Here is a 68460-nt window from a genome sequence, read left to right as displayed (position 1 = left end):
CACTGTCAAATGACACATTAACATCTAGCTTCACATGAAACTTAGAAGAATGTGCAAATGGGACCAAAAGAGAATGAACTAACCAGTCCATCTGGTTACCTTTGTACACTCTTCAGTTACATGAGTACTGAGTATTTTAACGGTGTGGATAAGCTACATGAAGCTGCATGAAGGTTAAAAAAAACAAAAACATTAACAATTCAGAAAAAGCAGTTCTGTTCTGAAAGCTCATTCATTATTGTAGTAATTTCATTGTTTTTGACGATAAACAAACAAAATCACAGTTTGATGTTGTCAGAGTAACTTGCCGCTGGTCCTTTAACTGACACTTTCTGTTAACCTTTGTCTAATATACTTCTGCTTAGTGATTTAATACCAAGGTCAGATTTTAATCATGACCGATGAATATTAGTCACAATTTCACACCTCAACTATGAACCCACTTTGCCTTATTTAACAAACAAATTGCCAGAATAATTGATCTACAAACCTCATCATATGACTCTTGACTTTTTGTCTTGGAGTTTTTATTTATTTAGGCCTATGTTTAATTATTGTTAAACTACGGTATTTTGAATTATTTGAGAGGAAAGAAAAAAAAAAGGATCTTTGAAACTTTCCAACTGAATAACATGCCCAAAATAGGGCCGCCGGGTGCTTATTGGTCCATTGAGCAGTGGTTCTCAAAGTAGGGTCCAGGGACCCGCTGGGTTCCAAGGGGTCTGTCTCTGTTACAAGTAAATGTCCGGTATTCAAAATTTACTTGAGCAAAAATACAAAAGTATTGGTATCAAAATGTACTTAAAGTACCAAAACTTTTTCAAATGTATAAAATGTAAAACAGATCTTTTGAAAATAGCACATCTACAAGCTCAAAAGCATCGCATTGTGAGCTTGTAGATCGGCTATTTTCAAATGTAGGCCTACATATAGGGCAAGGTGATAGAGTATAATAATACAAATCTACAAAGTAACCAATAAAGTTTTCAAATACATTGTAGTGGAGTAAAAGTGCAATATTTGTCTCATGTAGTGGACTAAAAGTAAAAGTACTGAAAATTGGAGAAAGGTTACTCCAATAAAGAATACAAAACTGCTCAAAATGGTATACTTAAGTTCAGTACTTAAATGTACACCTCTGATTTTCATCATAAGAAAAAAAAGTATAACATGTTTGCTGGTACATGTTATTGCATGTTATCACATCATGCATTATGTGCTGCAGAGCATATTAGTCTGGATAAGTGGCTCAGAGTTTTGCTTTCTCACACAGGAGTAAGAAAATGTTACATTCTCTGACACCAGATCATTACAGCAGGGACGTGAAGACAATGTTAGAGAGGCAGGGGCTGAAATGTATAAAAGGGGCTTTTGGTGAAAATAGCCGTTGGCTATAATTCGGTGCTTGATACCACACTGACAACTAATCATAATCAAGTGCATACTGGAGATGTGGCATAACGGTATGGTTCAACATAAGATGCTGCATTCAAGTTCAGGAGAGTTTGGACAAGGCATGGAAAGAGAGCATTTGCATTTCTTTCATAGTAAAAACTGCATTCATGGTCTGGAGAGGGCGCTTTTTACAGATGGGTAAAAGGGCAGGTGCTCAAGACCCTTTGATACCTATGTGTGTACGTGCCTGCATTACAGTATGGGCTGAATGCCGCTCTGTGTGGCGCATGCAGCAGCCACGGACGCATGGCTGTGCGTTCGAATCCGACACGGTGCATCCGGCTTTGTCGGGCGATGCGACGTGTTATGAGCTTGTAGATCGACTATTTTCAAATAGCCACGGTATAAAATAGGGCTAAAGTGGTTTATGTATGTTTTATATTATCTACAAAGTAATTAGTAGGCCTAACTCAAGTTTTCAAATAAAGGTAGTGGAGTCAAAGTAAAATATTTGGATCCCAGATGTAGTGCAAGAAGTATTTCAAATACTAATTGGACATTAGAAACAATACCTCAAAATTGTACTTAAGTACAGTAAGTAAATGTACTTAGTTACTTTACACCACAGTCTATAACACAGTTGACTTCGGCTTGTCAATCGGCTTCCCTCCCCCGCACATGGGGAGGGTGACTGGCATGTGCACACATAGACATCAAAGTGGGCTCGAGCCCCTGCCCCTTTATCCATCTGTAAAAAGTGCCCTCTCCAGACCATGAATGCAGTTTTCACTATGGTGAAAGAAATGCAAATGCCCCTCTTTCCATGCCATACCTGAATGCAGCATCTTATGTTGAAATAATTGCCCTCACTGTGTAGAAATCCAAGCTGTACATCACATCTCCAGTATTGACTTGATTATGCTTAGTTTGTGTGGTATGCAACCAAGAGGCCCCTTTAGAAATGTCAGCCCCTGCCTCTCTAACATTCTCTGCACGTCCCTGGAAGGTGATATGTGTCACTACATTAGTCCTACTATATGGACTGGGAGGGCAGCACGGCACCTGTCAGCATGGGAGTGTTACTGTAGGGGTGGGAGGAGAGTAGGACAAAGGCTCTGCGTCCTCCCAGTGGGGGCTCCTCACTGCATGGCAGGTGAGCCAGTAGGATACAACAGCAGTGACAACACACTCACAGACATCACATGTGTGGGGAGCAATCAGTGGACTTAAGTACTGTACTTAAAAGGATCCCTGGCTAATACGACAAATATGCCTTAATACATTATAATTGTCATCTATAACTACAATGTAAAATTAAAAACACCCCCCCCCCCCAAAAAAAAAAAAAAACACAAACACATTTGAAATATCAAATATGCTCATATTAACCATAGGAAGTATTACGTTTGTTTTTATTTTCACATGCATGTCATAAATTCCATAGGGATAGATCACACATGACATTTATGACATCATCAACTTGCGACAGGCATTTCCCCTATTGAGTGAAAGATTAGCTATTTCTAGAAGAAATAAAATAATTTAAGTGTTTTTAATTTTACATTGTAGTTGTAGTTTTTGTAGTTATAGAGGACAATTATAATGTATTAAGGCATATTTGTTGTATTAGCCAGGGATCCCTTTAAATCAACCTGTCAGTCAGTCAGTCAGTCAGTCAGTCAGTCAGTCATATAGCCTACTAATGATGCTATACCTTGATGTCCAGGTGCTTCTTAAAGTGACAGCTATCTGACAGCCTGCAGTCGGGAACTGAACCGCTGGACGGAGCTAGAAGACAAACACCATCACCATCATTACATTGTGGTCGCACACGGATTACATGTGCAAGAAGTAACTGAGAGGTGAGTTATAATATAACTGACCATACATACTCTGAGAGTGTACAAATGGAACCATTTGCAACCCCTTTTACAAATAATAAAATAAAATAATAAATCGGGGATAGTGAGAAACCTCATCTCCACATCTCAACTGTCCTGGACTGGACTGCTACTTCATCCAAGACTATAGTCTCGCACAAAAGCAGTAAAAAATAGCCGTTCAGAAAGCTCCACGATGTTTGTAGTGATCTTGTAGAACAGTTTTCTTCCCTTTTCATAGCCTATAAAAAGTAACGGTTTTTGGACAACGGCGGTTTCCACTTTCCTACAGCATTGTTTCACAAATCAATGCACGACAGCGATTTGACCAAGAGAAAGTTGGAGTCGGAGGAGAAGGAGGTGTGTTCACTTTGGGTGTTACGCGCATCTCAGTGGGGAATCGATTATTCGCTGATTAGCCCCCTGCCTGCCCGGGTCATCTTGCCATCTCTGATCCACCGTGATCTTGAGTCAGAAATCGAGTCGTATTCTGCCGTCTATTCTTTCCTATTCTATGTGATCTGGGTCGAGTATTTCATAGTCAAGGAGAAACGGAACTCCAGTGTTTCGGGGGGTTTGTGGTGGCGGGCGATGGATAGCAGGCTGCCTGCTGCTGCTGCTGCTGCTGCCAAGTCGGACCTGCTGCGGGCATGTGAATGTGAACGCTCTCTCGCTGCGCTCAAGAGTCAGGGTCGCGTGGAGAAGAATTCGTGTGGACTCGTGGAAATGAGTTTACTATTATTATCGATCGCCGCCGGTCATCTTTGAGAGCCACATGTGGAGCGAAAACAGGTGCCCGCTACTTCTGAACAACCTGGTAAGAGAAACGGAACGCCTTTTTTAACCGTCAATGTCAAGACAATGTGTTTGGTTTGTTAGAGCAGCAGTGTCTTTATCTTTGAGCGTGTCAATGATGCCGTGGCGCGTGTGCGTGCGCGCGCGCGTGTGTGCGCGCTCGTGTGTGTATCCAAATGCAGTGCATGTGTTTCTCAAACTTTTACATTTCAGGAACCCACTAATCCCGGAATCCACTTTGAGAACCACTGTCCTATAATGTAAAACTAAAAGTTGGGACTGAATATCAACTATCCAAATGCACTGCAGGCTGCAGGCAGCATTGTTGATGTTGTAAACAGACAAGAATGGCTACACCGATTGCCCCTATATGCTAGCCTACTATGTATTTGAACATTATAGGACCAACTTTAAAAATAAATAGGCTATGGGACTCAATTGAAGGTCTATTTCTCCAGTCAGCTTCAGCTTCTGTAGTTTCATTCATGATTGTGATGCTATATTAATTAAGTCGTTTAGCTAGTGGGGACCACCCCAGAAACCCACTCAAGGACCCCCGGGGGTCCCCCAGGCCCCACGTTGAGAATCACTGGCGTATGAGTCTGATGTAGGGCACAGCATCTCTCATGTGGTAGCCATGTTATTATCATATTAGTCTTAACTGTCCTCACAGCCTGGCTGCTGTCCATTCACACCAGGTTGATGAGCACTTTGAGAAGACCCTCACCTCCTGTACTATACTGTACTATACTGTACTATACTGTACTATACTGTACTATACTGTACTATACTGTACTGTACTGTACTATACTGTACTGTACTATACTGTACTATACTGTACTATACTGTACTATACTTTACTATACTGTACTATACTGTACTGTACTATACTGTAGCTCAGTGCTTTTCAACGCCTTTCATACCAAGGGCTTTTATTTATTCAACACATGAGCCATGGATCACCATTTGATGAGATTCATTTTTTTAGCGTCTCAGACCCAAAACTTGGAATATTTTGTTGTTGTTGGATTTTCCACAATTCCATGCTGTGATGTGGTGACATGGGAGAGCTAACGGGCAAACGTTGATCAAAATAACAATTCTTTACTGTAGCCTGTAACAATAAAATAAGATCTAGTTGTCCCAGAGGTGAACTTGCCCTTTAAGTAATGCAGATCTTTAACTATTTCGCCTGGTGTACAAGATACACTACACCACTATGATACCCAAGTACCTGTCAAAATACTTTATAAACATTAAGGATGTCCATAATTACAACACCAGAGGCAGCGCCACAGATCACTTTCAACCCAGAGTCAAAACCAACAAAGGGTCAAACTCTTTTTTCTGCTATACCACCAAAATGTGGAAAGCCTTACCGAAGGTCATAAAGGAGTGTGGATCACTAGCATCCTTTAAAATTGCCCTGAAAAACCACTTACAGGCAGCAGCCGTTCGCAACTGGTAAAAAAACTAACCTAGCCCAACCCTACCCTCCCCTGCCCCTTCTTTGTACTTTCTGTTTGTTTAGACTTACTGTTTTCTTTTTTGTTTTTCTTTACATATATCTACTGCATAGTACTGTGTTCTATTTGTCTGTCATTCAACCGCGGTGAAGTTGGATTCAGGTTGGATATTCACGCAATCTGTAATTTGTGGACGGTCCCTAAAAATGTCGAATATCCATCTGGGTGAATATCCAACCTGAATCCAACTTCACCGCGGTTGTCAACCAATGTTATATGAGATACAATGGTTTCCAGTGGAAATAAGCTTAGTCTTTTCATGGATCTCCTTTTAGTAGACCTTGTACCAGTGAACTGTACCGTCATGAAACTGTACCTTTTCCTATGCAAACTTCTAATAAAGTCTTCAATCAATCAATCAAAGTTGAGAGTGTAAAATGAAGAATGATACATTTTGCGCTCATTTTACGCTCTCAAGAGTTAAAGATCTAATGAGGTTAAATATCTATAAGTTAAAGATCTAATAAACGTCCATTTGGTTAAAAACTCTCCATCATTTTGCTGCATGGGAACCACCTAGAACCCACTCAAGGGCCACTGGTGGTCCCTGGACCGCTGGTTGAGAACCACTGCTGTTGCTGGATGGTCCTATGTCAATATTAGTGGTGTAACTTCATACTGTGTTCTTATAACGGATGCAAGAAGAGTGTGCTCTAAGGAAGAGTGAGCACCTTGATGTAAAATGAGCTATGTCAGAATTAATATATATATTTTAATAATATTAGAAAAATGGCTTTATGTAAACTATACATTGTTTGAACATGCACATCATTATCAGACTTTTTTTTACCCTTCAGATTTGTAGCGATTTTAGAAATATTAGACCTTAAAGGAGTAGTTCACCCCCAAAATGACCTTTTTTCTATTGATTACTCACGCCATGGAGACTTGAGTTTTTAGTTTTTTGTTGCCTCTAAGACAACAATTTGATTACAATGCATTTGGGTCCCCATCCGGAATCAATGGGGGTACATGTGATTATAGTAATAATCACATTTTTGTCTTAGGAATGTGACAATGACAAAATAATATTGTTGAACTCAAGTCTCAATGGCATGAGTAATCAATAGAAAAAAGGTCATTTTGGGGGTGAACTACTCCTTTAATTGTGAAATGTTCAATTGTGTCATGTATACTCTTTACATTAATTGAGACCGTTTTCCAATTATTATAAAAAAAAAAAAAACATTTGGGCCAAATAGACAATTTTACATCGAGGTGCCCACACTTCCAGTTACCCTCATAACAAGACCCCAGTTTTATCCACTCTCGATATTAGTAAACATACACATACATATGCACACACACTTGGCCTTACATTATATCCTTCTGGGGGCTACAAAAGCACATTTTTGTACAATTTGTGTGTGCCATTTGAAACCCTGACCCCAAAACCCAATGTTGATTTTGATACCAAATATTTTTAGTTTTAGTCAGTCTTTAAAAAAAAAAAGGTTTTAGTGATATTTGAGTCACCTGAAATGTTTAACTTTTAGTCTAGTTTTAGTCGACTAAATCTACAGTTGATTTAGTTGATTTGTCGACTAAAATGTATTTTTGGCGGGCCGTGATGCCAGATGATTTTCACTTATACTGTATAGCAGCATGCCGTAAATAGTCGATCTACACGCACCCATGATGACTTCTCTTCTCCACTAGTCCATCCCAAACATTTCAGTCTAATTTTTATTTGTTGACGAAATTGCCAGCATGTCACCATAGCTTAGTTTGTATTTTGTTTTCATTTAGTTTTCGTAAGTGAAAAAAGGTAGTCGACAGACTTTTTTCGTCATAGTTTTAGTCAACGAAATCAACACTTTAACACCCTGACTGTAAACCGAACCCCAACCCCGAAACCCATTACCCATAATACACGCCTGGTCCTCTATCCCTGAACCCCAACCTGGATCTTATACTGATCTTAACCTTTGCTCCCAAAAGGTTTCCTAGCCCATGATAATGAGCCTTAACTTCATGGGGACCTGGGGGATGTCCCCAGACCAAAAGGTTACCTTCATCTGCTTCTACTGTCCTTGTGGGGAATTTTGGTCCCAGTGTGGATAGTAATCATACACACACGCACGCGTACACACGCAGGCACGCACGCACGCACACTTCTCAGGGAAATTGCTTTTAGATTTAACCAATTAAACCCTATATTAACTGCTGCTGGCTCCCTCTCGATCTGTATCGTACTTTTGAACGAATCGTTTTCTAGCGCTAAATAAAGGGGAGGTATCTACTCGCAACCTATAAAAATGGTCTGCGTGACCCTCCTTCCCCAAAAACATGGGATTCCCGACTGAGTGACCCATTCATTGTTGGTGGTGGGGTGGGGTGGGGTGGGGCCTGGGGGGGGGGCACACACAGGGGCGTCACAAGGGGGGGAAAAGTTGGACTGAGTTACCAGGGCCCAAGGTGGAGGGGCCTTAATTATTTTATACTTTAGCTATTGAAAAATAGCAGATATACAATCTCACAGTGCGGCACCGAGTGCCACGCTGCAAGCTTGTAGATCTGCTATTTTTGAAAAGTGTGTGTGCAAATCTTTGTTTTTTAAGCGAACATTTGTAACTCAAATTTTGCTTCTGGGGGACCCCTGGAACTAAATATGTTGAGATGGGGGGTCCGTGGTGAAATGCATATCATTTTGGGGGTCCTTCACATGAAAACGTTTGAGCACCACTGACATAGAAAAACATAAGTTTTTCAAAAAACCATAGAAGGATTTCGTCACTGTCGGGCAGAAACCTCGTATCTCCAAGTTTCAAATGTGTAATTCTTTTCGCAAAGTAAAGCCCTGCTTCATCATCCAAGGCTGTTGCACAAACGTAGTGAAAACAGCCGATCTACAAGCAACGCCTCGCGGCGTTGTGTGCTTGTAGATCTGCTATTTTCACTAGTTTAGTTCATTTTTAAAATGATAAATACAACACGAACGGTCTTGGACATACAAGGTTTCCACCCGACGACGACGATTTGAAATATTCAAAGACTTAGTTAAAGCACAACGTAAAGCAGTGAATCCTTTGTACCCAGGGCCCAGAAGTTTGGTGCGACACCCCTGGGCACACACACACACACACACACACACACACACACACACACACACACACACACACACACACACACACACACACACACACACACTCACACCACACTGATCTAATGCTGTCATCTTTGTCACCAGGGTGATAAACAGGCCTGACAGGATGCCGTTGTATCCTGCGGTGCAGAGGAACTCGGCACAGAGAGGGTCTTTGTGTGTGCGTTCGGGGCCGCGCGCTGCAGCCATGTAGCCGCTAATCATCAGAATGCCCCCATGCCACAGTCTGTATGTTACCCGGCTATTTATAGCCCGTCATGTGCGCCACATACAACGCCAGGGCCCAGGGAAGAACTGTACTGGGGGAGAGAGAGGAGGGAATTCGGAGTTAGGTTTGAAGGAGACACGGGGAGAGAAAGAAAAAAACGTAAAAGAAAGTACAGTAAAAGTACAAAGTAAAAGAAACGTTCAATTTCCGTAACAGTGTCGGCTCATTAACTCGGCGGACGCGCGCGCACACAGGGGTATAATTATGTTTTTTTGTGTTGTTGTCATCGTTATGTATGCGTGTTCGTTTTCGACTCCCCCGGATCGTTTTATAACTCGCCAAGGCGCTATTTTAAGCGTGTTGTTGGTACAATGCATGGGTCTCCAGCATGCACAGCTGTTGATTCGCCTCCTCTCTGTCAACTGTCTGGCTGAGGGGGAGTGGGGGTGGGGGGGGTAAACCCGTCGCCCCTCACCCCCTCCCCCCTCCCCTAAAACCCCCTAACCCCCCCCATCCCGTCCTCTCGCTCCATGTAGAGTGTCCTGCCAAGTAACACAAGGACACTGTCACATGCTGTACTGTTGTGTTGCTGCTCAGTGATTCTAAAACTTTTTTATTTATTTCAAGGACCAATCCATGTTAGGGATGTGGGACGATACGCGATATTATCGTTTATCGTGATAATAAACACTTGCGATATAATCGTATCATGGAGATTTAATTTATCGTGATATCGTCCTCCGTCACGCACTGGGATCGATTCACCTTTTATTTGCTGAGCTGCATATCCAGTACCGTTTAATCCTCTATAATTGTTAAAAGATACTTAATATACGTACTTGATACCGTCTTTTTTTCACTCTCTATCAAATGTCGTTACCAAAAAATAGCCGATCTACAAGCTCACAACGGGTCGCAACGCACAGCGCTATTTTTTGGCAAATGTTCTGCCCCAGGATAATGGATTTTGATTATCGCAATAATATCGTAAATCACGATTTCTTTTCATATCATCCCATCCCTAATCCATGTGCATTAGAGGCCATGGAATCACCATTTGATTCTATATGTCGTCACTCACTGTTGGGCAGAAACCTTGTATCTCAAAGTTTCAAATTTGTACATTTATTTTTTTCTTAAAGTAAAGCCCTGCTTCATCATCATACAAGACCGTCGCACAAAACTCGTGAAAATTGTGTGCTTGTAGATCTGCTATTTTCACGACTTTAAATCGTTTTTAAAATAATAAAAAAGGAAGGTTTTGGAGATACAAGTTTTCCACCCGACAACAACGATGTGTTTGTTGTTGTCTTCTTTTTTTATCCCTCGGACCCCAATTTACACTGTAAGATCCTGTGTGTACAAAATGGAACAAATTCACGGTCAGAGTTGCAGACCAGTATGAAGGGTCCATTTGGTCTCTTGTCCGGGTGATTCCCTGGAACACACTCAAGGACCCCCTGGGGGGTCCCTGGACTCCACTTTGAGAACCACTGGTGTTGGTAACCGGCAGGCACGTGCACACATAGACATCAAAGGGGGCTTGAGCCCCTGCCCTTTTACCCATCTGTAAAAAGTGCCCTCTCAAGACCATGAATGCAGTTGTTGCAATGGTAAAAGAAATGCAAATGCCCCTCTTTCCATGTCATACCTGAAGGTGGCATTCAAAAGAATTGCCTTTTCCAAACTCTCCTGCCTTTTCCAAAACTCTTTGAATGCAGCATCTTATGTTGAAAGAATTGCCCTCTCTGTGTAGAAAACCATGCTGTATGCCACATTGCCTTTTTTATGCTTAGTTTATTTTGGCATCAAGTACCGAAAATAGCTGACCTCCAAGCTCATAACGTGTCGCGCTGCGATGCGTTGTGAGCTTGGAGGTCGGCTATTTTCAATATTTTCACCAAAAGTCCCCTTGGAAAATGTCAGTCCCTGCCTCTCTAACATTCTCTGCACGTCCCTGGTAACCGGAGAACAACAACTGGGGACTTGGGAGTTGAGAGAAGGGGGCTGGGCGGTAGGGCTGTCATCATCACAAATTTAAGTTCACACAAATAATTGCGATTGACGATTTACAGTAGCATAATTGGGTTTTGGGGGGCAAGGAAAACAATACAAATGTAATTTCTGGTTGGTGTTTAGGCTTCATAATCACCAATTGCACAGGGCAGATAAATATACCAAAGAATTACTGACACATTTAATACATTTATACTTTCAAATGGCAAGCTTGTTGATCTGCTTTTTCTGCTACTTTGGGAAAATGTTTGGAAATGTATGAACATTTTTCAACATGGAAACGATCATGGTGACTATGGAAACATAATTGTGATTATCTCAAATAATCGCAACACAAGTTGGGTGCCCAATCAGGGCCCAGTATTGGTTTGGTACAAATTGTGTCCAGGGACATTTCTTTTAACCCGCTCCTTGGAAGAAAAAAAACTTCCATATAGAAGAAAGTAAGCCTTGCCGAGCCATGACGTCCATAGTGCAGGAGCCTATCTCCTGATTGTATAGGGGACTGCCCATAAGTCCTACATCCCATTAGTCCTACATCTCAGTCCTACATCCCATTAGTCCTACATCTCGTTAGTCCTAATTTGGTTAGGGTTAGGTTTTAGGGTTAGGTTTAGGCATAGTTTTACTGAGGTTGGGGTTAGGGTTTGGGTTAGGTTTAGGCATAGTTTTACTGAGGTTGGGGTTAGGATTTGGGTTAGGTTTAGGCATAGTTTTACTGAGGTTGGGGTTAGGGTTTGGGTTAGGTTTAGGCATAGTTTTACTGAGGTTGGGGTTAGGGTTTGGGTTAGGTTTAGGCATAGTTTTACTGAGGTTGGGGTTAGGGTTTGGGTTAGGTTTAGGCATAGTTTTACTGAGGTTAGGGTTAGGCTTAGGCATAGTATTTTCACCAGGTTAACATTCACCAGATTCGGACTAATGGGATGTAGGAACAATGAGATGTGGGACCAATGCCACACAACGCTAGTGTGTCACAGGGACTTAACTTAACCCAACCCTTGATGCTCAGTGCCAAGCAGGAAGGCACCGGGTCCCATTTTTCAGAGTCTTTGGTATGACCCGACCGGGGTTCTTCAAACCCCAACCTTCCAGTCTCAGGGCGGACACTCTAACCACTCTAAGGCCCCTGAGCTGGTTTGGCCTATTTATAGAAGTACCAGACTCATATCCACGCAGTGATATAGTCTGGCTACGCGAGGCTAGAGAACTGGGCCCATCCCGCATTTTACATTTTAGATTCCATGTCTTCTCCCTCATGAACAACGAGGAGCATTGTTAGAATTCAGTGAACAACATGTACACTGACGGCTGTACATACATATACTGTATCAGGGACGTGCAGAGAATGTTAGAGAGGCAGGGGCTGACATTTTTAAAAGGGCATTTTGGTGAAAATACTGAAAATAGCAGACCTCCAAGCTCAAGTTGTGAGCTTGGAAGTCGGCTATTTTTTGTGCTTGATACCACACTGAACTACGCATAATCAAGTCAATACTGGAGATGTGGCGTAACGGCATGGATTTCTACACAGAGAGGGCAATTCTTTCAACATAAGATGCTGCATTTCAGTTCAGGAGAGTTTGGACAAGGCAATTCTATTGAATGCTGCCTTCAGGTATATGGCATGGAAAGAGGGCATTTGCATTTCTTTCATCATAGTAAAAAAACTGCATTCATGGTCTGGAGATACAGCTGGATACAAGAGCAGGTGCTCAGGGGACTCAAGCCCCCTTTGATGTCTACGTACCGGTATGTGTGTTCATATATGCCCTCTCCTTGTTGGCTGCCACCAATGTTTATCTTGTGTGAAGAACAGCTGAGAGACCTTTAAGGCATAAGACAGTTTTTTGGGGCAACCAAAACGAAGAGTAAAAACACCAAAATACAGCAAGAAAGCAATGTGTTTCTGTAGGTGAACACTACCACACTACTCCAGTAACTGGTAGGTAAATGATGGGTAAAAAAGTGCATATTTTTAACTCGGCACAGGGCTAGACTAAACTACGCTGTTAATGTATTGGTATCTGGCCAGAATGGGACCATACCTACCGGTATGTTGGGAACCCAATGGGTGCAGACCTAGTGCCCAGTTCTCTTGTATATGTTGCGTAGACCAGTGTCTCTCAAAGTGGATTCCAGGGACTCTTTTTACGGGGGTCCAAATGGACCCATACGAGTCTGTAACTCTTGACAGTGAACAAATGGAACCATTTGGTTCCATTTGTTTGTGGGGAAATGAATGATCAAATATCTAAATACTGAATGAAGAAATTCAAAATCTGTCCAGGGTGTTCCCAAGAGCCTGATTAGATGATAAAATGACAAAAAGTTTTCTTTTTTTGAAAGTGAAATATCCCTTTAAGGGGAGACCTTGAAATGTAAAAGTTTGAGACTAGGGATGGGACGATATGATAATTTCATATCAAGATTATTGTGACAAAAGAAATCGCGATTTACGATATTATCGCGATAATCAAAATCCATTATCCTGGGGCCGAACATTTGCCAAAAAATAGCCGATCTACAAGCTCACGACATTTGATAGAGAGTGAAAAAAAGACTGTATCATAAGTCATATATTATAAGTACCTTTTACCAATTATAGAGGGTATAAATGGTACCGGATATGCAGCTCGGCAAATAAAAGGTGAATTGATCCCAGGGCATGACGGGGGATGATATCACGATAAATTAAATCTCCACAATACGATTATTGTGAGTGTTTTTTATCACGATAAACGATAATAATATCGCTTATCATCCCATCCCTAGCGTGGACAATAGACAGGCAGAAATACGTGCTAGCACACACGCTATAACGCATGCATCTACTGAACCACTTCAGCGTTAAGAGGACAACTGGACAGAATGAATGGCTATGAGGAACAGAGATGGACGGCGTCCAACTCTCCTCCCCGTTTTTTTCAAAACCGTGGCTCTCTCTCCCTCTGTTTCTGTGTCTGTGAACCAGATTGCAGTACAAGCCCTCTTGTTGTTTGGGGTAAAAAGTTCATTCATTAATTTTTGGAATGCCATTGGTTTACATGGGATTCTATTCATAGTAACGGGGAGGCTTGTGTACACGGGCAGCAGGGTAATTGGGGTGGAGAATTGAGAAGATCAGGGCTAGACACGGATCCCGGAAATAGCCTATCTACAAGCTCGCGACGCGTCGTGAGCTTGTAGATCGGCTATTTCCGGGCCACTTGACCCTGGCGTATGACAAAGTCTAGATCAAGCGATACTGTACCACACGCCACACCAAGACTCTTGTTGGGATCAAAACGCACACTTTCTCCCCACAAAGTATAGACGGCATGCAGCGGCCTTTAATTCTGTCTCCACAATGTGCTGAGTTTGCTATAGTGCGTGAGCCGCTTTATGTTGAGATATAGTGTTCCCGCCTTCAGAGACGGGAGACAAATGCTGTCTGGCTGGCTGGCATGTTGTTTCTCGCTATAATTAGATATTCACTTCATTATCTCATCCCCCCAACACGAGTCCAAAGAATATTTGGGGCTTGTCTTTTACCCCAAAGTAGCTGACGGGCTTGTTGTTGTGGCAGATCGTCCGCGTAAAAAATAAAGGAATCTGCCTCTAGATTCAATCATCCAACTAATGGAAAGATTTGTTAGGGAGGAGATGAAGGCAACGATTGGGTCGGATTTAGGAAAGGACTCGTGTTGCTATAAGGCAGTGGTTCTCAACCTTTTCAGGCCGCAACCCCCCAAAAAATCATATTTTAACTGGGGACCCCCCCACCCTGACGAGTGCTAAGTGTTGAGGAATTACATTTTGTTTAACACGGTTCTATTGTGAAAATAGCTGATCAACATGCTCACAACGCCTCGCAACACAAGGCGTTGTGAGCATGTAGATCTGCTATTTTCCCAATTTCTGCCTCTAATATTTGACAATTTGGCCAATGTTTAATTTGTCATTTTAGAGGTATTGAAAAGTCCTTAAATTGCCACTTTAGAAACGTGCAGATACCCTCTATACGCTTAAACTTCATGTTGGTTTGTTTACTGTTGAGTGAGAAAATAATATTTCACATTGAGCATGTAGCAGTACTGATGCAATTATTCATTGCTTAGTGGTAATAACAAGATGGAGATCTGTCAGTCAGTCAGTCAGTCAGTCAGTCAGTCAGTCAGTCAGTCAGTCAGTCAGTCAGTCTGTCTGTCTGTCTGTCTGTCTGTCTGTCTGTCTGTCTGTCTGTCTGTCTGTCTGTCTGTCTGTCTGTCTATAGTTAGTGTTTGACCCAGACTCCCAAAGCCGGTGTATGTCATGTTTTTATTTTTAGTTTTGATATCACACACACCCCAAGGTTTTTGTCAAATAGTTGAAAACACTCATCGCTACAGCGTATAGACGCATTTCTGGTCCATGTTACACTGATAAGAACTAGATGCGTGCGCAGGTCGGTACCAAAATTAGCCAATGAAACCAGCGCTCCCCAAAACAACAGGTTTGGGGATTGGTGGGAATTGATTACATGATACAGTCACCTGTGCATTTAGTCTCAATGTTTGTAAACAAGAAACGGGTCTATAGACCAGGTCTTTGTACACTGCTGCGTTTTTCGGGACGAATATCAGAGTAAATTTCGGAGCGCGTAAATACAAAAATCAACCTCAAGTTATGTGAATCACGTTTGCACACTGCCGCCCGTTTCGTATTTATTTTCGGACCAGGGTTGATTTTTTTCAGATTTTCGCAACTGTCACCACTGGGTCCTTGTTCTCTCTCTCTCCTTGGCCTGAAAAATGCTTTCGAGGATTTCAGATTTCCAAAACGCAACAGAAAAACACGGCGCAGTGTGCAACCAGCTTAACAGTTTTCATAGTGGACAAGAACCTTGTTATGCGTTATATGAAAACCTGACATATTGAAGTTTCACTTCAGTGGCAAGTCATAGAAGAGCAGTCTCTCTGGGCACTTATTTTGATTGTCTTAAGTACCAGCTCTTATGCCTTAACCTAAAGGCCTGTCCATACTGTCTCCAACCACCAAACCTATCGTCGGAAGGTCCGGTTCAACTACAAAATTACATCATCACTCGCATCTTCTGAAAAGCATTACCCCGAATTAGAGTTTGGAAAGCTGCACGTCGGAAAGTCGGAACTCTCTGACGACAAGTTTGGTGGTGGTCGGAGACAGTATGGACAGGCCTTTAAGTTAAGGCATAAGAGCTGGTACTTCAGACACAGTGTCTTGTAGCCCCTTTCGGAACCCTGAACAACCTTTTTTTGTAAGTGGGATGACGGTGTGCCGTCAAAAAAGGTAGACTGTTATTACTCGTAAAATGCACATTAAGCCTGTCGCACGCCGAAAGTAGGCAATCTGCAAACTTGTAGATCTGCTATTTCCTGTGTGCCACTCTGATTATGACAGTATATTAAGCATTACACCACTTGTTATTTTGTATTTTTATATGTAACTTTGTTTTTCAATATTACTTTCATGCATTTCCGAGTAGTGGACATCTGATATTGCCCTGCACATCCACAACAATGGAAAGCAGGGTATTGTTATCGTTGCTTTGTTTGTAAGTTTGTTTGTGCATTTTTATTTAGCCGGACAATTTGAAAACAGAGGGCCAGATGGGAATGATCAACAGGCTCCTCCGAGAGATTATTCACTTTTGGGTCGAAAGGGTCAAAGGCTAAATGTCACAACGGAGAGACAGAATGACAAGACGTGTTGGCGTGGGACAGGGTTTGCACCCCTAGGTGCTTTGCTATAATTTAAACATAGTTATAGCTTGTGTATTTGTGATGTGTTGCATTTTATAGTACATTGTATTTCTCCTCCAACCCTGTATGTGTGTGTCTGTGTGTGTGTGTGTGTGTGTGTGTGTGTGTGTTGTCAGAGGCCAGGGAGAGAAAGCAGAGACTGCTGTGAGCATCTGGACGCGAATCAAAGGAAACAAGTTTGTGAATCAGGCTGAGAGACAACCACCGAAGATGGGGAGGAAAAAGATACAGATAGCGAGGATCATGGACGAACGCAACCGACAGGTATAAACCCAACGCACGTGCACAAACACGCGCGCGCGCGCACACACTATGACGACTATGAATATGATGACATCACTACATGTCTCACCTTTGTAACAAAACCTTGGTTTATGATGGTTCAATTGTGAAGAGACCTCCTGCTTGTGTCAAGTTGCGTGATGGTGGACCGTAGCACGATTCAGGCCAGTCTCAGAAAGGACCAGCGGTGATTGGCCAGAGGCACTCTGAGTGACGCTTCACCCCCAAACATTATTTACCAGTAAGACTCCCTAATCGGGAGATAAGCGACCGTAGGTCACTTATCTCCACAAATAGGGCAAAAATGTGTTTTTCCAAAATCTTCCTGATCCATGTTGATGAGATGAGTGTCGACATACTGTGTAGTGATTTTCGTGATTTTAGGGCAAAATCTGTAGGAGCAGTGTCCAAAAATGCGTTTTTCAAAATCGGCCTGGAGGTGGCGCTATATGGGAGAGATTCATGTTGATGGGATGAGTGTAGACATACTGTGTACCGATTTGCGTGATTTTAGGGCAAAAATTTTAGGAGCAGTGTCCAAAAATGTGTTTTGCAAGAATCGGCCTCATGGTGGCGCTAGAAGAGGGCCATGTGAGAAATGAGGGGTGGGGTCTCCGCGCCGCCAAGGCGGACGAATAGGTACCGGCCCCGGCTGTCCCGGTCGCTCCTAGCCGGAGTTACGGCATTTTATGTGAGCTGCAGTGTAGGGGGTCCTCCACTGGGGGCGCCACCACTTTTGCATCCGTTCTGGAGCACCAGGAGTCGGTGGTCCCCGGGAATTCCCCGTGAGCAGCCCCGTTGGGGTGGTCATTTGGTCAGTTTAGCACATTTGGTAATTTTTTACATCTGGGGGTCCCCCCCGGGGGTCCTTGGAGGTTGTAGGTTGGCAGGTAAGGAGTGTGTGTGCAAAATTTGGCATGGATCGGGGCAACGGTTGCGGAGATATGAGCAGGGCAAGAGTGTGACGTGTGACGGACTGACTCACTCACGGACAGCCTGTGGAGGTTTTGGTAGTAAATGCGACCTACGGACGCAACTATTCTGTCCCTATCGGGACGTAACTCGAACAGCGCTGAGACGACTCAAGCAGACTTCGCAGCGTTCAACAGGGCGACTTGCTTGCTTTAGCTCGCTCGGCGGTGTCTCGAGTTCGCTTGAGATTGAGACTGAGCGCCTCTGTCGTGGTTTGGTCAATAACTATCCTTGTTTTTCTCAAAAAAGTAATGGCAGAGTCCATGTTTTCTCAGTCTCGCATTTAGCCAATGAGAACGCAGGGAGGGCGGCGCTTGCCAGAATGCCGCTACGATTGACTATTACGCCTCCTGCTTCATTAGACATACAGAAGCCTACATGGGCACATTAAGTTAATCATCTGGGGACCCCCCAAAATAATTTGGGGACCCCCCTGGGGGTTCCAACCCACAGGTTGAGAACCACCGACTTAGGATGCAACGCTTTGCCCATGTGACACATATACACAGTATATTATGCAATTTTGAGGTACTTTGCTTGAGTATTTCCAATTTTCTATATTTTCACTTACCTCCCCTACATCTCAGAGACAAATATTTATTTAAATTTTTCTACACTACATTATAGATTTTGATTATTATTACAAAACATACAGTAACAACTTCAGCTCTATTTAAACTTGTGAGCTTGTAGATCTGCTATTTTCAAAATGCGCAAAAGTAGTGAAAATAGCAGATCTACACGTTTTCCTTTCTTCTCACTATAATAACCAAAAAAGGAAGGTTTTGGACCACCCGACAATGACGAAAAGCTCCATTTCAAAGTAGTTCCTCTCACATGCTGGGTTTAGTGACATTACAGTATGACATCATGTGGTCATAAGATCCTCACCAACTCTGTTGATCTCCTAGATCTCATGTCTAACCACTTAAGCCCTTATGTATACATTGTACTTCGTCTTATGACGAATGGTGAAAGTAGCAGATCTACTAGTGAAAAAAATCGTTGCAGTTTTAAAATGTATTATAATATCTAGGTTGTGACACTGCGATATGATGAGTGAGTCCATTCTTTTTAACATTTTGAATATTTATGAAACAGGGTTAAAGTCCTCAGTCCTGGGGACTGATTTTCAGTCTTGAGGATTCCATGGGGGCTGTTTCTGAGATCAGTGCAGATCCGCAAAAGAATTATGAAATAAGGGTGAGGTGTAGTGGTAGCCGCGGCGTGAATGACAAAGTCGTCAAAACGCTAGTCAAGTGATCTGCAAACTAAAAAGCAGAGTTATCATTTCAAGTTGAGTATTTGAATTGACCAGACTAGCATTATTATTATTATTATTATTATTATTACTAGCATAGAATACAACAGAACACCAGACTAGCATAGAATACAACAGAACTTCAGAAGATACTTCTATGGGGCTGTTAAGTCTGACATCATTTTGTAGGCAGAGGAGAATTTCTGCCCCCAGTTTACGTGAATCTTTTTACTATTTTTACTAGTATTTACACACTTTTCTTCTCTTTGTTGTTGAAAGGAAAGTGTTAGAATTATACTTTAGTCGTTATTTTTGTCTCGGATCTGTTGAAATAGCGAGGAACAGATATTGACAATAAATCTGCTTGGAGGTCTGACTACAAAATGATGTCACAGCTTAAAAGCCCCATAAAATGAAGCATGGATTGGCACACACACATTCAGTGAAGGCAGTTCAGAACTTCAGGGAAACAGCCCAAATATCGGTGTGTTTCAAAAATCACATATTGGGACATGATCTGAAAATAAATTTCAGTCTTGGGATTATTCTTTACTTTAACCCTGTATGAAATTTGTGACCATGTGTGGACCTGTTGCCCTGTGACATGCCCACCATAAGGATACCAGGTTGAAAGTGGTTTTAATAAGAACGCACTGTCTTGTTAGATGTGATTGACATTTACTGCACACACTGTATGCCCAGAACAATGCTTGTTTATTATTATGCATGGCAAACAATGAATTAGCCTATGTATGCACACATTCTGCACACACACACACACACACACACACACACACACACACACACACACACACACACACACACACACACACTAGCGGGTCAGGGGAGTGGTTGAGCTCTTCCTGTTATGAGAGGAAATGCACGGACATATGTTTCCTGACCCGTACCGCACCGCAGGGCAGGACTGACCCTGGCCCAGTCAGTCTTAATGGCACAGCGAGCGCCTGTTTGTGTGTCTTTGGGATCTATGCGTTTGTGTGTGTGTGTGTGTGTGTGTGTGTGTGTGTGTGTGTGTGTGTGTGTGTGTGTGTGTGTGTGTGTGTGTGTGTGTGTGTGTGTGTTTATTTGTGTTTAGAAGATAGGCTTATCTATTAACCAGATGAGTTAGTTTATCCTATGTCTACGATTTAAAGCAACAATGTTCTGTTACGCTTATTAAATGTATGATGTATCATGCATGTATGACAAAGATCAGGCAAAATATGTTGTAAAATGATGACATAAAATGTGTCGTTCTGCGTCAAACATGAACGTTGCAACGCGAAGCATTGCTAGCTTGCACCCCACTTATTTTTTTACACTTTTCAATATTCAAGAAGTTTTATTTGACTTATACAGGTATACAAGCAGCAGAATGTTGGGACTTGTCCCGCAGATTATGCTACATATATGTAGTGAAGAAGACAATGAAATATTAAGCAAGAAAATAAAATAGAATGACAGTTATAAAAAGATGATATATACATCACATATACAGTTATAGGACCTAGACAGGCACAATACCTTATCATAATTAGCTGTGTTTCCTTACGCAGTCAATTTCTGATACATGACAGATCAAAGCAGCAATATTCACCCATTACATACATTACATAGCACCTTAACTATCTTTTTAAGAAGAGTGGCGAAGTTCATTCCCATAGAACCAACATTGCAGACCTATACTTGCCCAAGTTCAAAACTGATATGGGAAAATGATCATCTAGATATGGAGGAGTAAACTGGAACTTGCTGCCCCCAGCAATTACGAGCATCAGCGGTCATCTTCTTTTCAAACAAAGGGTCAAAGCATGGCTTTTCGAAAACCTTTTAGAATAGCATGGACATGTCTATTTATTATCAGATCTTTAATCGATGCCGTAATCAGTGTTTACTATAATATTTATTGTTGCATTGCCCGTTTTATGTTGTAATGTTTGGTTTGTCTCCGACCAAGGACCACAATGAAAACAAGTTGCGGACTTATTTGTGTTTTGTATCCTTGATGTTTCTGTGAAAAACATAATAAATCAAATGAAAACGTACAGATGAATTCAACTCAGGGGTCATCAATATTGTCCGTACAAGGACATACAGTATGTGTCCGCGGCAAAGACTTGGTCTTGTCTGTGGCAAATTTCAGATTTTCTTTTTTATACACCATAATGTTATTTTGATCATCATAAGACCCAATTACCAAACGTCAGTGGTTATCTAATGTTTAATTTGCAAGAACCCCCTTAACTCTGAGAGAGTACAAAGAATAGTTCCATTGTTACAGACCTGTTATGGTCATTCAGGGCTATCTCTTTATGTGTTTTTGGTAACATTTCTGTCCACTTATGTCTGTGGCAAAACTGCATTTTGACTAAATTGCATGGTAATGACCCCTGATTCAACCCTTTCCTCCGTCTCTCCGAAGGTGACGTTCACCAAGCGCAAGTTCGGCCTGATGAAGAAGGCGTACGAGCTGAGCGTGCTGTGCGACTGCGAGATCGCCCTGATCATCTTCAACAGCACCAACAAGCTGTTCCAGTACGCCTCCACGGACATGGACAAGGTGCTGCTCAAGTACACTGAGTACAACGAGCCGCACGAGAGCAGGACCAACTCTGACATCGTTGATGTGAGCAATGCAACGAACACACACACACACACACGCACGCACACACAAGCACGCACACACAACACCAGTGTTAATTACCGGTATGACAGCATTTAGTTGTCATTGTCGTTTGAATAAAATTCCATTTAATTTTCTGAAAAATTATTTTTGTTGACTAAATCTACAGTTGATTTAGTCAACTAAAGTAAAGACAAACTTGACACATGGCACATGCTCACTCTCGCGAGCACACGCATGCACACGTGCGAACACAAAACACACACACACACACACACACACACACACACACACACACACACACACACACACACACACACACACACACACACACACACACACACACACACACACACACACACACACACACACATTGTAAGGCTATGGTTTTATGATTTGCCCTTGTTGACTGACTTGAAGGTCATATTGATGGCAGTAGGGCCCTCATAGTTGATTTAATGATTATTCAGTAGCCTTGGTCTTGGTCGACAAAGGGGTCGATTGGCCATTTACAGTGAATCTGTAGATATAAACGTTCAATATCCAGTAGTCATTATGAAATGAACATTAGAAATGTTCAGTTCTCGGAAATTCCAATTCCGATTCTATTTTTGATAGTGACCAGTGAGGAAAGTTTGGTAATATGTATTGTTAATACAATATCACTACATCTGTATGTTAGAGTATGTTAATACAATATCACTACTACATCTGTATGGTAGAGTATGTTAATACAATATCACTAGTACATCTGTATGGTAGAGTATGTTAATACCATCTATTTAGATTTCTTCTTCTAAGATTTAGATCCTGGTGTCGGGTAAGACAGTGGTTCTCAACCTGTGGGTCGGGACCCCCAGGGGGGTCCCCAAATTATTTTGGGGGGTCCCCAGATTAATAACTTTATGTACAGCATTAGAGTTTCTCTCTCAACAGTAAACAAACCAACATAACGTTTAAGTGTATAGACTGGGTATCTCCACATTTCTAAAGTGACAATTGAAGGACTTTTTAATACCTCTAAAATGACAAATTAAACATTGGCCAAATTGTCAAATATAAGAGGCAGAAATTGTGAAAATAGCCGATCTACATGCTCACAACGCCTCACGTTGCGAAGGCGTTGTGATCATGCAGTTCTGCTATTTTCACAATAGAACCGTGTTATACAAAATGTAACTCTTAGTGCTCGTAGGGTGGGGGGGTCCCCAGTTAAAATATGATTATTTTGGGGGTCGCGGACTGAAATGGTTGAGAACCACCGGGGTAAGACACCTATGGTTGGCTATTAATACCTCGCCTGGCCAAGTGGGGATTCCCTCTTGCGTGAGCGGTACGGCAGATGCTTGGTTCTCCCGCGCAGGAGACCTGGGTTCGAATGCAATTACCTCTCCCCCCGTTGGGAGAAGACATACATTAAATCCCCGCTTGGCCCGGCCAGATATGATCTGACCTTCTCACCCCTTTATGAGCCGACCCGTAGCCTGACATCCTCGGGCAGGGAGCTGTATCCTGCATCCCAAAGTGTCACTTAAAAACAAAAGGAGACCGCAGGCCTTTTGCGATTCAATTTGGAATGCCCTACCCGAGGAGATCGGCTGAGTTCGATCCCCTGGCAGCCAGGGTCATACCAAAGACAACCAAAATGGCACCCAATGCCTCCCTTGCTTGGCACTCAGCATCAAGGGCTGGATTGGTGGTAAGCCCCTGTGACATACAGCACTAGCGTCATGTCCAGGGGGCATGCTTGTAGGTCTACATCGTGGCTGGGTGATACTGTGTACTTGTACCGGTACATCAAGCTGCTTCACGCTACAGACACAGGCTGGCTGAGTCTGTGCCTTTGATTGAAACCTCTTCTGGATATGTTTACAAAGGTGCTTTGAGCCCACAACCCTCAAACTTTTGTTCTCTTACTACGACTCTCTTAACTACTTTATAGAGTTACACTTTATAGAGTAAACCCAAAAACCCCATAAAAGCATAAATGAAACTTTTCCCAAATATGGCGATGACTGACATCGTAGATGTCTGATGTCATAGACCACATGAGACCGACACTGTACATCCATATATGGGCATTCCAAGATATGGGCTTAATATTGATGACATCAGGGATCTTCATGCATGGGCATGAAAGGGAGTGTGACCCGCGCCATGACAACCACACTTGCAATTTCCCCAGTATTGCATTTCTCTAGTTGTTATGTTTATTGGTTTATTTCCTTGTGTGCTTTTGTAAACGTTGCTCTTGAAAGGTGCTATAAAAACAAAGCGTATCATTCAAACGTATTGCTTTAAGGTAAGAAGTGAAGTATTGGGGGCTGAGGGGTGAAGTGGGGACGGTGTGTGAAGCATCTGCCAGACACACTCTGTGGAAGAGAGGACTCTTTGTTTGACTCCTATCATGCTGCTGGACACAAATCCTTTTTTCTCCTCTTACATTAATGCCATACTTCATCGTACCAGAGTGTTGGGAAACAAAAAAACGGTTGTGAGCTTGTGGATCGGCTATTTTGGCAATTTTTGAAGTGAAGGCGTCTAACAATTTGAACCCCAACATCCATATTCTGGAGGGAACAGTCTCCAAAATAGCAGATCTACAAGCCCAAGTACACCAGCAGAGGTGGTTCAGTGTGTTCTGAAAAGTATCAAGCGGACCTTGTGACTTACATAATAACTACATTGGGTCCATTTGGAACACTGGTTCAGTTTTTCCATTTCCTGAAAAGTAACGTTTTTTTTTTTTTTTTTAACATACAAGGTTTCCACCCGACAGCGACGATATTGTCCACGGTACAGGAGTGTGTGTGTGTGTGTGTGTGTGTGTGTGTGTGTGTGTGTGTGCGTGTGTGTGTGTGTGTGTGTGTGTGTGTGTGTGTGTGTGTGTGCGTGCGCGCGTGTGTGTGTGTGTGTGTGTGTGTGTGTGTGTGTGTGTGTGTGTGTGTGTGTGTGTGTGTGTGTGTGTGTGTGTGTGTGTGTGTGTGTGTGTGTGTGTGTGCGTGCGCGTGTGTGTGTGTGTGTGTGTGTGTGTGAACTTTATTGGCCGGTTAAGAGCAACAGCTTGTAGTATTTTGTTCACGTGGCCGAAGGGCCGGGCATCTTTGTAGCTATTTATAAAGTCGGAGAACTTTGACATTCCTTTCCCTCTTCCTCTCCTAACCTGATTCTGCTCCGTTCCACTATGCATCTGTGGTGTGTGTGTGTGCGTGCGGGTGCGCGCGCGTGTGTGTGTGTGTGTGTGCGCGCGTGGGCGGGTGTGTGCATGTGCGCTTGCACGTCTGCTCCCACAGCGATCCAGCAGCCTTCCTTTGTGTTATTCCTCCTCCCTGTTAAACATCCGGAAACCAGTAGTGGGCTAAAAATAGCACCGAGTACAACTAAAAATAGCTTTCTCAGGCAGTACGTGCGAGCATATGTGAGTGTGTGTGTGTGTGTGTGTGTGTGTGTGCGCGCCCGCCAGAGGAGGAAGATAAAGCATGTAAAAAAAAAAAAAGAAAAGAAAATAGAACAGAGTTTAAGTAAGCAGTGCTGACCTCCTACTCCCTTTACATTCTCTCCTGTTTTCTTGTTTTCTTCTTCCTCATCGTCCAATGAATCAGTCACCATTGTACTTTGTAGTTCCACGGTGGGACAGTTCACAGACTTCACACATTTAACTGACATACGTACAGTATATATATATTAGGCCCCCATGCGCTAGCTACTATTGAGTTTTTGTTATAATATTTTGGTGTTGTAGGATTACGGTTTTGATTCTATCTGTGTTAAATGAATAAAACACTTACTTCACTTTATGAAGCCTGATTCGGATTCTTTTTGTTGTTTTCGTCGCATTCCTGATCCAGTAATCCAATATAAAATAGGAGCCCAATCCTAACAAGAGCCAACTATGTTTAAAACGTTTTTTTTTTTTTTTTTTGTGAACCTGGATCATCAGTTGGCTCATCAGTGATTAACACTGTGGGAGTTGTTTTGGAGATTATATCAGTCTTTTATACAGTTTTGCATTGGTCTCCTTGCCGCAGCGGACACCGCAAATATTGAACTAGAACTGCACTCTGTCGAGGTGCCAACTTGCGCCTTATGCACAAGTAAGCCATGTATGGCCTACTTGTGCGCCAGCAGAGCACGCCATGAGGTGCGCTCACCACTGGCTTCACCACTGGCGATACCAGTGACATCAACATTGGCTGTTAATGATGACGTTGCCAGAAATGCTGGTCCCTTATTGGGCTTCGGGCTTATAGTAGAGGAAAAAAACATAAAAAAGAGCCTTAGTTTTTGAGGTACCCCTACCCGGGGTAGAACAAAACGCGACATAGTTTTTTCATATCTTTAGGATGTCCCCTTCATGAAATGGATTGTCCCAAGTTTTACTTTTACTGCAAAAGTCATGAAATTGATCCATGAAGGGACTAACCACATAGGCAAAAAAACGCCTATACTGAAAGATGGAGTTCCAAGTCAAACCTTTGTCATTTTCTACCTGCAGGTTGTTTTTACCTCATACTTGCACAGAAGGTCTACAGGTAGTGTCCTTACATCTCAGAACAATCAGAATGCAAAAAGATGGTTCTGTTTTGAATCTGCAGCCTTTTATATAAGGACTTTCTATAGGCGGAAATTACATTTCTAAGGAATGTTCCCCTGTAAGTCTGGGGATAATCTTCTATAAGGGGTAGAACAAAATGCGACATAGTTCTTTCAAATCCTTAGGATGTCCCCTTCATGAAATGCACTGTCCCGAGTTTTACTTTTACTGCAAAAGTCATGAAATTGATCCATGAAGGGACTAACCACATAGGCAAAAAACGCTTATCCTGAAAGACGGAGTTCCAATTCAATCCTTTGTCATTTTCTACCTGCTGTTTTTTTTTACCTCATACTTGCACAGATGGTGTACAGGTAGCATCCTTACATCCTAGAACAATCAGAATGCAAAAATTTGATTCTGTTTTGAATCTGCAGCCTTTTATATAAGGACTTTCTATAGGTGGAAATGACATTCCTAAGGAAAATCCTGGAGATAATCTTCTATAAGGGGTAGTACAAACCCTGACAGTGTTTTTACTTGTCCTCTTCATGAAATGGATGGTCAGTAGTTTTACTTTTACTGTAGAAGTCATGAAATTGATCCATAAAGGCACTCACCATAAAAAAAGACAACCCTGAAAGATGGAGTTCTAAGTCAATCCTTTGTCATTTTCTACCTGCTTTTTTTTTTCACCTCAAAAGCAGCAAAAATATTGTTCTATAAGCAGTCTATGGTAGTCAGTTATTCTGAACAGACTGCTCGTTGCATTGCATCCAGTCAATGCGTGCCATGCTGGAAGACTCTCACACAAAGCCACTCCCAATGTATTTGTAATATCAGACATTGGGATGTATCGTTCTCTATCCCATGACCAGCATGCATGACAATGGCAGCTATTCCAAGGAGTTGTTGACTGACAGTAGATGAGCAACACAAGTATATCCATAGTACTGTACATATAAATTAGGTCAGGGTCTGAGAACCTTTGGCTTGACAGATAGTCTACCAGAGGCTTCAGTATGTTCAACACAATATGCCCTCACTCTCTATGGCCTAAAAAAGAAAGCAAAGGACCAGATGTGTTCTAGTCTTGATGAGCTCCGTTGTATTCTTGCATCATGACAGACATGCCATATATGGTGCCACAATCATGTCCCCAAACCCCTTCAGTGGAATCCATTTGGGAAGGGTTGGATGCTAAAGGATACATCACTACAGCCTGTCCTGTTCAAAAAATAGCCTGCACCAAGCAGTAAGAGACCTCACCCAACTCTACTGCTATGATAAGGATTGTTGCAGTCAAAGTAGTATGTTCCTAAATGTCTCTCTGTGGGATTGTGTTGTACATAATATTGCTCCTGTCTTTACAGTACATTGCCTGTAAACTCAAATAAACAAGAAATTACACAATCCTTTTATACCAGCTTGTGCCTTGTGGACCAGCCTTGACTGTGGAGCATTGTAGTGGCCTTGTGGTTGTAATCCACTGGGAACTGAATTCCTTCTTACCGTTTATATCATACCATATTTATTACCATAACATAAATAGTAAGACGGAATTCAATTAATCCATTGACCAGCCATTGACCAATAGATACACAGCCGATTACGTCACAAAATCTCCTGACAAAATTATGTCAGAATTTGGGAAATCACAGCTTTGTATCCATTGACCAGCTTTGCAAATTGGTCAGTCCCCCTCACACTCAAAATAGTTGTTGATTAGAAAATATTGAAAAAGAAATAAACGAAATAAATTAAAATGAAAAAGCTGCTGTTTGATTATTTGGCATGCAGTAAGAATGGCACACATATATACCTATACCTGAGAACCATCCGTAGATTCTATGACTATGAAGTGTGTAGAGACATGGTATCAAATTGTAATCCCACTACATTTTGTTGTATTTGAGGCATATACAGTATTAATAGATAGAGGGGAAGAAAAAAAAAACTCCTGATTCACAATACAAGCATATTCTGACATATTCTTCTGGTTTCTTTTGGTTGTTGGTGTATTCCCTATTGACAATCTGAATGGAGCTTGTTAATTTGTATTGATAATGAGCACCTTATCGATCCTGCTTATTGACCCAGGCTTTTATCAAGCCCACTGTTGAGCGCTTTATAATATTTTGTGGGAAGATGTGAGATGACAAATTCTGAACAGAACTGGTATCTTTTTTAATTGGCCAGTTGTTGTGACTGTGAGTGGGGGGCTCTCTCTATTCCGATATGTCGCCTCTCCGACAGTGACTTCTTATTGTCGGAGTGGCAACACGTCCATAGAGGTTAGGGTTAGGGTAAGAGATAGGGTTAGTGTCTGTCGGAAAGGAGACATGTCGGAATGAAGATGAGAATTGACAAAAGTTAAAAATATTATCATTTAATATCTTTTAAAAATCATTCATTAGTGTGCAGTAAGTGTTAAATGGCTATATATTATGAATAGTACTGTAACAATGTATTGATCGCCTCTTGTCTTGATTATTTAAACATGATGTCATGGCCCGCTATGCTTAATAACAAGTTGATAAGCCCAACGCTTATTGATACCGGGATATCAAGTTTGTAGTAGGCCCTTGTTTCGAGCACCTTCCCAACCAGTAAGTGGAAATGGTGTATGATTAACATGTGGGGATATTTCTGCACTTTCTTGGTAAATCACTTTTTTGCATTCTGATTATTTTGGGATGTAAGGACGCTACCTGTAGACCATCTGTGCAAGTATGAGGTAAAAATAACCAGCAATAGAAAATTACAAAGGATTGACTTGGAACTCCATCTTTCAGGGTAGGCGTTTTTTGCCTGTGTGGTCCCTTCATGGATCATTTTCATGACTTTTGCAGTAAAAGCAAAACTGCTGACCATCCATTTCATGAAGAGGACAAGTAAAAGTTATGAAAAACCATTGTCATGGTTTGTACTACCCCTTATAGAAGGATTACAGGGTAATTCTCCTTAGGAATGTCATTTCCGCCTATAGAAAGTCCTTATATAAAAGGCTGCAGATTCAAAACAGAACCAGATTTTTGCAGTCTGATTGTTTTGGGATGTAGGGACACTGCCTGTAGACCATCTGTGCAAGTATGAGGTAAAAACAACCAGCAGGTAGAAAATGATAAAGGTTTGACTTGGAACTCCATCTTTCAGGATAGGCGTTTTTTTTACTTATGTGGTTAGTCCTTTCATGGATCAATTTCATGACTTTAGCATTAAAAGCAAAACTCGGGACAATCCATTTCATGAAAGGGACATCCTAAAGATATGAAAAAACTATGTCGCATTTTGTTCTACCCCGGGTAGGGGTATGGTCAACTTCTGGCCTATTTTTTCCTCCACTATTAACACACCTACATAAATACAGTACCTACAGTACATACATACCTACCTACATACGCAGGCCGAACGCAGTACTTGCCCGCTCTGCTGGCTCAAGTAACTAGAACTGCACTCTGTCGAGGTGCCAACTTGCGCCTTGTGCACAAGTAGGCCATGTACAGTATGGCCTACTTGTGCGCCAGCACAAGCTCACCACTGGCGATAGCATCACCAGGAATGCTGGTCCCTCATTGGGCTTAAACACACACAGCTACCTACCTAACTACCTACCTGTAGTAAGTAATGATTGGCTCAGGAATGTGACAAAAACAAAAAAAGAAATCTATGAATTCAAGGCTTCATGGGGTGAGTAATTGATAGGTTGAAGTATTCCTTTAATGATCTTGTCGTCACTGTATCAGATTAATTTGGTAAACCATTGCTTAGTGCAGTGGTTCTCAAACCTTTGGTAAACCATTGCTTAGTGCAGTGGTTCTCAAACCTTCTCTTAGTGCAGTGGTTCTCAAACCTCACCCTGGCCCTGATAAATAACGTTTTCATCCACGGCACCCCTGAGTTACATTGTTACTTTATAGCAACCCCAGTATTCCTATTCTGGGGGGGACATTCACCAAAAATATCTGATCTACAAGCTCACAATGCGCTGTGATCTGCTATTTTTGGTGAAGAGACTTTAGGCTGTAGGCTGAAAAAGAGCCCACCAAGTACACTTTAACTCAGGCCAGTTTGACTAAGTGTAGAAGAGGGTCTACTCCAGGGGTGTCCAAACTTTTTTCAAAGGGGGCCACATTAGAAAATATTAAAACACCCAAGGGCCGACTATATCTCCTGATAAAATGTACTTTCGGTTGGATCATAACAAAGTCACATACATATGCAACGCAATTACAATTTTATTTAACTATCAACATCAATATTTAAACTCACTTAGCGCCGAGCGAGCCAGATTTCAATATGAATCTGCGCTTATAACGCCAGGAAATAGCTATATTGAATCCCCAAAATCACATTACATAAACAGGTACACGTGCCTGCGGATGCCACAAGATGACCACTAGAGTGAGCCATAGCTCATAGACTTTCCATGGTCCCATGTTAAGTCAGAATAAAAAACAAGGTTCATGACATAACAGGATGGTACAATGACATGCTCTCCATTGACATTCAATGGACAGGCCGCGGGCCGCCATTTGAGCTCAATACTGCTCAATTCGTGCTTGATCGTCTCAAACCACCATTGGTATGGGCATCGGAACGTATATAGATGCCACACAGAAAGTTTCCGAATCAAAATCCGACCTAGTGAAGCTACGTGAGGGTCGGATGGTTTGCATTGAGCCTAAGTGAGTTAATATCAATGTTTTTTTTCAGGTGTGTGCTTTGAACAAAACACAAATAACTCACATTACCAAATGTAACCAGACGTGCAAGGTAAAAAATACAACAAAATAGCCATTATTTGACCCCTTCAGCATGAGACAACAGAGAACAAGGAATCCTATAATATTCTTGTTTGACGGTTGAAGCCGCGGGCCGTATAAAAAATGTCATCGGGCCGCATTTGGCTCCCGGGCCGCACTTTGGACACCTCTGGTCTACTCTAAGTGGTTAAACTAAAGTGACATTGATGAATTCCAAATATTGTCAAAGTATTCTGTGGCATCCTGGACTTACATCACGGCACCCACTTTGAAAAACCCTGGCTTTGTGGATACTAGCACCGGCATCCTATACTGACATCATCTTGGACTTGCAGTTCAGAATCCCTCCTGTAATGTCTCCTCCCTCGACATCTGTGATTATCTTGATATATCAATTTAATGATCACATGCTCAATCTCAGTCATGTGGTTTAAAGGTGGGGTAAGTGATATTTTTGGGTTTGGGGTTTTGTTAAAAGATAAAAGCACTATATTCACTATATTGTGATAGTAATCATTGCTATATAAGTGTTTGTTCAGTCACAGGGGTCTCCCTGTTTCTCAAGCTCTTTACAGTTACTATGAAAAGCTCCGGCTGTATGTCAGTCAGTCTCTCCATCACGTCACACTTTTCCCCTACTCATATCTCCGCCACCGTTGCCCCCATCCATGCCAAACCTTGCACACACACTCCTTGGTTGCCAAACCACAACCCCTCATTTCTCACATGGCCCTCTTCTAGCGCCACCATCTGGCCGATCTTTGAAAAACAAATTTTTGGACACTGCTCCTACAGATTTTGCCCTGAAATCACGCAATGCGGTACAAAGTATCTCTACAGTCATGTCATCAACATGGATCTGTCCCATTTCCCATATTCCCTCCTGATTGGCTACCATTGCCTTCCAAAGTTTGTGTAGGCGACCTGACGGTCGCTTATCTCCCGATTTAGGGAGTCTTACTGGTAAACAGAAAATACATTTTCAGGTACAGTAGGTGACAAACCTTCAGCCAATCAGGAGAGAGTACCAATTGATCAGCTTAATTTCTAGTGTTACAGTTCCAAATTTGCCTGCTCATTTCTTTGTGTCATCACTTCCAATTTCACTTATTTAATCTGTATCCTGACTGATTGGATAACTCCTGACCTGAAAATTCATTTTTCTCCTGATACTCCTGCTACTGAACAAATACTCTATAGTAATGTGTACTATCAGAATATAGAGCTATTTAACACTTATTTTAACCAAATGAAAATCACTTAGCCTACCTCTAAACCACCTTAAAACATGACAGGAATGTTGCGTCAGACTGCCGAGCCCTGAAATGGATACTGATGACCTGGTGGCCCTCTGACCCTCCACCCGGCAGCCCCTCAGGGCTGAGCTCCCCTCTCCTCTACTCCTTTGCACACTCACGAATGCGTGTCCCACACGGCTCCAACGCCATCATCAAGCATGCTGACGACACGGCGGTGATGGTGACGTGTTGGCTCACTGGGTTCTCAATTATTGAATGCTTTAACCAGTGAAAAATAGCAGATATACAAGCTCGCAGCGCGGCACCGAGTGCCGCGCTGCGAGCTTGTAGATCTGCTATTTTTGAAAAAGTCGTGAACATGTGTGCAAATCTTTGAATATATGTATTTTCAAAGCGAGCGTTTGTAACTCAAATTTTGCTTCTGGGCGGTCCCTGGAACTAGATATTTTGAGATGGGGGTCCGTGGCCAAATAAATATCATTTTGGGGGTCCTTCCCATGAAAAAGTTTGAGAACCTCTGATATAGTAGTCTCTCAAGAACAGACTAACTGAGCTCCATTTAAGTGAAAAGGACCTTTTCTTTGACGATGGCTGGCCAGATTGCTGACATAGAAACATAGGTTTTTCAAAAAATCGTATAAGGATTCAAAAGACACTTATAGAATCGGGTCAAAATTCTAATTTTCACGATTTTTCAATAGTTAAAGCATAACATAATGATACTCACACTCACGGATATGTGTCCCACACGGCTCCAACGCCATCATCAAGCATGCTGACGACACGGCGGTGATGGTGACGTGTTGGCTCACTGGGTAGAAGTCAGTTCACTGACACACAATGGTGTCATGAGAACAACCCTCTCCCTCAGTGTCAAGAAGACCGGGGGGGTGTCTGCGGACAAATACATATAAATGTTGGGTTCCTTGACATGAAAATGTTTGAGAGCCACTGGTTTAAACAACATTCTACAACAGGTAGTTCCGACGAAGCAATCTGATCAAACAAAGAAATCAGCTGTGCGGGTCGTAAAATAGCCTCCCGCTCGCCTTTATTGTTTCCGTAGGCCTTGTACTACGCTACGCTAGCAGTTTTCATATGAAGTTCAAGGACATAATGGCAAAATCTGGCATTAAAAAATCATACATTTCAATCGAATATCTTAATTACAATGGAATGAAGTTGACATGTTTCTTTTTTAAGTGCAACTGTTGTTTGTGTTGTATAATCACAATATTACACTCGAGGGCTGTGGCTTATCATGGTTATTGGCACTCCAGCCCTGCCTACGGAACTCGCCTGTGGGCTTGTTCCTGCAGCAAGGCTGGCGTGCCAATAACTACGATAATGCACACCCTCTCGTGTAATATTGCTCAATTAGGAAGCACGCCCAAATAAGCAACTGCACCTTGGAAACAATCCCCCCAAAAACCACGAACATCGATATTTACAATTATGCAACTTCACAGGAGAACAAGCCCAAATTCGCTTATATTACAGTTAGGTAGATTTGGCAACGCTGGATAGAAGGCCTGTGCAAAACAATTAAGACACAGCTGAGGGTCTAAGAATATCATTTTTCACAGTAACTGTATCACATCAATGATAGAGTCCCTCATATCACTATGTGTCCCGAGTATTACAGTTCCCTGGCATCGCGGCTGGACATTTTATTCTTTATCTGTCACTCGTGCGCTACTGTTATGTTCCCATGGCCTGAGGGGATGCCTTTCCAAAGTCACAGAGGTGAGGTCCCAGATATGGCATCAATCATCACACTTGATCCACATAGTATGTAGAAAAATGTCCTTTCCATACCTGAAAAGGTCTGTTGCTAGGATTGTTAGTTGGTTGCTTAACAACAGCTCAATCAATAGCTACAGTTAGGAGGTCAGGGAGGTCATGCCATATTTAGAGACCGTCTCATTTCGCTTTGTCTTCTCCCCTCCACACTGTCCGTCTCTCTGAAGTCACATTAATAAAAGTGTTAAATAGCTCTATATTCTGATAGTACTCATTGCTGTGGAGCGTTTGTTCAACAAGAGTCTCCATGTCTCTATAGCCGTAAGTTTTAACAGCAGGCAAAAGCCGGCGACTCGGGGTGATGTCGTCCATCATAACATTAAATTAAATAAAATTGGAAACTAAAATATACTGTATAAATGTCTATTGAGGAACCTCAAAACCTCAAAAAATTAGGTAATTGAAACTTCACAACTTTATTGTCCACCCGAGGCCAGAAAATAAACAATATATAAAATGTCTTTAATCGTTTATGTCACGTTGCTGCACCGATTCAGAATTGTGCACGGCCGAATCGATTCTTTTTGACACCGCTAGAAATGAGCAGACAAAATTGGAACTGGAACACTATAAAATTGAACCTGATAAATGTTTACTTTCCCCTGGTTGGCTAAAATTTGGCAAGTTTATTAAAGCGCTGGAGAGACAGGAAAACTCCTGTAACTGAACAAACTCATCAATGATGGCTATCAGAATATATTCAATTCAATCTTTATTTCAGACCCAGGGAGATCCATATAAATTACAATACACATAGAATGCTTTGGGGCGCCTGCTGGCCTACCGGTCCAGGCACGTACCGCATGAGGCTCAGTGTAGCCTGACAGCGTGTCGCTGGTTCGAGTCCCGATCCCGACTGCCTTTGCTGCGTGTCTCTCCCCGTCACTCTCCTCATTTACTGTCAATCTGCTGTCCTGTCAATAAAGACATGAAAGCCCAAAGACATATCTTTAAAGCATGGGTCTTCAACAGGGGGTCCGGGACCCCTAGGGGGTCCTCAGTGTTACTACAGGGGGTCCTCCAAATCTTTGTGTGATAGATTTTTTCCCCCCTTTTTTAATATTAACCACTTGAACCCACTTGTGTCCATATTCTGAGAACTTTAGCCAAAAATAGCAGATCTACAAGCTCACAACGCCTCGCACTGCAAAGAGCTTTGGTGTAGAGGGGAAAAAGAGCAGACTAAGTACAGAGCGAAAGGTCAAGTTTATTAAGTATTGACAGTTCAAGTGGTTAAATATCTGAAAACACAAATTGACATGAATCCAAAATACACTGATGACTGTGCTGTCAAACAGTGAAACTATATGGGATCTATGAACAGGTTGTGGGGGTCCCTGCTTCATCTCTCTCTCAACTAAGGGGTCCTTGGCCTGAAAACGCTGAAGACCCCTGCTTTGAAAAATATAAAGCTTTAACCTTTTAACAAAACAAAAACAAACTTTTTAATATAATAAAATATCACTTACCCTACCTTTAATACGCACACACAGTCACACACACACGCACGCGCACACACACACACACACACACACACACACACACACACACACACACACACACACACACACACACACACACACACACACACACCCACACACACACACACACACACACACACACACACACACACGCTTGTGTTTATTATTATTATTATTATTATTATTATTATTATTACCCGTATCGGTGAGTTTGAAGTAGAAGACAGTATGGCATAGTTTCTGTCAGTGTTGAGGTCTAATGGATGGACCAGACTGTTTGAAGGCTGAGTGGTATGGGGTGGTGGGGGTGCTGGGGCATTTGGGGGGTGGGGGGTTGGATGGGGGGGGGGCGTACAGCAGTAAAAAATAGCCTTCTACGGTTATCCCTCAGACCCCCGGGCCGGTGGCCTCGGCCCCTCCTACAGGAAAACAGGTGGAAATTGCTTGAACGAGTGGGATAGTTGCACTGCACCAGCCGCTGCGCGCTATGCGCGCGCGCGCATGTGTGTGCGCGTGCGGGGGCGTCACACCAAATTCTGGGCCCTGGGTACAAGGATTCACTGCGGGCCCCCCATGAATGTTAGCTATTGAAAAATAGCAGATATACAAGCTCCCAGCGCGGCACCGAATGCCGTGCTGGGAGCTTGTATATCTGCTATTTTTGAAAAGTTGTCAAGAACCCCCAAGATGATATGTATTTGGCCCCATCTCAAAATATTTAGTTCAGGAACCCCCCAGAAGCAACATTTTTGTTATAAATGTTCGCTTAAAAATATATATATATTCAAAGATTTGCACACATTTTCACGACTTTTCAAAAATAGCAGATCTACAAGCTCGGAGCTTGTATATCTGTTATTTTTCAATAGCTAAAGTTACTAGGGCCCCTCCACCTTGGGCCCTAGTAACCCAGTCCCACTCCCCCCCCTTGTGACATCCCTATGCGTGTGTGAGATAGAGTAGTAGAGTAATGGGCTGCAGAGTGGCTCATGAGAGCCAGACTACATACTGTACATGCTGTATACATACACACAATGCTGATTATGAGACTTTTAGACAACTTACTGTAGTCTGTAGGACCGCTCACACTGAGCACTAGAACTACTGACTGTGACTACAACTATTAAACTGTTAAAATATATAGTTTTAAACATAGTTCTTCTAAGCCAAGTGGATGACACGAGTTGAGGCCACAACTAGCCTATATCAGATACAACGGTAAACCATATAGTTGTAGTTATTATTATAGTTGCAGTGCTCAGTGTCAACAGACCGGAGCACAAATTATTTGGATGTTCAACTGGCAAAAAAGTTATTTGTTTTGTTTTTGTAAAGCCTCTTCTAGTACCACGAAAAGAGGTATATAGGCTATATAAGTCAGATGTACTACTATGAACCATTTTAAGCTAGTGATATTTTTGTTTGCGTAACTTGGTTCTGTGAATTCAAATCAATAGCTGTGTAATTGTAATAGTTAACTAACTATGGTTCTATGCTCAAATGTATCTTTTACTGTTCCTAAACCCACATGGTTGTATCGTTGGTCAGGTGGCGCCCTCTTGTGTTTGGAAAAACGAAGGAAGTTTATATTTAATTTTGTCATTATTGAATATAAGCATGACATATTTAATATGTCATGCTTATGTAATTTATTCACATTCCACTGGAGCCATGACTTTATTAAATTCTATTATTTGAGCACAGTAGTAGCCTATGTTTGAATTCTTAAGGTTTAACCACTTTCAACCTGGTGGCCCTGTTTTGAGTATGAAAATCATTCATCCTAGATCTACAAGCTAACAATCTGGGGGTCCTCAGAATGACTACAGGGGAGGCGCCAAATCTTTGTGTGATGGGGGAACTTTTGCCAGAAAATGTGAGGCGTTTGTTTGGGAAAATGTGTGAGTTTGTAGATCGGCTATTTTCGGAGAGTTGGTGTAGAGAGAAAAAGAACAGACCTGAAGTACTGAGCCAACGGTCAAAAAGGTTAACTTGTCTGAAAATACACATTAACATGGATCCCACATATTAACAGAATAGATCATGTATGTCAAAGTCCTTGAAGCTATCTATGAAATCTATAAAAAATGGAATCTGCAGCACAGTTTTATGCAATATGTAGTCCTTGACTGCTTCATCTCTGTCTCCGCAAAGGTAGCCTCGCGTTGCCAGACTTTATAACAGGGTTAATTTTTTCAGCATTTTTTAAAAAACTTGATTATGTACATTCAATGCAGGGCTTACATTTTTACATCATTTCACTTGTCATATTTCAATCCCATTTCAAAGTAAATTATTTTGATTTAGTCTTAGTCTTTTGAATATAACACCATTTAGTTTTAGACTAGTCTTCTGAAATAGTTTAGTCTTATAGTCTTAGGACCAAATATCAAAAATCGTAGTCTTTTAGTCTTAGTCTTAGTCAACAAAATGAACACTGCTCTATCACACTTCGTTTGGAGGGCGGTTTCGAGTCTGGCAACGCGAGGCTATCCCGCTAAGGGGTCCTGCCGTATAGGGGTCCTATACCGCTAAGACCCCCTGGTCTAAACGCTGTTTGTTTGTCTCTCTGCCTGCCAGACGCTGCGTAAGAAGGGTCTAAACGGCTGCGACAGCCCCGACATCGAAGCTGATGACTCTGCCGGGCAGAGCCCGGAGTCTGAGGAGAAATACCGCAAGATCAACGAGGACATCGACCTGATGATTAGCAGGCAGAGGCTGTGTGTAAGTTGTTCTCATTGGGTTTATTATTATTGGTGTTTTAAAGTATTTAAAAGGCAAATTATTTGGGGGTTAAAACAAAACATTTCATTATTATTATTATTGAGGACGTATATATCTACGTTTTATCAAATCCAGCGCTTGAGGGCCAGAGACGTATATTAACCCATTTAGACCGGGTATGCATGTTTCTTTGTCAGTAGTGCTCAAACATTTTCATGTAAGGACCCCCAAAATGATATGTATTTGGCCACGGACCCCCCATCTCAAAATATTTAGTTCCAGGGACCACCCAGGAGCAAAATTTGAGTTACAATCGTTCGCTTTATAAAATACATTATATTCTCAGATTTGCACACATTTTCACGACTTTTTCAAAAAATAGCAGATCTACAAGCTCGCAGCGCGGCACTCGGTGCCGCGCTGTGAGCTTGTATATCTGCTATTTTTCAATAGTTAAAGCATTCAATAATTCTTGGCCTAAATGGCTTAAAGTTTTGGGTCTTTTCAGTGGTTTACGATAGGGAGTGATGCAAAGACTCAAATTCCCATGATCCATCGGGAAATGGCGTCATCCGGAAATCCCAACGTAATGAAACGGATGTATCTTGGATTCATCTCCCAGATTGCGCTTTTGGTCAAAACAAGCCTTTTTCTACGGCCCATAAACTAAAGCACGGATGATCGCTGTTATCATCTTTCTTTTCCGGGTGAATGAAGACATGAACGCCTGCATTTTCGCCGGCAACAGGAACGCACCATGTGGCCAGGATGTAAACAAAAAGGCTGGGCAGACAATCGTCTTTTCTTTTATCCGGAAGGGAAGAATTGTATCCGTGATGATGCGTTCCTTAGTTGGGGCCTGTAGAAAAACGCTTGTTTTGACCAAAAATGCAATTTGGGAAAAGAATCCGAGATAAATGGATTTTTCTAAATCCAATAAACTGTAAGTGAATGGGATTGTTGCATATTTTTTAAAATGTTTTAAGACAGAACAAATCTTGTATGGGCAGGCATCCCCTGTTTTTTTATGGGAGTCCGCTTGTCTTGTCATGAAAAGGTTTCAAAATCACTGATCTTTAATTCCTGTGTTTCTGTGTGGCGCTCCAGCAAGCCCTGCCGCCGTCCAACTACGACATGGGCGTGTCCATCCCGGGCAGCAACTCCAGTGGACTGCTGTACTCTCACCCTGCCATAGGGGGCGCACTGTCCAACCACAACCTGCTGCCCCTCAGCCACACCCACCCCTCGCTGCAGCGGAGCAGCATGTCCCCTCATCGATCCCCTAGCACTGGAAATGCTGGTATGAATATAATGAGTGCTAAACTAAAACTAAGCTATTATGAATTCACTCAACAAATATAAAATAGACTAAAATGTTAAGGAGGGACCAAGGGCATAGTATCTGGCTTGCAAGTTGAGGATATAGGAAGAGACTTCAAGAGAAGGTTCACATGAAATGGCCTCTAGTTTAGCTGTTTTCTGGTACCAAAAGATATTATGCTCGATTCAAGTGAATGGATTTTTGCAGAACTTTACACTTGATTTTATTACCTTAATAATCATTGTAATAAATACTTTATGCTTCCAGTCACAAGTTTAAAGTCGTCTTTCAATCACCATGATATGCGTTTTGTTAAATTATGGTCCCATGTATTTTAAAATTGATGCTAAAATAGTGTATGCCGTTGGAGGGGTGGGTTCACCCCCAAAATGACTTTTTTTTCTCCTATCGATTACTCACCCCATGGATTTGGGTCTCCATCCGGAATCAATGGGGGTACATTTATCACAATCAAATTATTGGCATGAGACTCAAGTCTCCATGAGAGGAATGAGACTCAAGTCTCCATGGGGTGAGTAATCAATAGAAAAAAAGTCATTTTGGGGGTGAACTACTCCTTTAAGCAGTGGATTAAATACTAAGGTAACTGTTGAATAACGTTGTGTCTCTCCTTCTGTAACTTCTCAACAGGACTGATGGGGTCAGAGCTGCCCAACGTGGTGGTCTCCAGTGTTGGTAGGACTTATTCATTAAGTTATTATTATATGATGTATTTAAAATATACTACTCTCCCCACCACCCGCAAAAAAGATGTACAACAACACAATCTGTTTAGCCATTTCCTTTTAGAACTGAATCCAATGTTTTGAAATAATAATAATATTAAGAATCACCAATCAGTTATAAAACACAAATAACAATCTCTCTTGAACTTTTAAAACAAAATGTTTTAAAAAGGCAGCCAACAAAACCTCAGTAATATGTACCATTTTTGTATTACTGTTTTGGCAGAGTACTACCTTACACTAGTCCTTTACTGGGTAAAATAATAATTTTACAGTAATATATTAAATTACATAACATTATGAGAGTGCACATTGAAGTGAAGAATGTGTGCGTGCCGTGCACAATCGCGAAAAAAAACTATGTATATAAAAGTGAATTAAATTTTCCCCCCTGGACCCAGGGTATGGCAGCTGCATACCCCTGCCATACCCAATTGACGCCCCTGATCAACCCTCTCTCTGTCTCTTGTTTCATCAGGAAATGGCAGCTATAGCAACCACTGCAGCTCTCCAGGGATCATGTCTCAAGTGGGCGTGTCTAAGAACATGCACGCCAAGAGCCCTCCCTCCCTCAACATGAACCGCAAGCCTGACCTCCGCACACTGCTGCCCCCTACCGGCACCAACAAGAACAACATGCCAAACATTGTGAGTTTTCGCTGCACCGCGCCAAAGATGGCGCCAATTGAGAACGATCCTTCACCTCAAATTGTAGCCACTAGGGGTCGAAACGGTTCACAAATGGCATACAAAGGGTCTCCGTCATCAGACGGCAGATTTGGACAATGTCCTATGTTTACTTTGCCTGGCTCCAGCCCATAGACCCGCCCACTCTCTGAGCTGACTGGTTCTCTTGGTCTGGTGTTGTCATATGACGCTTAACTTGATATGGTATCTTGGCGTACCAGCCAATGAAATCAATGCAAGACGGAGGAGGGGGTGGGTCTAACTTTTGAAAATCAACAGAAACAGTGGAGGGGGGAGCTCAGACAAAGCTCTTAATTGCTCCCTTTGAACTTCAAAGGGGGCTTGTGCACACCTCGTTAGCATCAAAGATAACGACCTGTTTGATGCCTGTCATAGAGGGGAGGGGGAGGGGGGAATGTTTCTGTGTACACACAAGTCAAACACAACCCCTCCCACCAGATCTCTTGTGATTGGGAATTTCAAATTTCAAATCCCCTCCCCTTTGAAATCTTTTGTCAATGGGACAATGTCAATGTTATACTCTGTTACAAGTAAAAGTCTGGAATTCAAAATTGACTTGAGTAAAAGTACAAAAGTATTAAGCAAATGTTCTTAGTTAATTTGCACCACTGGAACAAAGAAAGGTCAGTAATAACTTAGCCGTTTTATTTGTGTCTCCGAAACAGCTATTAGATGTCTAACGGCCTGTCAAGGTAGAAGTGAAAGAAGCTTACCTTTATGTTTTCGTTCTTCCTCTAGAATCAGAGAATAAATCACTCCCAGAATGCTCAGACGCTGGCTACTCCTGTGGTTTCCATATCCCAGACTCTCCCCGGACAAGCGATGGGCGGGTATCCCTCAACACTGACCACTTCCTATGGGACAGGTGCGTACAACACACAGGTTTTTAGTGCAGCAGTTAGTTTAGAACTGCTATTTTCGTTATTTTCTGCAATTTTGTGTTACTTTTAACCATAAATCATGCATTACGACACCATCAAGGTCTGCCAACATAAGATTAAATCAACTGTATATTTAGTTGACTAAAACCATGCTATATTTAGTCTAAAACTAAGGCTAAGGCTGACGAAAATGTGCTGTCACAATGAACACTAGAGTGACTCTGTTGGTGCAGTGTTTGGTATTAAGTGTGTGTGTGTGTGTGTGTGTGTGTGTGTGTGTGTGTGTGTGTGTGTGTGTGTGTGTGCACAGAGTACTCTCTGGGAGGTGACATGTCCTCTCTGTCTGGGTTTGGAACCTCTGGACTTGGATCAGCGACACACTGGCAGCAACAACACTTACACACTTTACAGCACTCAGCACTAGGACACATGGGGTAAGATATGTGTGTGTGTGTGTGTGTGTGTGTGTGTGTGTGTGTGTGTGTGTGTGTGTGTGTGTGTGTGTGTGTGTGTGTGTGTGTGCGCGTGCGCGCATGCGTATTTGACTTTAATGATGTATTATACAGTGACTGTCGACCCGATTTAAACTTGGTTGTGAAAACTAACCCAAAAAAGGCCAGTGGTTCCCAAACTTTTTAGCTTGTGACCTGAAAGAGAAATTAGACGTTTGCCCAGGACCCAAACTATTGAAAACAGCAGATCTACAAGCACACCGTGTATCGCTTCGCGCCGCATTTAAGCTTGTAGATCAGCTATTTTCACAACTTCTTAACATTTAACACTTATCATATTTTCTAATTAATGGAATGACTTATATTTTTTTAAATGTATTGGGGTGCCCGCTGGCCTAGTGGTCAAGGCGCATACCACATACTAGGCTATGATGCCTACTGGCGTCGCCAGTTCGACCTTTGCCACGTGTCATTCCCCATCTTTCTCCCCATTTCCTGTCAGTCTACTATCCTATCAAATAAAGGCATAAAAAGCCCCCCCCCCAAAAAACACATATTTTTTTTAAATGTATTTATCAAATTATCTTGAAAATCATCAAGTTTATTTAATTCATGTTGATTTTTTCTATTTTCTTAAAAAAAAAATACAAATCTAAATTGATTCGCGACCCAAAGATGGGTCCCGACCCATGGGTCCCGACCCAGTGTTTGGGAAACACTACGGCAGTGATTCTCAAAGTGGATTTCAGGGACTCTCTAGGTTCCTTTATGGGGGTCTAAATTGGTCCTTACAAGTCTGTAACTTTGATAGTGTACAGTGTACCCTAAAGGGTCCATTTGGTTCCTTCTGTACACTGTCAAAGTTAAGGGGAGACCTTCAAATGTCAAAGTTACAAACCACTGCGCTAGTTTCATGTCGCTAAGTAGCTCTCTCTCTCTCCTCTCCTCTCCTCTCCTCTCCTGCAGGAACCTGTGCCAGAACTCCAACCTCAACGTCCCCTCCGGACACCAGGGCCTCCACATCAAGTCTGAGCCGGCGTCCCCGCCGCGGGACCGCGGCAGCGTGTCCGGGATGGGCAGCCTGCTGGGAGCCGGCGCCACAGTGCAGGGCTACCCGACCGGGCGGGGACCGGCGGAGGCGGGGCGCTCGCCGGGCGACAGCGCCTCCAGCTGTGGCAGCTCCTACGACGGCAACGAGGAGCGCGAGGAGCACCACCACCACCAGCAACGCGGCAACGACAACCTCCTGCTGCAGCCGCTGTCCAGCCAGGAGGAGCAGCACAGCCCGTCGGTGAAGCGCATGCGTCTGTCGGAGGGTTGGGCCACATAGTGGCAGTCTGGCCCAGTAGGCCTACTGTATACAGCACAGTAAAATCCTTAGGGGGGGCTGTGTCCGCTAGAGAGCGCCTTTTGAGTTGGCAGCGCCAAGTCTTCTGTGTGTTTTCCACGGTTAAAGACGCGCTGGCGGTGCGCTCCTCTATCCCAGCGCTTCAGCGCTCCCGGCGCCTAGCGTTTCTTTTTCTTTTCTTTTTTTTCTCACAGCGCCCTGGGCGCTTCAAGCTAGTATAACACTTGGGGTGCTATAGAAAGAACGAGGCGTCTCTTTAGAATATCAACTTTTTACGGTGTTCATTCGACGTGTACGGAACGTGCCAAATCACCCACAACCGCAAACCTTTTTCTTCTCTCCTCTCTATCCCTCTCTCTTCCCGCTCTCTAGCTCCCCTTACCGCTAGACAGAGGAACTTTTCAGTCTTACACTGGAAACAGTCCGTTTGGGAAGGGAGTGCCGGGTTCATTTGAACCTCCTGATTGTACCGGTATATGTGACAATCCCGATAATTACAACTCAACGTTGAATCGTTACCACAACCACGAGTAGTCGATGTTTACGTTGTTTGTGCCAAGCTATTTGTGCTAATAACACAGAGGACAGGACGTTTAAGCAGTGCGCACACAGCGCACCTTAGTGGTTGATAGGTGCACACAGCGCACCTTAGTGGTTGATAGGTTGGAGGTGACATGTGTGAGTGCTAGACATGATATCCAAAGTGCTCCTCAGCCCCTAAGAGTTTACCAATGGAACCAAATGGAGACCATTTTGTACACTCTTCTTAGCTAAAGCTGCAATCCCAAACTTATTTTAAGGAATAAAACGTAATTTTTAACCAATCTGTAAATGGAAAATTGTGCATTTATATACAGAGGTGCCTTTATCCAAAGTGCTTTACAATGTACATTCACCTATTCACATAGACACGCACATTCACATTCACCCGTCAACGGCAGAGGAAACCACGCCAGGCACCAACCTGCACATTGGGCGCAGTTAGTGGTCTGGTGTCTTGCCCAAGGACACTTTTTACACAGGGGGAATCGGAGACCAACCGGGAAATGTCCCATTCCCATGCTGCCTCTCTGCTCCCTGAGCCACGAGCGCCCCCGTATGTTAGTGTAGGTTTATACAATATAAATAGCACACAAGTGGTCTCCCTCCTCTTCCGGTGTTCTGGTTGAAAAGTACTGCCGGAAGTTTGTAAGCACAATATATTTCCCCTGGACTATAGAGCGGGTTCCCGCTTTGTGAGCGGTAGATGTTTGGCCTCTAACCGCGTTTGCACAAGAGAGGTGGTTGTTGCAATTACCTGCCAGTACCAGTACTTCACCGTATGTTGCGCTGATGAAAAATACAAAATTAAACAAACCTTAAATGTAACAAGTTCTAACAACGTGTACGTTACGTAATGCAATCCAATGGTGAAAGTCTGTTGCTCAAGGAATTATGATTTCAGGAGATGTCATTTATGTCCAAGATACATCTGTGATATTGTGACATATCAACTTAACAATCAATCAATCAATCAATCAATCAATCGTTATTTAGCACAATTCAGACAACGATTGCAGTTCAATGTGCTTCATAGGAGGGAAAAAGTCCAAGAAAACCCCAAAAGGAAAAAAAAAGGAAAAAAACAAACAAAACAGATGCATAGATCACGTTCATTCTCCATTACGTTATTTATTCAAACCACCCATTAAAGTATGCCAGAGATACTTGCGTCCCATGCGTTCTTGCGTCGGAGCTCGAAAATGTTTATTGATGACTGTTACTGCTGTCCGTTGAGCAAAGGCACATTCTTACAGGACGTATTTGAATGTATTCTATGAGCAATAAAGTGTAGGCCACTTATTGAAATATAAATGCATCTATTTTTCTCTCTCTCTCTTTCTCTCCATCCCTCCCTCTCTCCTCACCATTCGTCTCCGTAAAAATAAAACTCCCCCGATGCAATAGGTTACATGGATAGGCTAATCTGGAACAGATCTTTTTTTTTTTTTTTTTTATTCAATGCAGACTCTCTCAAATGTAATCCTCCATGTTGAACAACATGAGTGTTGCATTGAATTTGGATGAGTTTTCATTGTGAGCAGTGTGCGCGCCCACTGTAAGCACGTGTTTTAATCCAAAAATGCACTCTTCATAATAGTAAGGAAATATCTGTGCTGTCACAGCTGTGGATTTAAGACCAGCTTTGGGGCTGGTCTAAAGCGTATTAATCGATTTGTGACTTTTCTCATTGTGCCTAAGATTACGATGCACAAGTACATTTTGGTAAAGGTGGGGCACTGAAAATGATGTGGTTGGAAACTTGCGATGGCACCACCTGACGTTCCGGGTTTTTGCACTGCTTTGCGCTGGGTGCAAGATAGCTGTGCCCTAAGGATTTTACTGTGTCAAGCCATAGTTGGGACGGGGTTCGTTTCGGGAGTCTCCTTACTGTGCTGTTGTGATCATATTCTTCTTGTGCTGAGTGGGAGTGCTACTGTATACATATAATGGTGACATGTATTTGAGTTGGAGTAAAAAAAAAACAGTGTGAGTCTCTAATGATATATTTTTGTTAGTCAGTATTTTAGACTACATTGGCATCAGGATGTCATTATACTGGATTTGGTTGGAGCTGGGAAGGATATATATGATGCTTGTTTTTGTGTGTGTGCGCAAGGGCTATAAGTACAATAAAGTTAAATGCACATTTGTATACAGTACGTGTGCACGTATATAAAATAACAACACCTAAAAGAAAAGAAGTAATCCTGGTACTATGTAAGATTGAGCTACAGTATAGCTTAGTAGAACAGGTAAATAACTCAAGTAGACAAGCCTGCAATTGTGATCGACTTGTACCTGGGGGTGAAAGGTTGGTTCACCCTTAAGCCTGACTTATACTTGGTCGTGTACGACTGGGTTATAAATTAGACATTGCATGTCATGTTGCAGGTTCAACATATCTGTGTAAAATAAAAAATAAAAAATGCATTATGGATGGACGGGGTTCTGGGGCAAAACGTATGACAAAGAGAGAGTAAGAGAACGGGGTATACAAGAGGAGATAATAGTACAGAAGATGACAGTTGAAAGATGGAAGAAAGAGTGAAAGCGAAAGTACTGGTGAGGGATGAGGAAATGAAAGCCATTCGCAGCAGGTTGCACTGAAAAGTAGCAAAAAGGACAAATACGTTCACTTGAAGTGAACCACCTCTTAGAGCTTATGTTAGCAAATGTATGAAGGTGTCGGCAATCAGATAATTATACGATGTTTGAAATGTTTGACTTTATTTTCATATGACAAAAAAAAAAAAAAGTATTTGTGGCTTTATTATATAGAATGAGCCAGTGGATGTGGATATAGCTTTGCAAGTCATCAAAGCAGAGGTTGGATCAAGAAAAAAATATACTGACAGGACAATGATGCATTTTGTTTTGTTTTGTTTATAATGTAATGTTTTGAAATTTTATCTCTATTAGTTGAACCAATTTGATGAATATTTTAATGTCTGAAATAAGAAATATCTGTGAGATAAGAATGTGTTTATTTCTATTTAATACATTTTGGCAATTATTAAAGTCAGACAAGCAAAGTGCAGGTGCACGTCATTTTCTATTAACTGTGCGTATTATGTTTAGTCAGATTTAATGTATGTAAACTAATTTAAGTTACAAAAGTTCCCCAAAAGCAACCATGTGCCTACAGACATCAGTATTCTCTTGAGTCTGATTTATACTTCGTTGGACGACGGTATCACATGCTGAAAATGTCAGATCTACAAGCGCACCCATGTGATGCATCGCGATGCATCGTGAGCTTGTAGATCTGCTATTTTTGGGTTAATGCAAATTGAATTGTTGTTGGCCTAGATGTAATGTAATTGTGACATTTTTTCTGTATTAACTTTGTGATGATTATTAAAGTGGTATACAATGTTTCTTTATGTGTCAAAGGGCGTTATGAATGTCTGCACATCAGCATAAGTACACAAGTACACATCAGCATAAGTATTCTAAAGGGCCATTCACACTGAGAACTATAACTCTAAAAATATAGTTTTAAAAACCAAGTCAAGTGGACGGCAGAGTTCACACCAACTATAAAAATAAAATAAAGTGAACGATGTAGTTATAGTGCTTCGGTGTGAATGGTGCTTTACTAAAGGTCTTCAGTGACAAAGCAGGCTGTGTGTGAAAGGGAAAGCATACATAATTTTGCCAAAAAAACAAGTCTCTACTACTGCAGTAGAATACTGTAAAGCACTGTAAAGATGAACAAAGATCAATAGGACCGGATGAAGCTTGTATGAGACCAGTCCTCACATAACCCTAGTTTCCAAAAACACATCAGAACAGACACTTTCAGCATTGTTATACTTCTATGCAGGGGTGTTAAGTAACTAGGGCTAGTACATTTACTCAAGTACTGTACTTGAGTACAATTTTGAGGTACTTTTAATTTACTAAAGTATTTCCAATTTTCAATACTTTTACTTCTACTCCACTACATCTCAGAGGCAATACAAAGGACATTCTGCATAATGAGTACTTTCTACTTTGGGTATTTAAGTACATTTTGATACCAATACTTGTGTTCCTATTAATACTCAAGTACATTTTGAATTCCGGACTTTTACTTGTAAGGGCATGGTCACACCATACTTTTATTCTACCTATGAGGGCGGATTCTGACAATGCATTTCAATGGGAATGGACTATTATTATTATTATTTTTTTCAGAAATCCGCAAATGGCAGCAAACCACTCCATTCCCATTGGTTGAAATGCATTGGCAGAATCCTCCGTCATACAGTAGGTAGAAGAATAAAAGTGTGGTGTGACCATGCCCTTTTGGTCCATTTGGTTACCAACTCTCCATTTAGCTGGGGACCACCTGGAACCCCCTCAAGGACCACTGGTTGAGAACCACTGCAGTAGAGCACAAACATCAGACCAACCATGTTAAACAGGCATAAGTCATGCCTCGTTTGGCCTGAAGACATGCAACTTGCTTACACGAGTGCCTTGACTCAAGAGGAACACATCTGTGTCTTTGTCAAGTAAGGTCCGCCCTTAGATTGTCCGCTTAACCGCTTAAACTTTTGTTTTGAACAAAATGACTCAGCATGCAATTTTGATTTAACTGCAAGCACATTCCCAATTTCCCACCAGACCGAGGAAGAAGTGTCACTTAAAGAAATCACCACCATGAGTCAAATCAGACTCATGGTGGCGCTATAACAGGCCGATTTGTGTTTTTACCTATAACTCCACCGATCAGTGTAAAACTCTGTATGCGCACTTCCCAGAGTCCAAGGAAAAGCCTTCCCTTTCCATTTTTCACATCTGCCTTTTATAGCGCCACCAGGAGGCCGACTTACGGTATATAAAACACATTCTTCGATATTACTCCTTCAAACAAGTGATTACATCCTGATTACATCCTGATTACATCCCTGTAGAGATACTGTGTACTGATTTGTGTAATATTTGGATAAAAATTACACAAATCAGTACACAGTATCTCTACAGGGATGTAATCATGACGGATTTGTCCGTTATGTCAAATTCTATCCTAATTGGCTAACATTGGATTCCAAAGTTTGCAGGATTGCTTCTTTTTGAACAAAATGCCTCAAATCATGAACGCAGCCTGCTATGTGAGTGAAATTTTGCACGCACATTCCCACTAGCTCAAGGAACAAATGCCACCCTTTTCACTTTGGCCTGTTATAGCGCCACCAGCACGTCAACTTTAGCAAAACACAACTTTAGCACAACACATGCCTCAAATCACGCATGCAGCATCCAATTGTCGTTAAAGACACGTGGCACCCTTTTCACATTGTCCTTTTTTAGTGCCATCAGGAGGCCAAAAAAAAACGACCTAACCTGGCAGAGGACTGTGCTCGGAAGAGCACTGCTTCTAGTTTTTCTTTGATTTCTTTTCCCACTTTTCCTGCTTTTTCCCCCTTGCTGTTTTTTTGCTTTCCTGCTTTTTCTGGCTTGGCCACTTTATCGCTGCTTGTAGCTATGTTTTCTTTTAAAGCTCAATTTTGCTGCTGTTTTGCTGCGACTCTGAATAAAATGTATAATTATTAAGATGGGAATAGGCTACAGATCTAATAAAGTAGTCTAGTTGCCATACCATATGGAAGTATTTTAAATGCAATTTCTTGAATTAAAATGCATTGCATGATATCGATTTTGCTCTTTATAGCTTAATGTTTTGCAAGTAGCCTAGTAGGCTAGATTGTTATACATAGACCTATAGTTATTATTCACCACATCGTGGTGTCGGGTTTAATAACCAAATGCATTTCCGAACTTCAGCTCATACGTTTCATTTTCATTTATTATTTGCGACCGTAGGTTGCAGATTAGTATGTGAACGGTCACAGCTTGTCCGTATGTATCTCTCTCTGTCTGTCTGTCATGCCTGACACTGTGGTTCTATGGGTTTGTCGCTCTGACATCATGCTCTGATGTCACTGTGATGTCAGGGGAACAACTTTTAACAGAATGGGTTTGCCTCTCTGACATCACGCTCTGGCTTCACTGTGATGTCACACTGGCCCCTAAGAAGGGTCAAGTGTGCCCCTTAGACTGCTTGAAAGCCAGTATTGTATTTATCATTTTAAAAATGATTTAAACTAGTGAAAACAGCCGATCTACAAGCACACAACGCCTCGCGTTTGTGTGCTTGTTGATCTGCTGTTTTCACTACTGTTGTGCATGAGCCTTGTATGATGAAGCAGGGCTTTACTTTGTGAAGAAACGTACAAATTTGAAACTTGGAGATACAAGGTTTCTTCCTGACAGTGACGATATTTACACCCCCGTATTATGTTGGTGTGCCCATGGATTCTTGGGACATGAAAAGTATGCCCATGCAGAAAAAAGGTTGAGAAACACTGGTGTAAGCAATAGCTGCAGCTAATCAAACTAACAATGGGTATGATAGATTTACTGTACTGTAGGTGTGCTAATGTGCTCACATTGACAATAGTGTTGACCAGTGCATGAACTCTTACATTTAATACAGCCATTGAGAAATGTCAATGTCAGAACAGTGCAGTGGCACACGTAAATAACACATTATGACATTTGGCCTCATAAGGTTTCAAATTAACCACTTGGCTAACATTGGCACGTTTTATTAAGACAGATGTCTGTAAATGTCCAAGCTTTGCAAGCCAGAATGATTATGAAATAATGTTCCCAGTTTGTGAAGGAGATAGACGATGAGAAAAGGATGAGATTGCTGCAATTCGTCACTGGAACCTGCCGACTTCCTGTGGGTGGCTTTGCTGACCTTATGGGTATGTTGTTCAACTGGAAACACACACACACACACACACACACACACACACACACACACACACACACACACACACACACACACACACACACACACACACACACTGTGTACTGTGTGCTGTGTATATATGAGTACAATATAATGATTTAGTTTATAATTCATACAGGGAGCAATGGCCCCCAGAAGTTCTGCCTTGAGAAAGTGGGCGAAGAAAACTGGCTTCCAAGAAGTCACACATGGTAAAACATTTTTAAAAACATTCTTGAGAGCAACGTTTAAGCTAACGTTAAAGTTGTAGCTTTTATTCTCACCTTTAAATTTTTAAATGTCAGATTTTTCAGAATCCAGAATCACTTTAGATTCTAAAGCTTAGAGTCTCCCTGTCGGATTTAGAAATATGTATATATTTTTAAAAGCTGTTCGATATTGACCTTATAATGTTATAAGGCATATCTTCTTGTGACGAACAACAAAATGGAAACAAATAATAATCATAAAAAAAAACATTTTCTGTGACCTCTGTCTAAACCAGCTTTAATCGCCTGGACCTTCCTCCTTATAAGAGCTATGAGCAGCTGAAGGAGAAGCTGATGTTTGCCATAGAGAACACAGAAGACTTCGGCCTGGAGTAACACAGCATGAGAGGAGCTAGCGTGTGAGGGGGCATTAAAGGAGAAACCAAACCACCCGTTTTCAATATTGAACTATGTCATTAATATAGAGCACTGAAGTCATGACGTGACTCACTCATCCCCCAGTTCACAGAAGTAATTTCTCTATGGAGAATAACACTGAGTCATCTTAAAATCGTCTCATAATAAGCATTGTGGTCCAAAAATAAACAATCGGTCTCCTCGATATTGTCGGGGAGGTGGCTCTGTATGGTTTATGATAGTCAGTCACTCATATTTGATACAGTCTGTTTCTAGCGAAAATGTAACTAATTTGGCGACAGTAACCTTAGCGTTTTCTCATGTCGGAGTGGCGGGGTAACCTTGTGTTAGAGATGGAATTAATGTTCAAACACATTTAAACTGCATTGTCAAATTGAAACTGAGGTGTATAGAACCTCAAATTTCAGACAATTTATTTTATTACGTTGGTGATTCTACTTTGCATATTAATTAATTTAATATGAATGTTTTTCATGCAAAACAAAAGCATTATTATTTTTTGTATTATTTGACTGTATAGTAAAGTCTATGAGAGCCCAACTTTGATTGGCTCCCACAAGTTTCCCAAGACAAATCTGCGATGGCCCTATAGCCAAAAATTTTCCATATGGCATGTTCTAACAGTGTGCCAAATGTCATGCTTCTATCGTAAATTGCACGATTTTTGCCCGAAACGCTCGGACTAATACAGGGATCTCCATGTATGGGCATAAAAGGGTATGATGTCAGATATCATAGACATCATAGGACTTTCACATAACGAATAACACAGTATAAGGATCTCGACGAATGCTGGTCCCTGATTTGGCTACGGTCTTCAACAAGAGGAGACACCTGTCATGATCTGTGCCACACGGTGGCACTTCCAGGGCCTCGCCCCGGCCCTTTCCCCACTTCACCTTTTCGTGCTCGCCCCCTCCCTTCCTGGAGATTGACAATCTGAGCTCCTCCCGGCTTCACAGCTGTGAGCTGTTGGCCTAAAGACTGCCTAGCTGGTCAGAGACTATTTAATCCCACCTGTATCTGCTCTCTGTGCTGGTTCATTGTATTGCTGTCCGTTCCTCAGTGTGTGTTGTTCTGTTATGTTTGATTCTGTGTATGCTTGTGTTTAAGTTAAGTAAAGTCTTCGTCTACTGCACTCCTTGGTTTCCTGCTATTATGTTCTGTTGAGTTCTGCGTTTGGGTCCTCACCATCACAACACCAGATCGTGACAGAATGAACCAGCCATCTTGGACCCAGCGGAACTCCCAGCCAGAGAGAGCCCCTGTCTCTCCACCTTGTGAGTGTCTCCTTCCCGGTGGTCCTCGTTCCTCTCCTTCTGGGCTGCTGTCTACTGACTGTGTAGTGGTTTCTCTCTGCGGCCCCTGTCTTCTGGGGATCTCCTGCCCAGCGCCACCCCGATTCCAGGATGCGACGTCTCGCTGGGGTGCCCCTCGCCGACGTCTTCGCCAGGGACCCTGGCCGTTGGGCCGTCGCTCGTTCGGTGGTGGTCCGCCCGGGCCAGTGACGCAGGGCCCCACAGTCCAGTGACACCGAGCGCCCGCTGCTGCTTGTGCCCTCTGCTCCACTTAGTGCCAGAGCCCTGGCAGCTACACTCCCCCTTCCCCCCCTGTGAGGATCTCCCCCCTGGGGCCTTTGGCCCGGTCTCAGTATCCCCTGTCCTGGTCTTGGGACGTCTGGAAGCCGTCCCTTGGAGGGGAGGTACTGTCATGATCTGTGCCACACGGTGGCACTTCCAGGGCCTCGCCCCGGCCCTTTCCCCACTTCACCTTTTCGTGCTCGCCCCCTCCCTTCCTGGAGATTGACAATCTGAGCTCCTCCCGGCTTCACAGCTGTGAGCTGTTGGCCTAAAGACTGCCTAGCTGGTCAGAGACTATTTAATCCCACCTGTATCTGCTCTCTGTGCTGGTTCATTGTATTGCTGTCCGTTCCTCAGTGTGTGTTGTTCTGTTATGTTTGATTCTGTGTATGCTTGTGTTTAAGTTAAGTAAAGTCTTCGTCTACTGCACTCCTTGGTTTCCTGCTATTATGTTCTGTTGAGTTCTGCGTTTGGGTCCTCACCATCACAACACCAGATCGTGACGACATCCATCCATCCATCAAACACCAGGAATGCTGGTCTCTCATTGGCTGTTAATGATTTTACTTTGCCAGTGGTCCCTGATTGGGCTACGGTCTTCAACAAGAGGAGACACCGACATACATACCCAGCCGATTACAGTACTTGCATGCTCTGCTTGCGTAAGTAATAATACAGGAATGGCAGACTTTCAAGAATCAATTTATTAAACAATTGACTAAACAATTATAATTCTACAAATGATCATACATAACATTCAAATGAAAATGATGATACAATAACATGTTAAAGTGATCATACAATAACATTAAAATTATTATTAAATAACGTTAAAACTATAAAACATTGCTCCTCAGAGCACAGGTCTAGAAGTCAATCTTATACATTCAGGATAAAATAAACAAGTTTCAGGGCAAACAGACGCTCCTGCAAACTGGATGCCAATCCTTGCCTATCAGCATGGAATATGAAGGATCGGACAGATCCGTCTTGATCACTAAAGACTAAAGAGATACAGTACTTTGTACCGATTTGCAAAATCTCTGACTCCTGGTGGCGCTATTTATTATCTGACAGGGGGCAAAACATAGTCTAGGCCTGGTGGAGACAATACAAATGATATAACATAATAACATAAGAATGAAAATAATATGCAATGGATATGAAAACAACATAATGACTGAATGACTGAGGAAACAAAGATCTAATAATTAATCAATAGACAAACAATAAATGATTTGAGTGAATTAATCAAAGTGAGTCAAACACACTGTTCCTCACTCAAATAGTCAAATAGAGAAAATACAAGTACAACGGATATTTACCTCATTATCAGTATTTGTGATACATAAAATACATGAGTGTGTTTCTATATGAGATATTTACATAATCATCATCATCATCAGTATTTATGATACATACTTATAAACCTGTGGAGTGGAGGTTTGTGCAGCACAATCTAATCTGATATCATCTAATCTGATCTGATCTGGTCTGATCTCCCTGTGGTGACTGGATCAAAGTAAAGGTCTATAGTAAACTAAAAGTGAACGGGTGTTGGAGAGGATTTCTTCATCATACAAGATTATTGTTGTTAAAATGTTTTTAAAAGAATCCAAAATGTGTTCCAAGATTCGTTCAAAAATGGCAGATCTACAAGCTCACATGCGGTACATTTCAAGGCTGCTCAACAGCACCTCTCTGGTCACCTAACGGTATTGCAGGCGAGGCTCAGGCTACAGACACACAGACACATAGCTACACACACGGCCATGCTAAGGAGACGGTGTGACCACCGCTCAAAAAGGGACAGCCTTATTCAGCGTTTTGGCTTGAGCGATACCAGATGGAAACAGCATTGTGAACTTAACTTGTGAACTCTATGCCGCCACCATCTGGCGGAGTCAGGTTAAAATCTTCTGGGGGTCCCTGTAACGAAACATTTTCAGATGGAGGTCTGCAGTCCAAATAAATGTTAAAGGGGGCTTTGAGAAGCACTACTGTAAGGTACTGTAGTGGGCCCTGAACCGGATGTTGAGAAGCAGTGTATAGACCAGTGGTTCTAAAAGTGTGGTTTGGGGATACCCAGGGATCTTTGAGTGGGTTCCAGGGGGTTCAGCTGAACCAATATAACTATGAACATTTGAACAACTATGACGTTAGTCTCGTGTGACTATGTCTCATACTGCAGACATAGGGATTTAGGGACACGGTTAGCACGGTCTCGTGGCTGTCCCTCGAACAAAATATTTACAGATTTATGTACTGTCTATATTTGTGACATCATCATCATCATCATCATGATGTCACCAATGTGTAAGTCATGACCAAATATGGTGTCTATGATGTAAGACAGTATATAGTGTCAAAGTATCCAGGCAACAGTGGGAACCATGACAACCTGGCCTTCACTCAGACATGTAAAGTAACCATGGTGGCCTGATGCCACCCTCACATAGAGACTTTAGCTCTGCTCACACAGAAACACTGAGGCTGGGGAGTAGGGGTTAACCCAGAACCCAGCATAGAGAGGTTCAGTGAATGTGTTCTGGAAGGTGTACAGGTGGGTCAGCGTGTCCTCTGACACTTCATAGAAGGACAGAGTCCCAGCAGGACAGTCCAGATACACTGCTACTCTACCTGTACTGTCGTCCTCACTGTCCTCACTGTCCTCACTGTCCTCCACGCCTGTCCCGGAGCCTCTAAATTGTCTGACAGGGAGGAAAGTCTGCTTACTATTGTGTGAGACACTGTAATTGTAAGGGCCACCACAGCCCAGACACCAGGATTTTTCATTGTGTCCAAAACTACAGTCAAGACCACCTCCTTTCCTGCCGATTCCTTTGTAAGCCACTGCTATTTGAACTGTTCCACTACACTCTACCTCCCAGTAACAGCGTCCAGTCAGACCCTCTGTACACAGAATGTTTTCTTCTTCATCAAACCTGTCAGGATGAGGAGGATAATTCTGATCCTGTCCCTCCACACTTGTCACCTTCCTGTTGTTCTCAGACAGAGCGAGTTCTCTGTATGCTGTGTTAGTGTCCAGTGTGAGATGATGGAAATCTGATAAGAGAACAGCAGAGTAAACATTAAAAACATCATTCACTGTGTGTGTGTGTGTGTGTGTGTGTGTGTGTGTGTGTGTGTGTGTGTGTGTGTGTGTGTGTGTGTGTGTGTGTGTGTGTGTGTGACACACACACACACACACACACACACACACACACACACACACACACACACACACACACACCAATATTTAACACTTTTAATGCTTCTATAGTAGCCTAGTTCTGAAATGTTTTAGTGTCAAGGCGTGGCGCGCTGTGGGCTTGTATATCTGCTATCTGTGCTGCACTGCGAGCTTGTATATCTGCTATTCGACACGTACTATGAGCTTGTATATCTGCCATTCGTGCCACATTGCAATCTTGTATATCTGCTACTCGCGCCACACTGCAAGCTTATCTGCTATTTGTGGCGCGCTGTGAGCTTGTATATCTGCAATTCATGGTGCGCTGTGAGCTTGTAAATCTGCTATTCATGCTGCACTATCAGCTTGTATATCTGCTATTTGTGGTGCGTTGTGAGCTTGTCTGCCATTCGTGGTGCGCTGTGAGCTTGTAAATCTGCTATTCATGCTGCACTATCAGCTTGTATATCTGCTATTTGTGGTGCGTTGTGAGCTTGTCTGCCATTCGTGGTGCGCTGTGAGCTTGTAAATCTGCTATTCATGCTGCACTATCAGCTTGTATATCTGCTATTTGTGGTGCGTTGTGAGCTTGTCTGCCATTCGTGGTGCGCTGTGAGCTTGTAAATCTGCTATTCATGCTGCACTATCAGCTTGTATATCTGCTATTTGTGGTGCGTTGTGAGCTTGTCTGCCATTCGTGGTGCGCTGTGAGCTTGTAAATCTGCTATTCATGCTGCACTATCAGCTTGTATATCTGCTATTTGTGGTGCGTTGTGAGCTTGTCTGCCATTCGTGGTGCGCTGTGAGCTTGTAAATCTGCTATTCATGCTGCACTATCAGCTTGTATATCTGCTATTTGTGGTGCGTTGTGAGCTTGTCTGCCATTCGTGGTGCGCTGTGAGCTTGTAAATCTTCTATTCATGCTGCACTATCAGCTTGTATATCTGCTATTTGTGGTGCGTTGTGAGCTTGTCTGCCATTCGTGGTGCGCTGTGAGCTTGTAAATCTGCTATTCATGCTGCACTATCAGCTTGTATATCTGCTATTTGTGGTGCGTTGTGAGCTTGTCTGCCATTCGTGGTGCGCTGTGAGCTTGTAAATCTGCTATTCATGCTGCACTATCAGCTTGTATATCTGCTATTTGTGGTGCGTTGTGAGCTTGTCTGCCATTCGTGGTGCGCTGTGAGCTTGTAAATCTGCTATTCATGCTGCACTATCAGCTTGTATATCTGCTATTTGTGGTGCGTTGTGAGCTTGTCTGCCATTCGTGGTGCGCTGTGAGCTTGTAAATCTGCTATTCATGCTGCACTATCAGCTTGTATATCTGCTATTTGTGGTGCGTTGTGAGCTTGTCTGCCATTCGTGGTGCGCTGTGAGCTTGTAAATCTGCTATTCATGCTGCACTATCAGCTTGTATATCTGCTATTTGTGGTGCGTTGTGAGCTTGTCTGCCATTCGTGGTGCGCTGTGAGCTTGTAAATCTGCTATTCATGCTGCACTATCAGCTTGTATATCTGCTATTTGTGGTGCGTTGTGAGCTTGTCTGCCATTCGTGGTGCGCTGTGAGCTTGTAAATCTGCTATTCATGCTGCACTATCAGCTTGTATATCTGCTATTTGTGGTGCGTTGTGAGCTTGTCTGCCATTCGTGGTGCGCTGTGAGCTTGTAAATCTGCTATTCATGCTGCACTATCAGCTTGTATATCTGCTATTTGTGGTGCGTTGTGAGCTTGTCTGCCATTCGTGGTGCGCTGTGAGCTTGTAAATCTGCTATTCATGCTGCACTATCAGCTTGTATATCTGCTATTTGTGGTGCGTTGTGAGCTTGTCTGCCATTCGTGGTGCGCTGTGAGCTTGTAAATCTGCTATTCATGCTGCACTATCAGCTTGTATATCTGCTATTTGTGGTGCGTTGTGAGCTTGTCTGCCATTTGTGGTGCGCTGTGAGCTTGTAAATCTGCTATTCATGCTGCACTATCAGCTTGTATATCTGCTATTTGTGGTGCGTTGTGAGCTTGTCTGCCATTCGTGGTGCGCTGTGAGCTTGTAAATCTGCTATTCATGCTGCACTATCAGCTTGTATATCTGCTATTTGTGGTGCGTTGTGAGCTTGTCTGCCATTCATGGTGCGCTGTGAGCTTGTAAATCTGCTATTCATGCTGCACTATCAGCTTGTATATCTGCTATTTGTGGTGCGTTGTGAGCTTGTCTGCCATTCGTGGTGCGCTGTGAGCTTGTAAATCTGCTATTCATGCTGCACTATCAGCTTGTATATCTGCTATTTGTGGTGCGTTGTGAGCTTGTCTGCCATTCGTGGTGCGCTGTGAGCTTGTAAATCTGCTATTCATGCTGCACTATCAGCTTGTATATCTGCTATTTGTGGTGCGTTGTGAGCTTGTCTGCCATTCGTGGTGCGCTGTGAGCTTGTAAATCTGCTATTCATGCTGCACTATCAGCTTGTATATCTGCTATTTGTGGTGCGTTGTGAGGTTCTTAAAATAACCGTTATTTAACTATTTTAATGGTTCCCAAACGTATATAGTTGGCTGTGGACCCCCATCTGAAAGTGTTTTGCGCCAGGGACCCTCAGAAGTTAAGTTTTATGTTTTCAGTATTCAAAACCTTTAAAAAATGGCAGATATATAAGCTTGCAGCGCAGCACAAAGGGACCCATTAGCCCCTCATTCCAATCTGATCTAAATAAACCCGATTGAAGGTATTGGATCAAGTGTTTACATGGGGTGAGATCAATCCGATCTGGTGTTTACATGTGCCCACTTTTAAATCGTTTTGTGATCGCATTTCCCTGTATCTAATAATAGTAATAATAATGGAGCCTAATGCAAATGCACAGCCCCACCAAAGTGAGAAAAAAAGCTGCAATGCTCTTTTAATTAGATTATTGCAATGGGGATGTGCGTTGTTCTGTATACATGTAGGCAGTGGTGTAAAATAACTAAGTACATTTACTTAAAATTTTGAGGTATTTGTACTTTACTTGAGTATTTCCAATTTCCAATGCTTTTACTTCTACTCCACTACATCTGGTTTCCAAATATTGTACTTTTACTCCACTACATTTATTTGAAAACTAGTTCAGTTATTTTGCAGATATAAATGATAATATTATAAAACAAACACTTTAGCCCTACTTTTTACCATGGCTATTTGAAAATAGCCGATCTACAAGCTCAAAACGTGCATTGTGAGCTTGTAGATCTGCTATTTTCAAACATTTTGTACTTTTACTTTTGGTACTTTAAGTACATTTTGATGCCAATACTTTTACTTGAAGTACATTCTGAATTCTGGACTTTTACTTGTAATGGAGTATTGCTGCGTTGCAGTATTGATACCTTTACTCAAGTTGAAAAATGTAGTAGACTACTTTTTCCACCACTGCATGTAGCTATCATTATTATAATCATCATCACGTCACAATCCATATTTGCGCCCGACGGCCCATAGAACATAATAGGCTTCATGGACAAGTGCATTCACGATAATAAACATTTTAAAATCGACTCTTATATCCCCTTAACCCAGTACCCTTTAAATATTATTTATCTGATGAAGGATATGTCTAATAGCATAAAGGATATTTTGCTGGTGGTTTCTTAGGTTATTTATGATCGCAAGATGACAATTAGTTAGTGGCCAGGTCAATCTGACCTGGTAAAAGACGCACAGGACTCGACAGGAGGATAGATGAACGGGACAGGGTAGCGTCCAGTTGCGCTAGATTATTTCTCTTTGTCTCTCACACTCACACACCACACGTACAGTACACTACAGGTCCATTTAGTGAGTTTGCGCTCGTGAAGTTTTTGGGTCGGTGTGTTAACCTCTCTCTCTCTCTCTCTCTCTCTCTCTCTCTCTCGTGATTTTTGGAGCTGTGTGAAGCACAGGCTCCCTATACGTGGCTTTGTGGGTCTGTGTGTCTGTCTGTGTGTCTGTGTGTGTGTATGTAGCCTGAACTTCCTAAACTTCGGCACGCTACTAGTCCCACAGTTTTGCCACCACACACTCGCGCCATATGTCAAATCGACCGGCTTACTCGGGAATCGTGGGCTAGTAACTTGCTAAGAGAAAGGTTCAATAGTTTAATTGATATTAATTTATTAGTGAATTAATTTTCCCCATTGACTTATAATGGGAATCGCAAAAACTCACATTCAATTATTTGTCTCTCGCAAACCATAGGGGCTAGAGTTTCAAGACTTGGAGAGGAGGTTCATAATGATTTCAAGGATTAAATAAAAAATAATTGTGTCATTTGGCCGCATGGTGGCACCATAACACCCCACTTTACGTTTTGGCCTGTAACTCTTGAACCGTAGGTCGGAAAATTAAAAATATTTTTTCCCTGGATTCCTTGGGTCATGACGCATCTCCCCATATAGGCCACGCCCATTTGCGCCATGATAGATTTTCCGCCATCTTGAATTTTCTCCAAAACACACTTTTTGCTCCTTTTCCTACATATTTTCTTCAAATGTCACAAAAATCGGTACACATGATCCACACACACACACACACACACACACACACACACACACACACACACACACACACACACACACACACAGCTCCACTTCACACGGGTGTGATTTTTTGGAGCTGTGTGAAGCACAGGCTCCCTATACGTGGCTGTGTGGGTCTGTGTGTCTGTCTGTCTGTGTGTCTGTGTGTCTGTGTGTATGTAGCCTGAACTTCCTAAACTTCGGCACGCTACTAGTCCCACAGTTTTGCCACCACACACTCGCGCCATATGTCAAATCGACCGGCTTACTCGGGAATCGTGGGCTAGTAACTTGCTAAGAGAAAGGTTCAATAGTTTAATTGATATTCATTTATTAGTGAATTAATTTTCCCCATTGACTTATAATGGGAATCGCAAAAACTCACATTCAATTATTTGTCTCTCGCAAACCATAGGGGCTAGAGTTTCAAGACTTGGAGAGGAGGTTCATAATGATTTCAAGGATTAAATAAAAAAGAATTGTGTCATTTGGCCGCATGGTGGCGCCATAACACCCCACTTTACGTTTTGGCCTGTAACTCTTGAACCGTAGGTCGGAAAATTAAAAATATTTTTTCCCTGGATTCCTTGGGTCATGACGCATCTCCCCATATAGGCCACGCCCATTTGCGCCATGATAGAATTTCCGCCATCTTGAATTTTCTCCAAAACACACTTTTTGCTCCTTTTCCTACATATTTTCTTCAAATGTCACAAAAATCGGTACACATGATCCACACACACACACACACACACACACACACACACACACACACACACACACACACACACACACACACAGCTCCACTTCACACGGGTGTGATTTTTTTTGCGTTGTGTGTGTGTGTGTGTGTGTGTGTGTGTGGGTGTGGGTGTGGGTGTGTGCGCGCGTGTCTCTCCCCTCTGTCTCTGTCGCGCTCATCAGCAATATGCTTCACGTGCTTTGCTGAAAGAACATGTCACATTCTAATCGGGTTAGGTGTTGGGGCGGTGTGACACTAGGGTTTGTGTGGTGAATCCTTAGTGGAAATACTGACAAATGATCAGTTTTCTCATCAAGAGTCCCAAGAGAATATAAGGGCCAATTCATACTCCACTTTTAGAGCCGAATTAATTTTGGTTCGGTTCAGGGAGTCACTAAATCTCGGTGGCACCGAACAGCCGAATTAATGACGGTACCCGCCCCCACGAACCTCTGAATGACGTCTTATTGTAGTTAGATAGAGCCGAACCGAAATAAAGTCAGTATGAATAAATAATCAATTTAACACAGTTTATAACTCAAACTTACAGTGAGGCTCTCCGTGTGCGAGGATCGATGTAGGTGGTTGTTCCACTGTTGTGGTCTACAAAGTAAGGAACGCCATTCACCATCAACTTCATCTCCCAACCATATGGCAGCTGCTTGTCATACACCACCCTTGAAATAACACACACACACACACACACACACACATACACGCACGCACGCACGCACACACACACATGCACACACGCGCACGCAGGCACGCACGCACGCACGCACACACACACACACACACACACACACACACACACACACACACACGCGCACGCACACACACACACACACACACACACACACACACACACACACACACACAAACACACAAATCATACATAAAAGCAAATATATAAATAAAATAACATGAATGTTGCCACCATAAGTTTGAACAAGGTTTTAGCAACAGGTCTGTATGTTAGAAAGGATTATAACACAGGTGATACTAATGTACCCACCCATGTGTCCTGGGATCCACCCACTGAGTCTTCCGAGTTGTGTGATGAACAAAATACACTCTGCCATTCGTGTCTGTTCTCTTCTCTGGGAAACAAAATGGTGATGTGCACATAAATGTTAACTGTTTAGATATGTTTCATGGATTATTCACAGTCTGGGAAATGATGCTTCAAGCGCACATAATAAGAAATACAGCACCAAGGCAAGCTATGGATATCTAGGCTTTACAACAAACAAGAACAACAACACATTTGTTTTCCAACTAATTACAGAGTCTTTAGTGGCTCAGAGTAGATGACAGAGTACAGCAACTTGCAATGGGCCTGGTGTACAAGATACACTACACCACAATGATACCCAAGTACTTGTCAAAATACTTTATAAACATTAAGGATGTCCATAATTACAACACCAGAGGCAGCGCCACAGATCACTTTCAACCCAGAGTCAAAACCAACAAAGGGTCAAACTCTTTTTTTCTGCTATACCACCAAAATGTGGAAAGCCTTACCGAGGGCCATAAAGGAGTGTGGATCACTAGCATCCTTTAAAATTGCCCTGAAAAACCACTTCCCGGCAGCAGCCGTTCGCAACTGGTAAAAAAACAAACCTAGCCCAACCCTACCCTCCCATGCCCCTTCTTTGTATATACTTACTATTTGTTTAGACTTACTGTTTTCTTTTTTTTGTTCTCTCATTTTCTTTTCTTTACATATCTACTGCATAGTACTGTGTTCTATTCGTCTGTCATTCAATGTTGTATGAGATACTTTAATGGTTTCCTGTGGAAATAAGCTTAGTCTTTTCATGGATCTCCTTTTAGTAGACCTTGTACCAGTGAACTGTACCGTCATGAAACTGTACCTTTTCCTATGCAAACTTCTAATAAAGTCTTCAATCAATCAATCAATCAATCAATCAATCAGTGAAACAGGGTCAAACATGTAATGGTAAATTATGCTTACCCCAGCCATATGGTAAAGGCCCCAGTCGGTCAGATTCGTTGTTTGCTGCAGCTACAAGATGATCTTGCAGCTAAGAGGCAGAGGAAAGGGAAGGTGGTATTCAGTGGCGTCAGTTCAGAAAAAGCTAAGGTATGGCAACATGACTGGTGTCGGCGCGCGTGCAAGACAGACACCAGTCATGTTGCCTCTGTGTGGACGATTCATTTCCATGGGCCCGTTACAAACAGATTCAAACGTCACAGCAAAAAATGTCCCACTTTGAATAGTGGGGGTGGGCGAAATGTAATTCAAACCGAGGAGCAACAGACCAATTTGCCAATTGCTGTGGCAGATTCGTCTGGTTTCCAGGCTAGGGCCAACAATATTACTTATTAATACCAGAAGCACATAAAGAGATATAGCCCTGAATGACCATAACAGGTCCATAACTCTGACAGTGTACAAAGGGTCCATTTGGTTCCATTTGTACACTCTCAGAGTTATGGGGGTCCTTGCAAATAAAACGTTTGAGAACCACTAGCCTCGGAAACCCAGGCTTTTATTTTGGCGATCGGAAGAAAACCACTAGTACTAGTGGACTCGTAATGTGCCATGGTGACACGGTAAATCAGTGTCGTAGTCGTACATATATTCCGAAGGAAACTTGGACGTTCAGGCATACCGCAAACCCCAACACATCTCTCTGTTTTTACTTTCAGACAGATCGGCCCATCACCCCGTTCACTGATTGGTGGATCTAGACCAGTCAGTCAGTGACAGGACTTCACCGTGACTGACTATGATGGCCTCCACTTATTTTCTCACTTTAGGTGGATAGCTTTACACCTAAAATGTGCAGTGGTAGGCTCTTCACCGTAGACTCTGATAGGGGCTTTAGGGAACCTCATTTAGAGAATTGTTAAGTAAAAGCAGTAGACAGTGTGATTACCTGGGTATGGGCTTTACCTGGGTATGGGCTTCTCAAACCACAACTGCTACTGATCTGAATTTAATTTGAGGAACCAACCTGCAACTTGGCTTTGAAGTCCCTGGCATGGGTAATCTGGGGCCCGTTTTCACTGTGGGAAAACAGGACCAACATAAGGATTATTTTCTTCAACGTGTTTCTTCAACCATATGGCAGCTGCTTGTCATACTCCACCCTTGAAATAACACACTCACACACACACACACACATACACACACACACACACACACGCGCACACGCGCACACACGCACGCACGCACACACACACACACACACACACACACACACACACACACACACACACACACACACACACACACACACACACACACACACACAATCATACATAAAAGCAAGAAAATATATAAATAAAATAACATGAATGTTGCCACTATACATTTGAACAAGGCTTTAGCAACAGGTCTGTATGTTAGAAAGGATTATAACACAGGTGATACTAATGTACCCACCCATGTGTCCTGGGATCCACCCACTGAGTCTTCTGAGTTGTGTGATGAACAAAATACACTCTGCCATTCGTGTCTGTTCTCTTCTCTGGGAAACAAAAAGGTGATGTGCAGATAAATGTTAACGGTTTAGATATGTTTCATGGATTATTCACAGTCTGGGAAATGATGCTTCAAGCGCACATAATAAGAAATACAGCACCAAGGCAAGCTATGGATATCTAGGCTTTACAACAAAGCATATTACCTTGCTTATTATATTGATGTATTACCTGCTTATTGTAAGTCGCTTTGGATTAAAAGCGTCTGCTAAATGCCTAAACTGTAAATTGTAACAACAACAACACATTTGTTTTCCAACTAATTACAGAGTCTTTAGTGAAACAGGGTCAAACATGTAATGGTAAATTATGCTTACCCCAGCCATATGGTAAAGGCCCCAGTCGGTCAGATTCGTTGTTTGCTGCAGCTACAAGATGATCTTGCAGCTAAGAGGCAGAGGAAAGGGAAGGTGGTATTTCAAAAACCTCAGAAATGTCAGACCATAAACTGTTGTTTATTCTCCTTATGCTGCATCTTATGCTGTCATCATGGGCTAACATAGCCTGGCATGGCCACACTATTTTCACAGCGTAGATTCAGCCCGGGAAAAATAGTTGGAGAGGCCCTCATTGCGCGCTATAGAGAGAGATCTCTCTTTATAGCGCTGCTGCTACTCAAAGATTTGCCATTTCAGATCATGACAAGTGACAAGCCAGTGGGCCAATTACATTATATTTCGTCATTGTCGGGTGGAAACCTTGTATGTCCAAAACCGTTTTATAAATGATTTAAACTAGTGAAAACAGCCGATCTACAAGCACACAACGCCTCGCACCGCGAGGTGTTGTGTGCTTGTAGATCTGCTGTTTTCAATACTTTGTGCGACAGCCTTGTATGATGAAGCAGGGCTTTGCTTTGCGAAATAATTTACAAATTTGAAACTTGGAGCCCCCACCCAGCCCCCAAAATGGAACGAAGGCCGACATTTTATTTTAATTTGTTTTCCTAATGGCCGGCCTGGACCGGACGGGAATGAACCGGCCATTCGGGAGTTATCCCGCTTTTCCCAATGGCCAGCACGTCCCTGGCGTAGACATTTGTATGGAACATCGGTGCGGAAGATTCATTTCCAAGGGCCAGTTACAAACAGATTCAAACGTCACAGCAAAAAATGTCCCACTTTGAATAGTGGGGGTGAGTGAAATGTAATTCAAACTGAGGAGCAACAGACCGATTTGCCAATTGCTGTGGCAGATTTATCTGGTTTCCAGGCAAGGGCCAACAATATTACTTATTAATACCAGAAGCACATAAAGAGATATAGCCCTGAATGACCATAACAGGTCCATAACTCTGACAGTGTACAAAGGGTCCATTTGGTTCCATTTGTACACTCTCAGAGTTATGGGGTCCTTGCAAATAAAACTTCAACGCCTCGCGTTGCGAGGCGTTGTGAGCGTGTAGATCTGCTATTTTCACAATTTCTATATATTTCACAATTTGGACAATGTTTAATTTGTCATTTTAGAGGTATTAAAAAGTACTTAAATTGGCACTAGAAATGTGAAGATACCCTCTATACTTTATGTTGGGGGCAGTGGGGGCGGCCGCAATGGCACTGAACTCTCTGAAACCCGGGATTTACTCACCTCACTGGTAGAGGAGCAGCTGGAAGAGGCTGGGGAAGAGGAACAGCACACAACATTTGAACCACTGTTCTTTCTTTTTTTACATGAACCCTAGCATCCCTATTCTTGGAGGAACATTCACCAAAAATATTTGGATTTTCGATCTTGTCACGTCTCATGCTACCCCCCCCCCCCCCCCCGGATTCGCCAAGAGACCAGAGTCGCCAGACATCGGTCTCGTTTGAAATAGTATCAGATATTTCACTTGCACAGCGGGATATATCTGAAACGAATTCAAGAAAGAGGATCGCTGTCGTTTGAGATGATCACCGATCTACGATCAATGAATGATCTTATTAGATATCGCTATAGTCTGCGAGGACCCTAATGCTTTTCAGAAGTCGCGAGGGATATCATTTTATGGTCGAAGAGGACCTTTTGACCGAAATCTTCGGTTTTGGTCGAAGTATGGACAGGGGTTTAAGTAGAAGATCTAGCTCACAACATGTCACAATGTTATAGTTTACAAATCTTTACATTACTATTATATTAGATGATACGTGTCAACTGACTTTAAAGTTGTTTTACTTACGTATTTCATATGAATCTGAACGTTTCATATGAATTTTCATTTCTTGGAATTCTTTCATGAGTGCATGAAAGGAAGACAGAGTCTCTCCCTGCAGATTCAGGGACAGATCCTGAAACGCTTCATCGAGGCTGCAATTCAACGCGGCAAACTCGCCGGCGTCTTTGGAGGACAAAATGGTACGCTTGACCAGGCCCTTGAAGGTGTATTTTGTGACAACCACCACAGCTGACTCGAGTGTGGTCTGGATGTCCTTCAGGACTTCCTCCAACTCGGGAGAGATGTCCTCCAGTTTGATTCTCCTGACCACTTTCTCCAGCTGTTTCACACGGTTACTCAGACGCTGGCACCGGTCCTTGTTGGCCTTGACCTCCTTACAGAGGCAGTAGATTTGTTCAGCTGTGCTAAAAATGGTTGTCACAATGAAGGATATGGGTTCTACCACATTCATGACATTAATGAAAGCCTCCATGACTGACTGCTAAACACGAGAGAAGGGAGAAAGGAGTACAGTCAAATACTATGTTTTTCTGTTTAGGGCTGTAACTGAACAAACACTATCACAATGATTACTGTAGACACAATATAGAGCTTTAACAATAAGAAATACATTTAAAAAACCACTTACCTTTTTCACGCACTCTCTTATAAGGAGATCATTTACCTATCGTGAGTGTCGATATGCGGGACGCCTGTTTTCACCCATGTCACACTGCTACTAAAATGAAACTATTTCTCATTTTGTCTCAGTACCTGACTGACAGGTTTGTTTTGGTGTCAGTGAGCCTCATCGTTGGACGCTGATCTGACAGACACACCCATGGAGAGATGGCAGATTTATATCTTTTGTTTAACATGCTTGATTCAATTAAACTCTAGATCACCAGAGAGGGAATAGCATTACATGGACGGTAAGATACGAGTGT

The 68460-nt window shown here is 42.4% G+C and overlaps 1 protein-coding gene across 1 annotated transcript; it reads left to right on the top strand.

Annotated features, from left to right (window-relative positions):
- Positions 1-16895: 16895 nt before the first annotated feature.
- mef2ca (myocyte enhancer factor 2ca) lies at positions 16896-43828 on the top strand (the record flags this gene model as incomplete). The annotated part of the gene is made up of 9 exons (XM_080743067.1): positions 16896-16949; positions 21623-21826; positions 38247-38390; positions 39498-39690; positions 40363-40407; positions 40936-41105; positions 41904-42030; positions 42357-42480; positions 43465-43828. 9 exons carry the CDS (start codon positions 16896-16898, stop codon positions 43826-43828), a joined length of 1425 nt encoding a protein of 474 aa, XP_080599193.1.
- Positions 43829-68460: the final 24632 nt, after the last annotated feature.

The sequence above is a fragment of the Nannobrachium achirus genome (assembly GCF_963921795.1).
Source record: "Nannobrachium achirus genome assembly, chromosome: 15".
NCBI classification, from domain to species: domain Eukaryota; kingdom Metazoa; phylum Chordata; class Actinopteri; order Myctophiformes; family Myctophidae; genus Nannobrachium; species Nannobrachium achirus.
The sequence above is the reverse complement of the archived record's forward strand: the minus strand, read 5'-3'. Positions and strand labels throughout refer to the sequence as shown.